The sequence below is a fragment of the Salvelinus alpinus genome, chromosome 21, assembly GCF_045679555.1.
Source record: "Salvelinus alpinus chromosome 21, SLU_Salpinus.1, whole genome shotgun sequence".
NCBI lineage: Eukaryota > Metazoa > Chordata > Actinopteri > Salmoniformes > Salmonidae > Salvelinus > Salvelinus alpinus.
The window spans coordinates 18,641,075-18,713,003 of NC_092106.1; the positions used below are offsets into that span (position 1 = coordinate 18,641,075).

General features: G+C 45.6%; 2 protein-coding genes across 4 annotated transcripts; both read left to right on the top strand.

Annotated features, from left to right (window-relative positions):
* The first annotated feature begins 9,298 nt into the window (after window positions 1-9,298).
* On the top strand, window positions 9,299-44,410 carry brip1 (BRCA1 interacting helicase 1). Of its 2 annotated transcripts, none has more exons than XM_071357194.1 (20): window positions 9,299-9,327; window positions 9,840-9,962; window positions 10,229-10,340; window positions 10,557-10,754; window positions 12,646-12,785; window positions 13,101-13,250; window positions 16,567-16,869; window positions 19,219-19,440; window positions 19,718-19,917; window positions 21,387-21,519; window positions 21,709-21,863; window positions 22,127-22,295; window positions 22,447-22,587; window positions 22,899-23,060; window positions 31,136-31,307; window positions 31,507-31,628; window positions 39,150-39,262; window positions 39,435-39,517; window positions 40,100-40,477; window positions 42,280-44,410. In XM_071357194.1, exons 2-20 carry the CDS (start codon window positions 9,870-9,872, stop codon window positions 43,224-43,226), a joined length of 3,993 nt encoding a protein of 1,330 aa, XP_071213295.1. In that variant the 5' UTR covers window positions 9,299-9,327; window positions 9,840-9,869; the 3' UTR covers window positions 43,227-44,410. The 2 variants fall into 2 exon arrangements, with proteins under 2 accessions (XP_071213295.1, XP_071213294.1); XM_071357193.1 differs by having other exon boundaries at window positions 9,302-9,380.
* A 421-nt stretch (window positions 44,411-44,831) lies between these two features.
* LOC139548622 (ubiquitin carboxyl-terminal hydrolase 31-like) lies at window positions 44,832-46,691 on the top strand. 2 transcript variants are annotated; one of them, XM_071358409.1, is made up of 4 exons: window positions 44,860-44,926; window positions 45,241-45,975; window positions 46,102-46,179; window positions 46,279-46,691. In XM_071358409.1, the coding sequence occupies exons 1-3, from the start codon at window positions 44,917-44,919 to the stop codon at window positions 46,158-46,160; spliced, it is 804 nt and encodes a 267-aa protein (XP_071214510.1). In that variant the 5' UTR covers window positions 44,860-44,916; the 3' UTR covers window positions 46,161-46,179; window positions 46,279-46,691. The 2 variants fall into 2 exon arrangements, with proteins under 2 accessions (XP_071214508.1, XP_071214510.1); XM_071358407.1 differs by having other exon boundaries at window positions 44,832-44,926; window positions 46,102-46,414.
* Window positions 46,692-71,929: the final 25,238 nt, after the last annotated feature.

A 71,929-nucleotide genomic window follows, 5' to 3' on the forward strand; every position in this document is an offset into this window, starting at 1 on the left:
TAGAGTTAGAGTGAACCTGAGATACAGACCTGGGAGGGGAGAGGGAAGGGTTGGAAGGGGTCCGTCTGTCTGTGTCTGTTTAGGTTGAGGTGGTCCTTGGGTCCAGGGCTGAGAGAAGGGTGGTTTAGGATGAAGAGGTCTATTGTTGAGAGAAGCACTGTGACTCAGCCTCTCCCTTATATTAGACAAGGCCTGGACTGCACCATATATGTCTACTGCAGCAGGCCAGGTGTTAATGAGAAGAGGTGAGACTGGCTAACTACAGAACAAATCACAGTCTTTTCTCTTTACAGTACAGCCTGGCCAACTGCACTTATAGCTGATGACAGCATTTATGAGAATGCACTGTAGCAACACCAAGACAAAATATATTACTGAAACATTCTGCAGGGCCTGTTTGAAAAATGCAAACCAAGGATGTCCCAAATGGCATCCTATTCCCATATGGCTCTGGTCAGAAGTAGTGCAGTATACAGGGATAAGGGGGTGATTTAGGACACAACTCCCCAGTAAGACAGTGTGGAGGTTGTCCAAGCCAGGAAATACATCCAGACAATTCAGCTGAACCAGTCACCAACTCCCATGCTTCTAATACACAACTGGGCACAGACGTCAATTCAACATCTATTCCACATTGGTTCAACGTCATTTCATTGAAATGACGTGGAAACAACATTGATTCAGCGGTGTGTGCCCAGTGGGAACCCTGTTTCCCTCCATTATGAGATTAAAACAGGCACAGTGAAGGAGAGTGAGATAAAGAGAGAGGAGGGGTCAGAGAGAGAGAGGGGGTCAGAGAGAGAGAGAGAGAGAGAGAGTGCGAGAAGAGGTCAGAGAGAGGGTCACAGAGAGCGAGAGAAAGAGAGAGGAGGGGTAGAGAGAGAGAGAGAGAGGAGGGGTCAGAGAGAGAGAGGGGGTCAGAGAGAGAGAGAGTGTGAGAAGAGGTCAGAGAGAGGGTCACAGAGAGCGAGAGAAAGAGAGAGGAGGGGTCAGAGAGAGAGAGAGGGGGGGTCAGAGAGAGAGAGAGAGAGAGAGAGAGAGGCAGAGAGAGAGAGGGGGTCAGAGAGAGAGAGAGAGAGTGCGAGAAGAGGTCAGAGAGAGGGTCACAGAGAGCGAGAGAAAGAGAGAGGAGGGGTAGAGAGAGAGAGAGAGGGAGGGGTCAGAGAGAGAGAGGGGGTCAGAGAGAGAGAGAGAGTGCGAGAAGAGGTCAGAGAGAGGGTCACAGAGAGCGAGAGAAAGAGAGAGGAGGGGTCAGAGAGAGAGAGAGGGGGGGTCAGAGAGAGAGAGAGGGGGGGTCAGAGAGAGCGAGAGAGGGTCCGAGAGAGAGAGAGAGAGAGAGAGAGAGTGAGAGAAGAGGTCAGAGAGAGGGTCACAGAGAGCGAGAGAAAGAGAGAGATTTACAGCAGGTCAGCCCTGAGGTGACCCCAGCCAGCAGCCCTCCTGGACCAGAGCTGGGATGCAGAGGTCAATGGTCGGTCTGGGAAAATGTATCCCACATGGCACCATATTCCCTAATAGTGCACTACTTTTAACCAGAGCTCTATGGGCACTGGTCAAAAGTAGTGCACTAAATAAATAATAGAGTGCTATTTGTTGCCGCAGACCATGTCCTGTGCTGGCTGGTGTTCTGGAACAGGGTCAGAACACAGGTGTGACAGAAAACTAAGTGGGGAGCGATGGAAATGAAATAAAGACTGTGGGGGTGTAGCACCACACTAAGAGCCTGTACGGGTTCACTATTCTCTAGACCAGAGCTGCAGTCTGTCTTCTACTGTCTCATTATGCCCTCATGGACCATACTGCTGCAGTCTGTCTTCTACTGTCTCATTATGTCCTCATGGACCATACTGCTGCAGTCTGTCTTCTACTGTCTCATTATGTCCTCATGAACCATACTGCTGTAGTCTGTCTTCTACTGTCTCATTATGTCCTCATGAACCATACTGCTGCAGTCTGTCTTCTACTGTCTCATTATGTCCTCATGGACCATACTGCTGCAGTCTGTCTTCTACTGTCTCATTATGTCCTCATGGACCATACTGCTGCAGTCTGTCTTCTACTGTCTCATTATGTCTTCATGGACCATACTGCTGCAGTCTGTCTTCTACTGTCTCATTATGTCCTCATGGACCATACTGCTGCAGTCTGTTTTCTACTGTCTCATTATGTCCTCATGGACCATACTGCTGTAGTCTGTCTTCTACTGTCTCATTATGTCCTCATGGACCATACTGCTGCAGTCTGTTTTCTACTGTCTCATTATGTCCTCATGGACCATACTGCTGCAGTCTGTCTTCTACTGTCTCATTATGTCTTCATGGACCATACTGCTGCAGTCTGTTTTCTACTGTCTCATTATGTCCTCATGGACCATACTGCTGTAGTCTGTCTTCTACTGTCTCATTATGTCCTCATGGACCATACTGCTGCAGTCTGTTTTCTACTGTCTCATTATGTCCTCATGGACCATACTGCTGTAGTCTGTCTTCTACTGTCTCATTATGTCCTCATGGACCATACTGCTGCAGTCTGTCTTCTACTGTCTCATTATGTCCTCATGGACCATACTGCTGCAGTCTGTTTTCTACTGTCTCATTATGTCCTCATGGACCATACTGCTGTAGTCTGTCTTCTACTGTCTCATTATGTCCTCATGGACCATACTGCTGCAGTCTGTCTTCTACTGTCTCATTATGTCCTCATGGACCATACTGCTGCAGTCTGTCTTCTACTGTCTCATTATGTCCTCATGGACCATACTGCTGCAGTCTGTCTTCTACTGTCTCATTATGTCCTCATGGACCATACTGTTGCAGTCTGTCTTCTACTGTCTCATTATGTCCTCATGGACCATACTGCTGCAGTCTGTCTTCTACTGTCTCATTATGCCCTCATGGACCATACTGATGTAGTCTGTCTGTCCACATTTTCTGTTTTATACAAACCATGGTCTCTCCTCTCTGACTACCTGCCTCTGGACCTGCGCTTCACACCTGAGCACAGAGCCAGACAATTACATGACATTTCCTTACTTTATTCATCCTTTCTTTACTTTTTCTTTCTTTCTCAAGGTGGAGGGAGTTGGGGTTGGTTGAGGCCTGTGTAATGGAAGGAGTTGGGGTTGGTTGAGGCCTGTGTAATGGAGGGAGTTGGGGTTGGTTGAAGCCTGTGTAATGGAAGGAGTTGGGGTTGGTTGAGGCCTGTGTAATGGAAGGAGTTGGGGTTGGTTGAGGCCTGTGTAATGGAAGGAGTTGGGGTTGGTTGAGGCCTGTGTAATGGAGGGAGTTGGGGTTGGTTGAGGCCTGTGTAATGGAAGGAGTTGGGGTTGGTTGAGGCCTGTGTAATGGAGGGAGTTGGGGTTGGTTGAAGCCTGTGTAATGGAAGGAGTTGGGGTTGGTTGAGGCCTGTGTAATGGAAGGAGTTGGGGTTGGTTGAGGCCTGTGTGATGGAAGGAGTTGGGGTTGGTTGAGGCCTGTGTAATGGAGGGAGTTGGGGTTGGTTGAGGCCTGTGTAATGGAAGGAGTTGGGGTTGGTTGAGGCCTGTGTAATGGAGGGAGTTGGGGTTGGTTGAGGCCTGTGTAATGGAGGGAGTTGGGGTTGGTTGAGGCCTGTGTGATGGAGGGAGTTGGGGTTGGTTGAGGCCTGTGTGATGGAGGGAGTTGGGGTTGGTTGAGGCCTGTGTGATGGAGGGAGTTGGGGTTGGTTGAGGCCTGTGTGATGGAAGGAGTTGGGGTTGGTTGAGGCCTGTGTGATGGAAGGAGTTGGGGTTGGTTGAGGCCTGTGTGATGGAAGGACGTTGGGGTTGGTTGAGGGCCTGTGTGATGGAAGGAGTTGGGGTTGGTTGAGGCCTGTGTGATGGAAGGAGTTGGGGTTGGTTGAGGCCTGTGTGATGGAAGGACGTTGGGGTTGGTTGAGGCCTGTGTAATGGAGGGAGTTGGGGTTGGTTGAGGCCTGTGTAATGGAAGGAGTTGGGGTTGGTTGAGGCCTGTGTGATGGAAGGAGTTGGGGTTGGTTGAGGCCTGTGTGATGGAAGGAGTTGGGGTTGGTTGAGGCCTGTGTAATGGAGGGAGTTGGGGTTGGTTGAGGCCTGTGTGATGGAAGGAGTTGTGGTTGGTTGAGGCCTGTGTAATGGAGGGAGTTGGGGTTGGTTGGGGCCTGTGTGATGGAGGGAGTTGGTTGGGGCCTGTGTGATGGAGGAAGTTGGGGTTGGTTGAGGCCTGTGTGATGGAGGGAGTTGGGGTTGGTTGAGGGCTGTGTGATGGAGGGAGTTGGGGTTGGTTGAGGGCTGTGTGATGGAGGGAGTTGGGGTTGGTTGAGGGCTGTGTGATGGAGGGAGTTGGGGTTGGTTGAGGGCTGTGTGATGGAGGGAGTTGGGGTTGGTTGAGGGCTGTGTGATGGAGGGCGTTGGGGTTGGTTGAGGCCTGTGTGATGGAGGGCGTTGGGGTTGGTTGAGGCCTGTGTAATGAAGGGAGTTGGGGTTGGTTGGGGCCTGTGTCATGGAGGACGTTGGGGTTGGTTGAGGGCCTGTGTGATGTTGGGGTTGGTTGAGGCCTGTGTGATGGAGGGCGTTGGGGTTGGTTGGGGCCTGTGTTATGGAGGACGTTGGGGTTGGTTGAGGGCTGTGTGATGGAGGGCGTTGGGGTTGGTTGAGGCCTGTGTGATGGAGGGAGTTGGGGTTGGTTGAGGCCTGTGTGATGGAGGGAGTTGGGGTTGGTTGGGGCCTGTGTCATGGAGGGCGTTGGGGTTGGTTGGGGCCTGTGTCATGGAGGGCGTTGGTTGGGGCCTGTGTCATGGAGGGCGTTGGTTGGGGCCTGTGTCATGGAGGGCGTTGGTTGGGGCCTGTGTCATGGAGGGAGTTGGTTGGGGCCTGTGTCATGGAGGGAGTTGGGGTTGGTTGGGGCCTGTGTCATGGAGGGAGTTGGTTGGGGCCTGTGTCATGGAGGGCGTTGGTTGGGGCCTGTGTCATGGAGGGCGTTGGTTGGGGCCTGTGTCATGGAGGGCGTTGGTTGGGGCCTGTGTCATGGAGGGAGTTGGTTGGGGCCTGTGTCATGGAAGGAGTTATGCTTGGTTGGGGCCTGTGTGATGGAGGGAGTTGGGGTTGGTTGAGGGCCTGTGTGATGGAGGGAGTTGGGGTTGGTTGAGGCCTGTGTGATGGAGGGAGTTGGGGTTGGTTGGGACCTGTGTCATGGAGGGAGTTGGTTGGGGCCTGTGTCATGGAGGGAGTTGGTTGGGGTCTGTGTGATGGAATAAGGAGTTGGGGTGTGTTTGTGGCTGTAGTGTGCTGTGTTTTTACAACTTGTGTTTTATAGCTGCTGTTAAACAGCATTGGGTCCACGGTTCCTGCAGTTGGAGTTATTAGATAAGAAACCTAATATAAATCAGAGCCGAGGGGTCTGGCAGGCTGGGGAAAGGAGAGCCGTGACGCTGGGCGACAGGACTAATTCTTTCAGTGTGTCGGGGTTGCCGGGAGGTTGCTGGGGGGTTGCCGGGAGGATAAGGTGATATCGGGTGTCCAGCCTCTGGTTCTGTCGCCTAAACTCAAGTTTCCTATGTTTCCCCCTCTCTCCTCTTCTTCCACATTCACTCCGTTTCCCTCTCTCCTATCCTCCTCCTCCACATTCCCCGTTCAACTTTTCTCCTCTGTTTTCCCCTCTCCTTTTCTGCTCCATGTTCAGTCTGTTTCTCCCTCTGGTCTCTTCTACTCCTCTAACTTCAGTCTTTCTCCCTTCACCTCTTTCACTCACACTTCCCCCTCTCACAGACAGGCCAGAAAGAGGCACAGCACTTGCTGGACAAACCATACAGCAACACTATGCATGTGCACTCACAATATAATGCAACCACGAAGCTGAGGTAATGATGTCCTGTCAATGGTGTTTATTATAGACAGCACTGACCTCTGCTGGACATTCAATTGGATTTGAACTGATAGGGTTTATCAGTGGAGTTTATCCACAAAACAGCTGACTTTATCAGCATATGCATTTTCTGTTTTTCAAATCAACACACTTCAGAATGCAAATAGAATACTCTGTAAAACATCCAAATCATCCGGCCAACCAGAGAAATGGTAGGTTGAATGTCCATTTCATTTTCGTCTGAAGTTCAACTTTGCCCTTATTTGGCAAATATGTTGTCTGAAGTAGTAGCAACTTGGTTGAAAGAATAAGTGAGCCAACTGGTCTTAGACTGCTGCTTTAAATATAATGTCAAACCACAGATATTTTCCAATGACCTCAGCAACGAGACATGCTGATTCCAAAGACAAGGGATGTGTCCCAAATGGCACCCTATTACCTATATATTGCACTACTTTTGGGTGCCATTGTAGTGCACTATATAGGGAATAGAGTGCCATTTGCCATGCACAAAGGGCTTCCAAAATGTCTTGTGTGGTTTTGTGGCTTTGCATCCTGTCGCTAGGAATAAGGACTTCTGGTACTAATCTGTATTTTAGGCACTAAGGGAAAAATATGGGCAACGGTTAGGAACAAATATGGTTCTGTGGTGAGACAGCTATCTATCTCAGAAATGTAATAATGTGTGCTACATGCAATACAGGCAGTATTGAGTAAAGATAGAGTAAAGATAGAGTAAAGATAGAGTTAAGGAGCATGTCTGTTGAATCAGCTAGTTCAAATCAAATCGTACTGATCGGGTACACATATTTTGCAGAAGTTATCGCAGGTGCCGCGAAAGGCTTATGTTTCAAGCTCCAACAGTGCAGTATACCTAACAATACAAAGAATACCCACCACTCCAAAAAAATAAAAAATAATAATATCAGAACTAGCAATGTCAGAGTCCAGAACGCACACATACAGTACCAGTCAAAAGTTTGGACCCACCTACTCATTCAAGGGTTTTTCTTTATTTTTACGACAGTAGTTTCTACATTGTTTAATAATAGTGAAGACATCAAAACTTTCAAATAGCAAATATGGAATCATGTAGTCACCAACAGAGTGTTAAATTTGAGAATCTAAGTAGCCACCCTTTGCCTTGATGACAGCTTTGCACACTCTTGGAATTCTCTCAACCAGCTTCACCTGGAATGCTTTCCAAAAGTCTTGAAGGAGTTCTCACATATGCTGAGCACTTGTTGGCTGATTTTCCTTCTCTCTGCGGTCCAAATCATCCCAAACCATCTCAATTGGGTTGAGGTCGGGTGATTGTGGAGGCCAGGTCATCTGATGCAGCACTCCATCGCTCTCCTTCTTGGTCAAATAGCCCTTACACAGCCTGGAGGTGTGTTGGGTCATTGTCCTGTTGAAAAACAAATGATAGTCCCACTAAGCGCAAACCAGATGGGATGGCGTATCGCTGCAGAATGTTGTGGTAGCCATGCTGGTTAAGTGTGCCTTGAATTCTAAATAAATCACAGACAGTGTCACCATTAAAGCATCACCACACAATCACAACTCCTCCTCCATGCTCACGGTGGGAACCGCACATGCAGAGATCATCCGTTCACTTACTCTGCGTCTCACAAAGCCACAGCGGTTGGAACCAAAAATCTCAAATTTGGACTCATCAGACCAAAGGACACATTCCCCGGTCTAATGTCCATTGCTCGTGTTTCTTGTCCCAAGCAAGTCTCTTCTTCTTATTGATGTGCTTTAGTAGTGGTTTATTTGCAGCAATTCCACCATAAAAAAATATTATTTTAAATTAAAACAGTTGACGTTAAGATGTATCTGTTACTTAAGCATTTATTTGGGCTGCAATTTCTGAAGCTGGTAACTCTAATGAACGTATCCTCTGCAGCAGAGGTAACTCTGGGTCTTCCTTTCCTGTGGCGGTCCTCATGAGAGCCAGTTTTATTATAGTGCTTGATGGTTTTTGCAACTGCATTTGAAGAAACTTTCAAAGTTGTTGACATTTTCCGGATTGACTGGCCTTCATGTTTTAAAGAAATTATGGTATCAATCAAACATCTGTGGGTGGTATCTAACACTGGGCAAAAACTGGTTAAATCAATGTGGAAAACTGATTGGATTTGCAAAAAGTCATCAACGTAAGGGAATTATGTCTTTTTTTTACTCTTAACCCAATTCCAATGACATGGTGACATTTTTTGAAGGATTTTATTTTGAATTCACTTTAGTTGACAACTCAACCAAATGTAAATCAAAAGTAGATGTTGAAATGACACAGTGGGATTGATTGATCAATTTCACGGTGTGTTGATTGCTTTTGCCTGGCTCTAATGGTCCGAAAGTAAAGAATCAAACTACACACACTTGAGATATTTACAACCGGTAGAAAGCTACAGTAGCCCAATTCTTCTGGCAAGTAGTATGGCTGCAATCAGGCGAGCAGTAGCCAGAGACTTGGTAGTGCTGGCTAATGCTGCTGAAAACGACACCTCTCCAGATTACCTGCTTTTCCGTGTGGAGGTGTAACGAAGTTAAGAACGTAACGTCACTCCACAGCTAGCTTGAAATGTCGCTGAAGGGGCTATCCAATTAGTAGCTTTTGCATAGCTCAATCGGTTAGCACCTGGTTTAAGTCCAGTCAGTGGCAAGTTCAGGGAGGCACCGGTGTATGCTAAGCTAGCACACTGACCCCGTTTATAGAGGCATGCATCAAAAACTTGAGTCAGCTAGCTGGTACAACAGAAACAGAAGTGAACCCGTTAGTTCTTAATTCTTAATTTTAATTTGGATGAAGTTGCCTGGTGACTTCGCCAGAGTTGAAGTGATAACAGAGAGTCCTGGTGCAGTACACTATAGACGATTGCCGTCTGGGCCATCATAATCACGCCGTTGTTCAACTGGTCGTTCAGTACAGTACCGTTTCTGTTTAATTAAATGTTAAACACCGTTCTGACTTACTGAACGAACCCCAGGCAAATGCAACAGAGCACTGCGCCGTGACATTAATTAACTTATGGTGTGTTAGATACCACCAATATGTTTTTGCTTATTATCATTTGGAGGAAGAAATACATAAATAACTGAAGAAATAATAAAAAGGAATGAAAGTGGGATTAATTATTAAAATAATTATGTATCTATGTGTGCATTCATTCATCCATTTATATGTGCATTTATTTATTTATGCATTTATAATGATGGCAGGTTTGGTCCTCCATAAAAAAACACATTTAGCATGATAATGTATAATGTTATTTAAAAAACTGTTATAATGTAGACAATTATACATTGGTTATTCATATTTTGCTAGCCCATGGGAGACCCCAGCAAATGCTCTGTGGTAATTGGCTACTGTCACCTCTCATTTTTCGTGACGAATATGTTTTATACAATCTGATTGGTTTGTGGGACTTGCTTTCACGGCGGGAACTTCTAGCTAGCTAGTCAGGTATGTTTACAGTTAGCTAACAAGCCGTGTATATCAAATTTGTAGATACAAAGGTAAATTAACACCATTCAAACATGAATTTCATTGATATTGTAAATAGCTAGTTCGTTTATGCTTGCTGAAAGTTGTGGTAGATGGAGGCTATATAAGCTAGCAAGGACAGCTAGCTAGTTACCTAGTACTTCAAATCACACAGATAAAAGTGAAAGCGGTTAATTTAGCTTAAGCTAACCTTAAGAAGCAAACAGTCTGTTTCCAGTAGCAAACGTCACATTTTAGCGCTTGATGTTAGTTTTGCTGTGTGCGTTATGACAGATTGCTTGCTAGCTCGATAAGCTACCGTAACTAGATGCAGAGAATTATATTTCGCAAAAAGCAAATAACTAGATCTAGCTAGTTAACTAGTCAGAGCCATATTGTGAGGGGGATGTGACCAATTGGTGTGAATGATATTGTCAGTTGTAGCAACATGTAACGTTACTGGCTTCAAGCTTGTTTTTATTTTTTTTCAGATAGTATACCAGTTGGACAAGGCAGTCACCATGGCTGCTCCCCCAGTGGAGTACACCATAGGAGGGGTGAAGATACAGTTCCCTTGTAAAGCCTACCCCTCGCAGCTGGCCATGATGAACTCTGTAAGTGTGTAAGCATCACACACTTTTAACCATGGGTGATTTTCAAAAGTCTTTCCTTGATTACTCGTCCTCTCTCCTTGCCTTCTCCTTAAAAGGTCAGAGGGAAGCAAGGAGACTGGAGGATAAGATCTGAGGAGTGGAAAAACTTTTGAGATTCACCCCATATCCCATAAATACTGTATGTAGTTAGCCTACTCTGTGTTATCAGTCTGTTATTGAGTGTGTGACTGACTAACCCCTGTTGTTTTGTGTGATTGTCTCCCCAGATAGTGCGAGGGCTGAATCATGGACAGCACTGTCTATTGGAGAGCCCTACAGGGAGTGGCAAGAGCCTAGCCCTGCTCTGCTCTGCCCTGGCCTGGCAGCAGGCACAATATGGTAAGGGTGCTGTTTAGACAACCTCTTATGAGTTTTGATTCTTGGCTTATTTGCATTCACAAGCAATGCTTTTATTTTACATTTCTGGTCCACATAAAGCATTACTACATGTAGTGTATATTCAAGTGTAGCATATTCTGCAGCTGTATACTAGAAATCATAGTTTCTGAGGTTAACTGATGATGATTCCAGTATGTATGTCCTGTGTGTGTCCAGGTAAGCTTGAACAGGACGGCAGCAGTCCTACAGAGGGTAAGAAGCCAGCTGTCACCACCCCCTGTCAGTGTGCCTGTCATAGCAAACCCGCCAGTGTCCCAGACAACAGGCCCAAAGCACTAGCCACTGTGGTGGTGGACCTCACAGGCTCACCGGAGGTAGTGATGGCACAGAGCTCATCTTCTCCCACAGACCCAGGTAATCTTAGTTGAGAAACAGTAATAGTGAGATTCCTAACCACTTAGCCATCCACTATGTTGGTCAGTGTTAGAGGTCGACCGATTAATCGGAATGGCCGATTAATTAGGGCCGATTTCAAGTTTTCATAACAATCAATATTTTTGGACACCGATTATGACCGATTACATTGCACTCCATGAGGAGACTGCGTGGCAGGCTGACTACCTGTTATGCAAGTGCAGCAAGGAGCCAAGGTAAGGTGCTAGCTAACATTCAACTTATCTTATGAAAAACAATCAATCTTAACATAATCACTAGTTAACTACACATGGTTGATGATATTACTAGTTAACTAGCTTGTCCTGCGTTGCATATAATCGATGCGGTGCCTGTTAATTTATCATTGAATCACAGCCTACTTCGCCAAACGGGTGATTTAACAAGCGCATTTGCGAAAAAAGCACTGTTGTTGAACCAATGTGTACTTGACCATAAATATCCACGCCTTTCTTAAAACCAATACACAAGTATATATTTTTAAACCTGCATATTTAGTTAATATTGCCTGCTAACATGAATTTCATTTTAACTAGGGAAATTGTGTCACTTCTCTTGCGTTCTGTGCAAGCAGAGTCAGGGTATATGCAGCATTTTGGGCCGCCTTGCTCGTTGCGAACTGTGTGAAGACCATTTCTTCCTAACAAGGACCGTAATTAATTTGCCAGAATTGTACATAATTATGATGTAACATTGAAGGTTGTGCAATGTAACAGCAATATTTAGACTTAGGGATTCCACCCGTTAGATAAATTACGGAACGGTTCCTTTTTCACTGAAAGAATAAACGTTTTGTTTTAGAAATTATAGTTTCCGGATTTGTCTATATTAATGACCTAAGGCTCGTATTTCTGTGTGTTATTATATTATAATTAAGTCTATGATTTGATAGAGCAGTCTGGCTGAGCGGTGGTAGGCAGCAGCAGGCTCGTAAGCATTCATTCAAACGGCACTTTCCTGCATTTGCCAGCAGCTCTTCACTGTGCTTCAAGCATTGCGCTGTTTATGACTTCAAGCCTATCAACTCCCGAGATTAGGCTGGCAATACTATAGTGCCTATAAGAACATCCAATAGTCAAAGGTATATGAAATACAAATGGTATAGAGAGAAGTAGTCCTTTAATAACTACAACCTAAAACTTCTTAACTGGGAATATTGAAGACTCATGTTAAAAGGAACCACCAGCTTTCATATGTTCTGAGCAAGGAACTTAAACTTTAGATTTTTTAATGGCACATTTTGCACTTTTACTTTCTTCTCCAATACTTTGTTTTTGCATTATTTAAACCAAATTGAACATGTTTCATTATTTATTTGAGACTAAATTGATTTTATTGATGTATTATTTTAAGTTAAAATAAGTGTTCATTCATTATTGTTGTAATTGTCATTATTTTATATATATATATATATATATATATATATATATATATTTGTAATAATGACAATTACAATACTGAATGAACACTTATTTTAACTTAAAATAATAACCGGTATCGGCTTTTTTGGGTCCTCCAATAATCTGTGTCGGCGTTGAAAAATCATAATCGGTCGACCTCTAGTCAGTGTGACTGGGGGATGCCCAGGGGGTGAATATTTCCATTCTAACCCAGCACTAATAAAACATATGATTCAACAAATGAAGGGCTTGGTGATTATTTTATTAGTTGAATACAGTGTATTCGCGCTGAGTTCGAACAGAAATGTGCACCCCGTTGGGATCACCTCAGGAATGGATTGAGAAAAACCATTTGTACTGCAGTGTAAGTCTTATTCCCAATCCCCTAGCTCAGCTCAGTTTGTACATTTTCAATTCAATACAAATGTTGATACCTTTGTCTGTCTGTTCAGTGCCCCCACCACCAGAGGAGTACAAGCCCAAGTCTCTAGCCTCTCGTCTGTCTGACAAGGTCCAGACCTCCCTCACCTCCGAGGATGATGACTTCCAGCCTGATAGGAAACGCATCCGCACCCCTGCCATGGAGCAGAAGGTAGGACACCTTATAGAACTTAATGTATTTTTATGGGTAGCCATATTAACAATAAGTTTAACCATTCTGATTTGTCCCCGTTTCAAGTTCTAGGGCATACAAAATCTGCATGTATGCTGATTGTCAGTTCTTTGCTGCCTTGAATGCCTAAAGAAGTATTTGACATCTCAGGAACTACTTAAACAAGATATAAAGATCTTATAATCTATGCAGGCCTGTGCTGATGATACACCTTTAGTGTTTTATGTTTTTTATAGGACACTGTACAAAATTCAGTCAATAATAACATAAACCCTTACTCTCTGTTTCCCTCAGGGTCGTAAGAGGAGATGCTTGGAGCAGGGAGTGGTGTTTATAGATGATGAGCCAGAAGGAGAGCGGCCAGTGCCTGGAGCACAGACCTGGACTGTGGAGCTGAGTACCCAGGCACAGACTATAGACCTGCCCCTTGATAGAAACTGCTGTGTGAGTACATCTACTGTATCTTAACTAAGGATATGTTGCCAGTTGCCTGTAAGTGCTGATCTAAATTGATGGACCTTCCCCCTGAGGCGCACTATGTGAGTACTTCTATTCTAAACTAAGGATATGTTGCTTTTTAATGCTGACCTAGGATCAGCTCAACTGATGGTAGGGCTGGGAAATATATTGTGTATACCGGTACAGATCCACATACCGATATGGATTTTTACCGTCTACAAAGATATTTTGATACAGTGCTAAATTGAATGAAAAGTTCTACAAATTGGACTACTTTCACAGGCAGTTGTGACCTAGTTCTGACATTTCTTGATTTCCTATTTTTTTGGTATTATGTATTGTTTAACATTTTACTGCGTTGTTAGGAGCTAGTAACATAAGTATTTCGCTGCACCCGCTATGACATCTGCTAAACTGTGTACGTGACCAATAAACTTGGATTTGATTTAGTTTGGTTGAGTATAAAACCATCAAAATGTAGAAAGTCCATTCAAATCACTTAGAATTCATTTGTTTCCATCATAGGCTCATGCACTACTCATAAAATACATTAAAACCCATACCGCCATACCGTTAAAAATGAGGAAAATATTGTGATATGATAATTATTTTGGCCATATCGCCCAGCCCTAACTGATGGACCTGCCCCCTGAGGCACACTATTGTGTGAGTACATCTATTTTTAACTAAGGATATGTTGCTTTTTAATGCTGATCTAGGATCAGCTCAACTGACTACCACTTTAATGCCAACCATTAGAATCCATGAAGATAAGCATTTTAGTGTTGTACAGCTACACAATTTTGTTCCGCTACCCAAGTACTACATTGTGTCCACTGGGTGGCAGCATAGCCTATTTAATTTGTGACTGTGCTCCATTTGGCATTGTTCTCACATTTCTTATGTGCCAAGTGAATGTGTCATGTAATATAGGTTGTGTTTAGAATGCATAAGGCAGGAGGAGAAGGGGGTAAAAAAGAAATGAAGAGGAGGTGGAAGGAGGAGAAAGTTCCCTCCCGCTGTTCATCTTGCGTTCCCCAGCTGATAACTGAACGGCTCCTCTCTGCTGTGAACTGCTGACTGAAGTCATGAATGGGGCTCTTTGATGGGATAGAGCTCCACTTTTAATTAAGAGGGTTTGCCTCGCCTCGCCGCTGATCTGTGAAAGCCAGGGATAAATATTGAATTGGGTTCACCTGCTGGTTACTGAGCCCTGGGACCTAAAGGGATAAACCCATGCTTTCTGAGGAGGGAGGGCTGGGTGGCCATTCGGGGGGCCCCACAACCTCACACCTGTGCCAGTTGCAGACCAGTGTGCATCCCAAATGGGGCCCTATTCCATACATAGTCCACTACTTTTGACTAGAGCCCAATGGGCCCTGTTCAAAAGTAATGCACTATATAGGGAATAGCGTGCCATTTGGGATTCACTCCAGAGCAGAGGGGTGATGGCTAGTTTGTGTCATGTCTCCTAAGGTATTTGATCAGGATGGCACTGCAGTCATCTTTTTGAGACTTAGCCAGCCCACCCCCTCCCTGTGTGTGTGTTTTTTTTATGTGCACCCCACCTCCCACTGGAATGCATTCCGAACCTTGAAGGTTGAGGACTGAGGAGCAAATTGGCGTCCAGCGAGCGGCGCCAGAGAGCCAGCCTGTCCCCGCCAACCCCCCACCACCATCACCTGGCCCCCCGGAGTGTGAGATTCCTGTCTCTCAGGTGTCAGCTGTGCAATGCTGAAACTCAAAAGCACATAGGGCTGGAATCGGCTAGGTCTACGTGGCCAAAAGTATACTGAGTGACTGAGAACCACACCAACACCTACATCCAGGGCATGGTTTTGACTGTCGCTGCCCTGACAATAAGGATGACGCTAGTACTGTTTGAAACATACCAAGTGATATCCTTGAGGGGGTTTCTTATGAACACTGTAGGGAGAAGCCACAAGCAAGGTAATATGGTGCCATTTGGGAGGCAGCTTCTGTGAGTTAAGGGGATAAAGAACCCTGAGCTGACATGATGAATAAACAGAGGGGCCTCTAGGGTCCCCTAGTAGGATCAGGTTACAGCAGGGCCAGATCATTGGAACAGACTAGTCGGCTTTGCGGCTCCGCTACTCGCCTGGGCAACAGAGCCTGATCACCTTACCTGCTGCTGCTGCCACGTTAAATAGGCCACTCCGCATGTCCCTCCTCCTACGGCGAGATCATGGCAAATAATTACTTATTCATCGACAGGTGGGGGGAGGGGGCCACTGCTGAAAAGAGACCCTTGTCAAGAGGCAGCAGCAGGAAACTGCTGACAAGGGTATCCCTTTACATGCCTGTCCCCATCCGAGGCGCAGACCGACACGGTTTGGGGCTTCGCTGGGCTCATAGGAGCGAGCAGACACCCCCCTGGAATGGAATGTAGATAACTAACTAATGGGGCCTGATGGTGTTGCCTGCCCTCTGCAACAGACACACAGCGGCTCATTCATTCAACACTGGACAGTTCCACCCACCGCTGCTGCCTGTTGCTCCATGTGTGATGCTGAGAGTGAGAGTGAATACCTGTTCAATCAAGGGAAAAGTGGCTGAGCTCAGTTAGGGTCCCCTAACACACATTGTAATATTGAATGGTTTGAGAAGGAGCGTTAAGGAGGGTTACCTGAACCGCCTGGCCCCTCTAGTCTCAACTGAAGCACCACAGGCTCAGCTAGCTTGATCTGCTGGCAGAGAGGTGTAACACACACCCTGAGCTTTCCTTTATACGGTGAGGGATATAAACCGGTTGGTGCCAGATTGTAAAAGATGGAAGAGAGTGAGGGATTTCTTATTATTTTAAAAGCAGGACTTATGCAGTTACTAAGGTTTATGTTAGTGTTATTGAAAGGGTTGGAGTGTCCCACTTAAAAGAGCTCACCACCTGACTGGTATTGGTTTCAGCAGCGCTGTCGGCTACACTTCACCTGTATGTCAAGAGAAAGGGACGCCACACATCCACTGTGGTTACTGACAGCCAATTAAAAAGCAGCTACACTTTCACATCCCCAACAATGGCCACATATCAGCTTTCAGTAGTCAGAGAATGTCATCTAACCATGGCTGACAGGCAGTATTATGTGGATACACATTATTGCTATACTTTCCTATATGTTAACTACTAGAACATATAGAGTTCACCAGTTAAGAGATTCATCAGTTGTCTGGTATTGGTCATTACCTTTTTTTTATAGTGAGCAATGTAAAATTGAAGAGATTAAAGAGAACTCTCTTGATCTTGTTCTTTCTCCCCCCATGTCTTCCTCCATGTGTCCACCAGTCCCCCGTGGTTTCCTGCTCTCTCTGCCCCTGTGCCTCGTCAAAAGGCGGCCAGAATGGAGCCGCGGGGAAGTCTTCGAAGGAGAAGGACAAAGAGGGCAAGAAGAAACAAGTCCCCAAGATCTTCTTCGGCACGCGCACCCACAAACAGATCACTCAGATCGCCCACGAGATGAAGCGTACGCTCTACTCCTCCGCCCCCATGACCATCCTGTCCAGTAGGGACCACACCTGTGTTCACCCAGAGGTGGTGCCTCATTCCAACCGCAACGAACGCTGCAAGGAACTGCTGGAAGCCAAGAATGTGAGTAGAGTATAGACACACAGCACATACAGACCTACACATACATAGACCTAATACACACATAGGGTTACAAAGGGAGGGTATATTTCTAGAAACTTTTCTAAGTTTACCAGTAAACGTCTAGAAAATGTGTATCTTTCAAGGATTTTATGTAATCTATCACAAGACATCTGGTGGTCCTTTTGGTGCTTCAGATTTGTAGAAGTGTCTGTAATTATCTCTGGCCCTCTGTGTGTCCTTATCACATATTAAACATTATAAATAATTAAATATGATTTTCAAATACAGAATAGAATGACAAATCTGTAAAACATTTTCCTAAATATAAACCATCAACGTAGTGAGTATCATTGGTGTTTAATATGAGGGTTTCATGATATCCTTTATAATTTTTTTTACACACTTATGTATTTGACTATGTCAGTATGTATTTGTTAATATTTCAGCATCAAAATGAAGGCATTTGTGAAAATAGACAATAGTTGGAAAAGTTGCAGAGTTAATTGAAAATAATGCCATTGTTGATGCTTTTTAAATTAATTAGGCAATTTTCTCTTGAACCATATGGTCTGGTCTATCTGCTAGAAACTCATGGCCAATATAGACACAGATATAAAAAATGAATACTATATATGAATACTTTTTTTAAGTGATTCAAGGTTTCCTCTTAATTACTGAAGATTCCGGTAATTTTGGTAAACTACAGTTAGCTTTGCAACCCTATACACACTTTTTTTTGATCAAACCTGGAATTTTAACTGACGACTGTCCAATTTCTGGCCCGCTTCCCTAACCTCTGGCTCACCTACCGCCATTCTTTGTAGTAACATGATGTCCTCCTTAGTATCACCAATAGGGTCTTGTTGTGTAGAGCCGAGGTCAAGGCCTCTTGGCCTGCTCCACCCTATGGCTTAGACCAGCTCAGCTCCTAGATAGGCTACATTAGTGTTGCCCTGTTACCTCTCAATGGAGGTGGTTGGGCCTGAGTTGGATTCTTTTGAATGGAGATTTACCTCAATCCAAATGTGGAAACAACTCCTCCTCAGAAATGGAAACACACACACCTCCAATCCTGAGTTTGAGTGGTGTTTCTAATCCCAGTGACAGACACTTAAAGGGAGTGAATTCGAGCCGCCTCTGAGCTCTAGAAAGAAAGGCTTCTTAACCCAACCCCACAGTTAAAAGACAGGCAGACAACCCCCGTCACCGTCGCCCCGGGTGGCAATTACATAATATCCCCAATCGGTCAGACAGACTCTCTAGCAGGACGACGAGGCTTCAGACAGGTTTTGTGTCTGATGGGAGACTCTTTATAGTCAGTGTTACGGTCCTAACTCCTGTTCTCCTCAAGGTGAGGTGGCTAGTGTAATGAGCACCTATTACTCACACATACACACACACAAATGTGAGACTGATTGTATAATAAACCCCTATTGCGCTGTCACCAGAGGTGTCTACCTGTCCTGTCCGCCTCAGTCTACAGTCGACACAGTGACAGTGTCACATCCTGATCTGTTACAGAGAATGGGTGTCCCCGCGACAACCCCAGAGGATAGAATGACCACAGCTCCATTGCACTCATCCTACTTCTACCAGCCCTGTTTATCCCTCCACCCCCTCCACTCTCCAGTCCCCTAGGCCCTGTCTAAAGCCAGTCTCTTGTTACAACACTATACACCCCACTTTCTGGCTTTGACTGAGCTCAATTGGGTAAGACTCCTCTGTTGTGCTTTCTCTTTTTGTGGAGTCATGAAGTCAAATCACACCCCTAAGCTGCCATTGCCCCAATATAACAATTACTTGAGTGGACGCTAATCCTTTCACTTTCGCCACACACACACACGCACAAACACACACACACTGAACCGTTTGAAACAAAACTGTTTTAAGTGCCGAAGTTTATCCTTCATGTCTGGCAGAAAGTGAGGGCTCACCCACCGCTTTGATAGCTGCTTTTCCATGCCTTTGGCGGTAACGGAGCATAGTCATCACGTGTGTGTGTCACTGGGGAGCTGGCTGGTTGTGGCATGGTGGTATTTGAGGCGCCTCTGATGACCAGGTAATGGGTCTTCGGACATATACACACACTCAATATAGTCTGATACCAACATCAACTCTTCTGGCATTACCAATATCTCAGGGAATTTGTTACAATATTGTTTGGGGCGGGGGTAAATTCCAACCAACAGACTCATGTACTATGTGTGTAAACCATGATGAAGGTCTATTGCCCAAAGTGTCGGTTCTGAGAGGTCCTCAAGTTCACCAGTGTGCTGAAGTAAATAACTTTTCATGTGTGTATTGTCAAGGATGAAAACAACCCCTCTCTCTTTTTCCTACCACACGCAGGGCGTGTCGTGCCGCTTCAAAAACGGCGTGCACAAGATGCAGGACCAGAACACACTGCAGTGGGTCCATGGTCTCCACCAGGCCTGGGACATAGAGGACCTGGTTCGGCTGGGGGGCCGGCTGAGGGCCTGCTCCTACTACGCTGCCAGGGACCTCATGCAGGAAGCCTGTATCGTCTTCTGTCCCTACAACTACCTACTGGACCCCCTCATCAGGGAGAGCGTGAGTCTGGGGCTGGGGTGAGGAGGATGCAGGGTGGGGCGAGGGATGGAGGGAATTGTTGTTGGAGTGAGGGATGAGGATGTAGGCCAGAAGAAAGGTGGTTTCACACATTGAAGTATAGATGTGTTCTCCTTTACTTTTAGCTGAACATATTCTTTGACCACCACCTGGTCAAACCCACTGCATGTCTACTGGGGGAGAAAAGGAGTGAGGGGAGGCTATCTGTCTCTGTATGTCATATTTTCCCCTCCTGCCCTTCCCCTCTCCCCCCCTGCAGATGCAGATCAACCTGAAGGGTCAGATCGTGGTTCTGGATGAGGCCCACAACATAGAGGACTGTGCCAGGGAGAGTGCCAGCTACACCCTGAACAAACCCCAGCTGCTGTCTGCCCGGGAGGAGCTGGACGGCATGGTGACCCATAACATCAGACGCTCCAACCACGAACCCCTACGTGCCTTCTGCTGCTCCCTGCTCAAGTAAATAGACCCTAACCCCTCTAGGTAGACCCTAACCCCTCTAGGTAGACCCTAACCCCTCTAGGTAGACCCTAACCCCTCTAGGTAGACCCTAACCCCTCTGGGTAGACCCTAACCCCTCTGGGTAGACCCTAACCCCTCTGGGTAGACCCTAACCCCTCTGGGTAGACCCTAACCCCTCTGGGTAGACCCTAACCCCTCTGGGTAGACCCTAACCCCTCTGGGTAGACCCTAACCCCTCTGGGTAGACCCTAACCCCTCTGGGTAGACCCTAACCCCTCTGGGTAGACCCTAACCCCTCTGGGTAGACCCTAACCCCTCTGGGTAGACTCTAACCCCTCTGGGTAGACCCTAACCCCTCTGGGTAGACCCTAACCCCTCTGGGTAGACCCTAACCCCTCTGGGTAGACCCTAACCCCTCTGGGTAGACCCTAACCCCTCTGGGTAGACCCTAACCCCTCTGGGTAGACTCTAACCCCTCTGGGTAGACCCTAACCCCTCTGGGTAGACTCTAACCCCTCTGGGTAGACCCTAACCCCTCTGGGTAGACCCTAACCCCTCTGGGTAGACCCTAACCCCTCTGGGTAGACTCTAACCCCTCTGGGTAGACCCTAACCCCTCTGGGTAGACCCTAACCCCTCTGGGTAGACCCTAACCCCTCTAGGTAGACCCTAACCCCTCTGGGTAGACCCTAACCCCTCTAGGTAGACCCTAACCCCTCTTGGTAGACCCTAACCCCTCTTGGTAGACCCTAACCCCTCTGGGTAGACCCTAACCCCTCTGGGTAGACCCTAACCCCTCTGGGTAGACTCTAACCCCTCTGGGTAGACTCTAACCCCTCTGGGTAGACTCTAACCCCTCTGGGTAGACTCTAACCCCTCTGGGTAGACTCTAACCCCTCTGGGTAGACCCTAACCCCTCTGGGTAGACCCTAAACCCTCTGGGTAGACCCTAACCCCTCTGGGTAGACTCTAACCCCTCTGGGTAGACCCTAACCCCTCTGGGTAGACCCTAACCCCTCTAGGTAGACCCTAACCCCTCTGGGTAGACCCTAACCCCTCTGGGTAGACCCTAACCCCTCTGGGTAGACCCTAACCCCTCTGGGTAGACCCTAACCCCTCTGGGTAGATCCTAACCCCTCTAGGTAGACCCTAACCCCTCTAGGTAGACTCTAACCCCTCTAGGTCTTCTGCTGCAGCCTGCTCAGGTAAGACCTCCCTCTCATCACCTCCTCCCCTACTGAAACTACAGCAGTGTTTCTCTAGCTGTCTATGCCTGGTGCATGTTTTTCTTTCTAGGCCAGCACAAGCACAACTGGTCTAATCAACCCGTCTTGGTTAAACATGTAATCAATACTTCTAAAGAATATCTTCACTAGACTTTCCTCAATATCAAACAGTATTTCTAAGATGGCGTCCTCTCACACTCTCTCTCTCTCTCTCTGTCTGTCTCTTCCTCCTGTGGTGTAGCTGGATGCAGGAGAGCTGCAGTGTTCTGGCTGAAAGGGAGTATGAGATGTCTTGTAAGGTGTGGAACGGCAAGGAGGTTCTGGGACTCTTCCACACCATGGGCATCACTGCTGACACTTTTGCCATGCTGCAGGTCAGATAATGTTGTTGACCACCTGGGTCTCCGCTCACCTGTCTCTCTGTCTCAGTCCTTGTCTTTTGATCTCTCTCACTTTCACCCCCTTTTTCTTTTTTGTTTCAAGGTTTGTGTGTTTAGAAAGGAGGTCTACAGCATCTCTCTTTTCTCTCCCCATCTCTCTCCCTCATCTCTCCCCCGGTATAGAAACACCTGGCAGCGGTGTTGGAGAAGGAGGAGCGAGTTGGGCTGGTGAACGGGAAAGAGGACACAGTGGAGGTCCCCACCATCAGCTCAGCCAGCTCCTCTGTCCTCAAGAGTCTCTTCATGGTGCTGGACTTCCTCTACAGGGATAAGAGCAGGTCAGAGGCAGTCTGTGAACAAGTCTTTAACAATCAGTCAATATTTGTATTGTCTTAATTGGAAAATGTGTATTGTAGTCAGGGTGGAAAAACAAGAGCAACACAAGAACATACTACAAAATACATTATACAAACACTTTTCGATCACTGACGAACACTTCTGTCGTGGTCATGTTACATTACATTACATTTAAGTCATTTAGCAGACGCTCTTATCCAGAGCGACTTACAAATTGGTGCTTACAAATTGTTCCCGTGGTCAGGTTTGCAGAGGACTACCGCGTGGCGCTGCAGCAGTCCTACACCTGGACCACTGCTCCAGATGTGCCAGATGCTCAGGGCTTCTTTGCCAGGCCCAACCGCCGACGCCACAGTGCCAAGACCAAGACCCTCGTACACACACTCAGCTTCTGGTGCCTCAACCCTTCTGTGGTGAGTAGCAGGGAGGATGTACTGTATACCGTTTATTTGGGGGGGAAAGTAGCTGTTACTCAAAAGTAGCGTATTATTATATTACTTTGAGCGCTGCATGTCCTAAGGGGTGTGGTCTTTGTATGTGTATGTGTGTGTGCGCGCGTGACAGGCATTCTCAGACCTTTCGGACAGTGTTCACAGCATCGTGCTGACCTCAGGCACATTGTCTCCTATGGGATCCTTCTCCTCAGAGCTGGGGGTCAAGTTCTCTATCCAGCTAGAGGCCAGCCACGTCATCAGCAAGTCACAGGTCAGTAGAAATCTCTGCCTTCATTTCAGCCTCTCAACTGATGTTCTGGGTGGTGATTTTATCATAGTATCCAGAAACAGTCTGATTGATGATTAACTATGCTCAGAAAGGAACTGCACTATGTAGCCAAGCAAAAAAAGCCCAAACCAATAAGATTTGACTGGGTCTTGTCCTTCATGAATTTGATCCTGACAGAAGGGCATCTTTACCCCCTCAATGTATAAACAGTCAAATCCTGCATGCTTGTCAGTTGGTATACCCCTGCTCAGTGTGTTCAGTCAGTGTCTGACGTGTCCCTGTCCTTCCGCCAGGTGTGGGTGGGTACGCTGGGCTCTGGGCCCCAGGGGAGGAAGCTGTGTGCCACCTTCCAGCATGCTGAGACCTATGCCTTCCAGGATGAGGTGGGAGCCCTGCTGCTCAGGGTCTGCCAGGCCGTTGGAAGGGGAGTGCTTTGCTTTTTGCCCTCCTACAAGGTAAGACCAGTCTCTTTGCTAAAGTTAGTTCGGGGAGGTTTGAAACATTTCCAATTGATTTTTGTTTTCCGTATGCAAAACCACTGAGCTGATGTGATTCTTCACTCACCACTCTTTCTCTTGTTTAAAAACGTCTTCAGCTCCTACCGTTTACCACCAGGAGGGGCTAGAGACCACATATTGAGTTTGAATGTTTTAATGTACTCTTATGCCATCCTTGCTGTGTATAAGCAAATTTGGCACAATTGGTATGAGAAGGAAGTTGAGTTAATAAGTAGAGTAGAGACATTTTGTTTGATTTCAACAGAAAGATGCATAAGATGTCGCCGACAGACATGGCAGCTCTGCTTCTGATATCACATTTACATAAGTATTCAGACCCTTTACTCAGTACTTTGTTGAAGCACCTTTGGCAGTGATTACAGCCTTGAGTCTTCTTGGGAATGACGCTACAAGCTTGGCATACCTGTATTTGGGGAGTTTGTCCCATTCTGCAGATCCTCTCAAGCTCTGTCAGGTTGGATGGGGAGCGTCGCTGCACAGCTATTTTCAGGTTTCTCCAGAGATGTTCGATCGGGTTCAATTCCGGGTTCTGGCTGGGCCACTCAAGGACATTCAGAGACTTGTCCTGAAGCCTCTTCTGCGTTGTCTTGGCTGTGTGCTTAGGGTTGTTGTCCTGTTGGAAGGTGAACCTTCGCCCCCAGTCTGAGGTCCTGAGAGCTTCAGCAGGTTTCCTTCTCTAGACTCCCGAGCGGTCTAAGGCACTGCATCTCAGTGCAAGAGGCGTCACTACAGTCCCTGGTTCGTAACCAGGCTGTATCACATCCGGCCATAATTGGGAGTCCCATAGGCCTGCGCACAATTGGCTCAGCGTTGTCTGGGTTTGACCAGAGTAGACCATCATTGTAAATATTTGTTCTTAACTGACTTGCCTAGTTAAATAAATGTTAAATAGGGCCTCCCGGGTGGCGCAGTGGTCTAGGGCACTGCATCGCAGTGCTAGCTGCGCCACCAGAGTCTCTGGGTTCGCGCCCAGGCTCTGTCGCAGCCGGCCGCGACGGGGAGGTCCGTGGGGCGATGCACAATTGGCATAGCGTCGTCCGGGTTAGGGAGGGTTTGGCCGGTAGGGATATCCTTGTCTCATCGCGCTCCAGCGACTCCTGTGGCGGGCCGGGCGCAGAGGTGCACGGTGTTTCCTCCGACACATTGGTGCGGCTGGCTTCCGGGTTGGAGGCGCGCTGTGTTAAGAAGCAGTGCGGCTTGGTTGGGTTGTGCTTCGGAGGACGCATGGCTTTCGACCTTCGTCTCTCCCGAGCCCGTACGGGAGTTGTAGCGATGAGACAAGATAGTAATTACTAGCGATTGGATACCACGAAAATTGGGGAGAAAATGGGATACAATAAAAAATAAAAAATAAGTTAAATAAAAAATTTAAATTTAAATAGTGTGTGCCTTTCCAAATCATGTCCAATCAATTGAATTTAACACAGGTGGACTCCAATCAAGTTCTAGAAACATCTCAAGGATGATCAATGGAAACAGGATGCGCCTGAGCTCAATTTCGAGTCTCATAGCAAAGGTTCTGAATACTTATGTAAATAAGGTATTTCTGTTTTTGAATTTTTATACTTTTGCAAAAATGTCTAAACCTGTTTTCGCTTTGTCATTATGGGATATTGTGTGAAGATTGATGAGGATTTTTTTCTATTAAATCCATTTTAGAATAAGGCTGTAACGTAACAAAATGTGGAAAACGTAAAGGGTTCTGAATACTTTCTGAAGGGACTGTACACTTGAATAATGTTTACATACTGTTTTACTCATGTTATATGTATATACTGATTTGTGTGTATTGTTGTGAATTGTTAAATACTACTGCACTGTTGGAGCTAGGAACACAAGCATTTTGCGACACCCACAGTAACATCTGCTAAATATGTGTATGTGACCAATAACATTAGATTTTGATTTGAGTGACAAAGGAAGAGGTCCTAAGAGTCCATATATGGTGAGCAGCTGTAATGTAGAGTTAATGGTTATCTCTTAAATAGCAGTAAGCTAACAAATACCTTACATAAAACCCTGTATCCCCTTTCAGTTAACCAGACACTTCTAAGGGCCCATTGATAAATACTTGGTCCTCCTTTGTTTGTTATGCTTTCCTCCATCAATAATAGATTTCCATTCAGTCTCTGTCACCAGTCCACTTAGGGACCAGCTGGCTCACTCATGTCACTGTTGTCGTGTTGGTGCTCACACGTGCACACATACGAGAGTGTTACATGTGAAGGTTTGTTAGCGTTTTTGCATAGCGCTGCATACCTTTGTGTGGCTACTTGTGTGCCTGTTTAGTGTCTTGCATTGCACTCATTCTTTATGCTTATATACAATAGGTCTATGGTTTGTATTTGACCCTTTGGTGTTGTCAAAGCTCCAGTTTTTCCTCTAGCTGACTATCCAGTTGAGACTATATCAATGATATCAGAATATGAAAGGAAAGCTGACAGTCTCCTCTTAGGATCCAGTTTTGTCTCTTTCCCCTCTCATTTCCCCCCCTGCCATGACGCCAGGCAGGCAGAGACAGCCACAGAACAACTGGGTGGATATTGTGTATTATTGATGGCTATTGTAGGAGCTCTATGTCCTCTGTGCATTAATATTTAATGTGCAGACATTCGGAGCTTAAAGATGAAGAGATGAGGGGCTACTTGGGGTATTAATTGGAGAGTCTGAGGCCCTCTGGAGCCGGTGAGTCGTGTGTGTGTGTGTGAGACAAAGGATGGGTCATCTCCAGGCTCACCTCTTGTCAGTGTGTCTGGGTGATGCCTATCGGAGAGGCTGCAGTACTGAGAGACGGAGGCCACAGTCACACAGTACTAAGATCACACAAAGGCCGTAGAGGCGTCCTCCTTCCCTCTCGGCTCTGTCTGTCACCCTCTGACAGATACACACACTCCTGGCAGACACACTCTGAATGTGCATACGCACACAGAACATACATTACAACTCAAGAACACACAGCTAAAGGTTCTCTCTCTCACGCTTGCACGCACACGTGTGTGTGGGCATACACACACTCTCATGCAGACATTACACACTCAGACATCTCCCAGAACCCTCCTGGAGCTGTGGTTTGTAGCACTTGAGCCTCAACAGCCCCCCAGTTAATGCCCATTAAAACCACGGTACCCCTCTGCCCGCGCCTCGCCGTCTGGACGCACCGCTAGAGGAAAGGGACAAAACACACCATTGGGGGTTGAGAAGAGAGGGGTGGAGAGGTGGGTTTATTAAAAACTGGGATTTGCAGAGGTTAAAAGATTGCAGGGAAACGCAAGATGCTTTTAAAGCAGATTGAGATAAGGGCCATTAGGAGTGATGTCGCCTAGCTGTCTGTGTGAAGACGCAGCCGCGCTGGCGCCTGAAGGGGGCTGAGGATGAGGCTGGGGGCATGCTCTCTAACACACACACACACACACACACGTCCGCCCTGCTGTCTCCCAGCCACACTTCGAGATTATTACTCAGCGTAAGGTGTGCGGTCATCTCTACAGTGTGTGTTTGTGGGCTCAGACAGGCACATATCCGTCTTTAATGTTCCAGCTGAGATGATGTTTTATATGGCCTTTTACAGTGGAAACAACTGCTGTTGTAGGCTAAATGTTTCACTAAGCTACAGCGTTGAGGAGGCAAAGCATTAAAGGGGAGTTCCACTCAAACTATATTTTGATATTTGTTTCATTAGTCCATTGTTGATACAGTCCCAAAATGTTTTGCATGTCAGTGGTCACGTTTTCAAGATATTGGACTTTCAAGAAGCAAAGTGTCACCGTCCACAACATCATGATAATGCGTTTTGCAGTTGAGTTTCCCTTTAGACCCCTGTCTGTGCTTACTAACAGCTAACCATTCTGGAGAGATTGACAACAAGAAGATCTTCAATGCTTAACTTGACAGCCCAAACTTCACTCTCGAAGTGTGGACACCAGGGGAGGGGTTGGGGTGGCAGGTGGCGCGGAAGCAGTGGTACCACTCTTGGTGTGATGGTTGCTGTCATATTTAAACGGCTGAATAATTCAAGGCTGCAACACGTCTCCCGTTAATGTTTAATTAATACTACCGTCGCCCAAGACCACCTCCATTATTTATCAGGCGCTAGGAGAACAGTGACGTGTCGCAACACAGCCCACCGACACTGGGGGGAGCGGAAAGAGGTGAAATATGGAGATTTTGGGGGCATGGAGGGAGCAAAGACGTGCGAAAGAGAGAGGAAGTCTACACTTCAATACCTAAGAGTGGCACTCGACCCTCCAGACCAGACAAAGTAGAGATCCGGCCCACTCTACCATGTTGTTTATGACCAGAAGCTGAGCGACTCGCACATACACCATACCCAGAAATCACCATGAATTATTCACTGTTAGTTGTGCCTGTTTGTTACTCTGAGACTGGCTAAATACTGTAGTCCTCCTCTTTCCATGTTGCGTGGACCAACAGCATCTCAGGGCTGCTGTGGAACCTTATGGCATGTTTTGAATGAGGGGCCTGCTAGCACTGCCCTGCTGGAGAGCCAGTGGTTGTGGACTACACATTGCCACTAGGGGCCGGGGGTTTGATTCCCATGTTTGCAACCTTCTTCAGTTTCTATTTCCTTCATATTTGTCTAAATTAAGTACAATACCGTTAAATTCAAAAGGAGCCATTTTACTTTGAAATGTGTGTGGTTTGTCCTCTGTGGGGGTGCGCTGGGTCGTTCCTGTCGTGTTTGTGCACCTGGGCACCAGCCGAGTGTGCAGATTGACATTTGCCATAGCGCTTCAGCAGACCGCCCCAGACCGATGTGAGCCCAGTAGATACACCACCTCCCTGTCAGATAATGCCCTTAAATGAGTCATGGCCAAGTTACACACACACCATGGCACACCATGGCGTCCTTCCATTCATACTCTCTGTACTACGTGTGGACTCAGAAACATAAACTCTACACAGGTCCTCTCTTTGGTGTTCATAGGTTGCTTGTACATAGTTCTTGCAACATTTCATTAGCTGTCATTAGCTGTTGGATCAGTTGGAGGTCAAGGTGAGCTGTCTGGCAGAGGAGACGAGCCTAGATGAATAGCTAGGTGATTGTCATTTGTCTGCCTGCCTTTCCATAAAGTAGTGTAGCACAGTCTCCTCTCCTAGACTTAGCCAGCCCTCCTTGTCTCCTCGTCTCCCTGCCAGGTCCCCAGTGTCCGGTCTGAAGTCACGAGCTCTGATGGTCGGCTACTGAGTAGCAACCTAGCGGTGCCAAAAGCCCTGGTCTGCCCTAGAAAGCCTATGTAAATTATGATCGCCAGAATGGCCAAACAAAATGGGGGGGGGGGGGGGTATAAGGTATAAGGTTCAGCGATATGGCGCGCTTCAAATTCAAATACTTCCGGCTTCATGCACCATCGGTTGCATAGGAATACGTGGATGACGTCAGCGCTATCACTAGCTACTGGTTTTAATGTCTATGCTCCCTGCCTATTCTCTGCCCTGCCTCGCCTCGTCGCCTTTGAACCCAGCTCTACTCAGTCAAGATTAAGGAAAATGTGCTCGTAATTAAATGGCAGCATCAGTCGGGGCAACAAGACACCGAGAGTTTGTCCCAAATGGCACCCTGTTCCCTATCAAGTACACAACTTTTATGGTCCGGGTCAAAAATAGTGCACTATAAATGGAGTAGGGTTCTATTTGGTTCACAGCCAGAGTGATGTTTACTGTTAGTGTCTGAGAGATAAAAGCATTAGGGACCATTACCCTGGGCCCTGCTGCAAGCCAAGGGGCTCCTGCTGGAGTGGCACTGACTGGATTGTATTTCACCCCCCGCTTTTATAAGGACTTTACAAATTACAGCTCAGGGAATGTAAACAACAAGCTCTGTACAAGGACCGTTTGTGCTGTTCAAGTGCATGTGTTCCTTCTGTGTCTCAAATGGGACCCTCCTCCCTATATAATGCACTACTACCATGTCCCATAGGCCTCTGGTCAAATGTAGTGCACTATATAGGGAATAGTGTGCCATTTGTGACGCATACCCTGTGTTTTAAGAGCCCTGGCTGGCCTTTTATTATTGGGTTACGCTTCCCTTGTTATCAGGTTACTCGCTGTTCCCTGGCAGAAGTTTACGTCGGCTACATAAAGAACAATCCAAGATGCTGACTACAGTGACCCAGACCATCAATTAGATCAGCAAGAGAATGAACTTCGCATGTCTCCTCTCCCCTCCTTGCTGGGAGCTTTTTCCCCCTCTTTTTTCCCCCTCTTCCTCCTTGAACCGGCCTCTCCTCTGGTCTTCCTCAAGTGCAGCATGGAAGATAATGACTGTTTTGTTTCACATCCTAAAGTACATAACATTTAATAATTCGCCCATTTTCAGTCAGGATTGGATCGGAAAGCAATTGTTGGGACAACCAGTTTTGTGGAGGAGTCGTGGTGGTGGTTGACGAACGAAAAGCTGCTAAAAGACCAGCGGGGGGCCTTGTCGATGTAAAGCTGAGGCTTTTGTGAAAGTGTCATGTTTTATTGATGGAAACTTTTCTGTTTCCCGGCCCTCCCGTTTGTTTTGTGGTGCTAAGTGAGGCGACCTAATGAAATCCGCCTCTGCTTCATTTCACAATCACAGGCAGGCTATAGCTAGTCAGTCACCTTAGTGTGCCAGGAACTAGAGGAACCATCCATCCATCCACCCTCTTGTAATGTTTCATTTCCCTTTTCTCACTTTGTTAGAGTAACCTACTAACTGCTTATATATTGTTTTCGTACATAATTATTTGTCCTAAACCATGTACTGCCTGGATTCTTTTTGGGTATCGTCTCTGATGAGTACGCCGCTGCTCACTGACAGTAAACAGCACGTTTACACTTAACAAGGGACAAAGGGATAACGTGGCCCAAACAAACACCCCCTCCTCCCTTTCAGCTCTCTCCCCATCTCGCTCTTTGAATTTCTCTCCCTCTCTTTTGGTCAATCTCTCTGTCCTAGTCTCTCTCTGTATCTCACTTAACAGGGACAGCAAGGCCTGTATGAAAATCCCCTCTGTTTCGGCCTTCCCCCTGTAGCCAGGAGCAAACCCAGCCCTGTTGCCCTGTTGTGAGACGTTTTCCTGCTGACTGCAAGATGAAAATAACTTCTACTTAACCCTTCGAACACATTTCCAAACCAATGAAGATGCTCTTTGATTGTGAAGCCATGTGAATAATCCGCTGCGGTGGAGACATGACTAGATCTCTGCTAGGAGCTGACGAGGAGAGGGCTTTTAGATCAATGTTCCTCCCAGGAGAGATCGTGACTTTTTGCACTAACCACGGCTACAGTGATTTTATTACGGATGGAGGAGAGGAGTTTAAACGCTTCAACTTTGTGGAGGAAAGGGAGGGGGGAACTGAGCCATGGGAGGGCAAAAAGGGGAGAGCGGCTGGCTGGGGGGATGGGGGGCGGAGGAGCTTCACGTGCCATCATGCTGTGAACTTTGTTTCAGACTTTAAGACACACACACACACATACACATACCTGCAGTGTCTGGATGCCAAGCTGTCAGGACAGTGTACTGTACTGTGTATCCCTGAACAGATTCAAGGTGCACCCACTAACTCTAAAAACAGTTTAGAGTTGTAGAAAGGAAACCTGGAAACCTATTTCTCTGTATGTCCTGTGAGAGGAGTATATTATGCTGCTATGTGAAAGGTTTTCTCAGCGTGCTCTAATGTGGACCACATTTCTTGGTCTAATATGGCCCTAGTTTTTCCTCCTGTTTACTGTAGTTTCAACTCCTGCTCTGTTGCTTCATTAGGTCATTAAGACCCATGTGAAGAATAGCTTCTATCCCATAGTGGTGCCAAGCCTGATTCATGTTGGCACCAATTGATAGTTATTTATTTATTTATTTATTGGAAGGTTATGTAGTGTAGACTTCAGGAATTTGCTGATGACTGAGTTTGGAAAATTAGTAACAAAAATATGAATTGAAAAAGATATGAACAAATCACATTGTTTAATATTGTTGATGCATGCATGAAGCCCTGATCAGTTTGCTGGTGTTCTGTTTTCCTAGATGCTGGACAAGCTGCGTGATCGCTGGACCAACACAGGGCTGTGGGAGAAGCTGGAGGAGAGGAAGACTGTGATCACAGAGCCCAGAGGAGGAGGGAAGGGAGACTTTGATGAGCTGCTGCAGATGTACTATGATGCCATCAGAATCAGTGGAGAGTTTGCAGGGGGCAGAGGTGAGACTGGGCTGTGTCTCTTTATTTCATTCTATCTCTCTCTCTCTTCTCTCTCTCTGTCTCTATCTTTGTCTGTCTATCTCTTCTCTGCCAGGGATTACAGAGCACCAATTGGTTAATTCAGCATTGATTAGCTGTGTACAAACAGTTATAAAATGTTTGGTGTTGGGTACCTTTGGTGTTGTTTCTGCCCCCGCAGATGGAGCTCTGCTGATGGCAGTGTGTAGAGGGAAGGTGAGTGAAGGATTGGACTTCACAGACGACAACGCCAGAGCAGTGGTCACCATCGGCATCCCTTTCCCCAACATCAAGGACCTGCAGGTAAGAACCAGAGACCGAGGTCAGAGGTGGCTCAACGTCTTGGTGGCGAGCCCCATCAGGTCTGTTTAACAGCAGAGGACCCAGAGGGACAGAGAGACCCATGTTTACAGTTGTCCAGCCAGTCACATACAGGTGGAGAGACCACCTCTCTAGCAGCCTCCTGCAGGTTAGACTTTGCGCTTCACAGAATCTGCTGGGTGCCAATGTATTTTCCTACAGACCTCCAGTGCCAACCCTGAAAACGTTCTGTTCTGTACACACGTGCACACACACAAACAAAAAGCATATCCTCCTCTTTTTTGGTGATCTGTAACATAATCTCAAAGTGATTGTTCTGTTAGATAGAGCTGACCTTTGTTTCTACCCTCCTCCACTCTCCCTCCTCTCTTCCTCCCTCCGTGTCCTCTTCTCTCCATCCTTCCTTACCTTTTTGTCATGGCCCAGTGTTGCCTAATAAATCAGTCTGATACCAGCTTTCTGGGTACAAAGTCTGAATTAAAGCACTGCAAACACTTGTAAAGTTCTCTTACAAGCCAGATAATATATAGCATTTTAACTTACTCTACCGGTTGTCTGTGCGATTGGTCCTTTGGGTCGAAAAAAATGTCCACAGAAAGTACTATTATTATTTAACTTTTCAAAACGCTGGTAATGCTGTGGAGATTTCAATCACCTTGTACATGCACAAAACCATGTAAAGCGCTTTGACTTTGGTTGGTATGCATTGCGTGTACTTTCATCATTGTGTGCTTGCCTTAGAGGATGATGAGCAAATTATGTAGCTACACACAGAGACATGCGGGTTAATAACACTTTTCTGAGGATATTTTGTCTCATATTTCCACCCAAAATAAGGACGAAATCAGCAGACAACAGGTAAGAGTAAGTTCAAATGAAGTTTGTGATGAGCAGGTCAGGGTCGCGAGGCCCAACATCAGTATTTAGCCTTATGTAGCCCGCTCGCAGCTCCCTTTTGAGTAGCCCTTGCGGGATGGGAGATGGCTAGATGTGGCCGAAGACTGGAGAGAGCTATGGGCTCCCCTTGTCCTTCTCATGCTGAGAAACAGGTTCACCCAATAGCACAGCAGATATGTTCTGTTAAATTCCTTTCCTCTTCTCTACTGAGTAAATAGGGTAAATCTCTATTCTTTCCTTTCTTCTCGTGGTGTGTCAGCTGCCTGCCCTGGCCCCAGAGGAGCCCTTAGGGGTGGTACGGTCTGCTAGCTGACCCCCATTACCAGAAGTAGGGACTGGACATGACACTAATGACTGTCAGGGCCAGGTCACTGTATGTTCCCACGGCCCCTCTGACAGCTACGCTAAAACAACCCAGCGGGCGCCGGGCAGGCAGGAAGCCACAGGTATACAGCAACACAACGCTTCCCCGGCTGTGACGGGGATCTTATAGAGGGGTCAGATACACACTCGCATGCTCATATAACACATGTAGTGCACACTTTCTGTCTCGCACAACTACACTCATACTACACTCAAATCGTCTCACTCGCATGCTCATATGACACATGTAGTGCACACTTTCTGTCTCGCACAACTACACTCATACTACACTCAAATCGTCTCACTCACATGCCCAGAGCCACAAAAATACATGCTGTATATTCTCACTCTCCCACCTGTTTAACATTTCTACCTTTACCCAAGCACATATAGACATTCCCTTCTCAGAACACATTAACTTGAACTTACTCACCCTGTCCCACATTTCAAACATGCACCCCCTGTAGCTTATGTAGACCCCTCATGTAGTGTGGACGCCTACCTTCGTGCCTAGACTGCTTTTCCCAGACTCGACTCTCAGCAAAACTTTTTAAGGTTTTAACCGACTCACAGAGCAGCACTGTGTTTACTAGCCTTTTATCGTGCCTGAGATCAAAGGTGAACTGGAAACAGTCCCCCACACCGAAAGCTTTGCTAAGCTGCTATTACATCAAGGACGCATTCCAAATGGAACCCTAGTCCCTATTTAGTGCTCTACTTTTGACCTTAGCCGTGCACTACTGTATATAGGGAACAGGGTGCCTTTTACACATGTAGAGTAGTTTTTTCCCCCAACAGGCATGTCTTAGAATACGCAGCCGTGTGTGTGTGTGTGGGAGAGAAACAATTCTCTGGTTTAACAGGCAATTAAAGGACACTTACAGCTGATATGGCATCTCTGTTTGCTTAATGAGGAGCACAGCAGACATTTAAAGACACTGAACACTGTTTTATAGAGACCTGGTGTCTCTGCTTTGATACTTTATGGAGGAGGAGGACCAGACAGTTTAGATCCTATGTTGTTGAGTGGGAGACACTTTGGAATTTTGGTGTGGGGGGTGTGTATGTGCGTGCGTCCTGGTTAGGTGCTTGTGCATGTGTGTTCACGTCACACAGGAACACACTGAGGACGAGGCACCCAGCTGTCAGCTCTGCCACATTAGGCAGATGGAGCGCTCCATAATCTCACTGACAGGCACAAGATGGTTAGGACTGCCAGGGGCACACACACACGAACGGGTCCGCTCACCTGCAAACCATGCTTGCTGGTCAAATGTATGTTTTTAAGCATGAACAGGTAGCGGAGGGAGGACCGGGCCAAAGCGAGCGAGCGACTAGCGATCTCCTGACATTTTAACTAATCCCTTCTAGCTGGATGTTTCTTTCACTTTCAGGAGGAGATTCGCTAGAAGCTAGAATTGGCTTTTTCACATATGCATCCTGTCATGTCAGATCTGGTGTTGACATAGTGCAGGGACGTGAAGGGTGGGATGCTGAAATGGACTCCCATTGGATTTCGATGACATTGGCGGCTCGGGGCTACTGGCCATTTCCGTTAGTTTGGTGTTCTCAGAAGTAGATGCGTCAACCCCTCTGGTTGACAGGAGGAGACATCTCATCTCACCATACAGCCGCTAGCCTGCGCCTCGTGAGCCCCAATAACATGAGGTAGTATACATCTGGCCAGCAAGAAAATAGCATGGCTTACTGCAGGTCCATTTTGACATGGTCTAGTGAAGTGTTTCTTAATAAATAAAAAAGTGATCTAGTTCCTGCTCCTTTTTATTTGGTTCAGATCAAATATGTGTACTGAGTATGGACGGACTCATTCAGATTCAGAACTCTAATGTCCTCAGAGGCAATTCATCTTGCAGCAGTCATAAAACATATAACATCTAAAAATGGGTATTTACAAATAGGCAGGGTAAGTGCAATTTCATAGTGCAAGTGCTAAGTGCAATTAGTCCAACATTTGTTAAATTACAGAATTGCGTTCGGAATAAAAGGCCTTGGCCCTATTTTTTTAACCTTAGATATTCTGTACCTGCGTTCAGAGGGATGGAGCTGGTATTCAGGGTGGAGTGGATGGGAAGAGTCAACCGCTATTTGATTGGCCTTCTGGAGGGTTCTGCCCAGGTAGAGAGATGACAGTTGTTGCTGTTGCTGCCCCATTATTTTAATTATTTTATAATTATAAGTCCAGACTATCTTTCTCAACCCATTTTTCTGTGCAAACTTGATATTCCCAAACCAGCAGGTCAAGCAGTAGGACAGAATGCTCTCAATGAATGATTTATAAAACAGAATCATGATGGTTAGATCAACATTAAATAAGTGCCTTTTCCGTTTTCCATGTTGACGTCCAGTTATGACACATCATCTCTCCTAGGACAGAAAGCAGAGAGAGGGGAGCAGTGTGTACATGCCTGTGTCGTTAGGGGTCATGGTGCTCTGGGCTGTGAACACACGGCACCTGCCTGTCAGTCCCTGTTAGAGCCCTGTTCACCGGCATGTCCCATATGTCCCGCCCGTCAGACGCCATATGAACTTTTCACTTGTCAATCCCGAAAGGTTAGTGCTGAAAGTCCAGGACTGATGGATGGATGCAAATTGATGGAGATAGATGCCTTCGTGGCCTTTTTGTGGCATAGCTTGTTGCTTGTCTTGTGTAGACTGGACCACCTTTTCTGCCCCAACTACCTCCTGTCTCTTCACCTCTTTGCCTGTTTGCTCGATCCCCCCATCTTTCACAACAGATCTGTCTACCACACCACCTTCTTCATCACTTGTATTGACTAGACCCCCTCCTACCTCTCGTCTCTTCTTCACCTCTGCTGTATCCTCCCTTTATTCCCCCTTTCACAACAGATCTGTCTACCACACCACCTTCTTCATCACTTGTATTGACTAGACCCCCTCCTACCTCTCGTCTCTTCTTCACCTCTGCTGTATCCTCCCTTTATTCCCCCTTTCACAACAGATCTGTCTGAGGGGGCATTCTAGGCAGGCAATAATAAACCTCTTCAGGCCCTATGTATTTTTAACAGGGTTGGCGTCTCCCCCTGAGCTCCCTGTCTGCCCCTCACCTTCCCACTCCACAGCCCACATTAATCACATTAGTTCTCAATGGATGAGCACTGCCTGATGCCTGAAAGGTGCTGGATGGCAGGTCAGAGCACAGGTGATGGCCCTCAGCTATAGTTAGCCTATTAGCTGCCTTCCAGCCACTGGGGCACATTTGGTGGTTTTGGGGTGTCTGACGGGTAGCGATTGATTTGTCCTTCTCACTTCATGTCAAAGATAATGTTCCGTGCTACACAAGATAAATTCAAATGTCATGATTTTGGAAAATCAGTTCAACATTAATTTATTGATCCCCAACAAGGACATTTGATTTATTTATTTTCTCTTTATTTATATATATATATATATATATATATGTGTGTGTGTGTGTGTGTGTGTGTGTGTGTGTGTGTGTGTGTGTGTGTGTGTGTGTGTGTGTGTGTGTGTGTGTGCACTGTATATACAGTGCATTCGGAAAGTATTCAGACCCCTTGACTTTTTCCGCATTTTGTTACCTTTTAGCCTTATTCTAAACTTGATTAAATTATTTGTTCTCCTCATCAAGCTACATAACCCATAATGACAAAGCAAAAACAGGTTTTTAGAAAGGTTAGCAAATGTATAAAAACTGAAATATCACATTTACATAAGTATTCAGACCCTTTACTCAGTACTTTGTTGAAGCACCTTTGGCAGCGATTACAGCCTCTAGTCTTCTTGGGCATGACGCTACAAGCTTGGCCCACCTGCATTTAGGGAGTTTCTCCCATTCTTCTCTCCTCAAGCTCTGTCAGGTTGGATGGGGAGCGTCGCTGCACAGCTATTTTCAGGTCTCTCCAGAGATGTTCGATCAGGTTCAATTCCGGGCTCTGGCTGGGCCTCTCAAGTACATTCAGAGACTTGTTCCGAAGCCTCTCCTGCGTTGTCTTGGCTGTGTGCTTAGGGTCATTGTCCTGTTGGAAGGTGAACATTCGCCCCCATTGCTTAATTTTTGCTCTGATATGCACTGTTCGTTTTTTTATACATTTTGCAAAAATGTCTAAAAACCTGTTTTCACTTTGTCATTATTGTGTGTAGATTGAAGAGGATTTTTTGTTTTATTTTATTCATTTTTAGAATAAGGCTGTAATGTAACTAAATGTGGAAAAAGTAAAGGGGTCTGGACATTTTTTGAATGCACTATATAAACTCAGCAAAAAGAGAAACGTCCTCTCACTATCAACTGCGTTTATTTTCAGCAAACTTAACATGTGTAAATATTTGTATGAACATAAACAAGATTCAACAACTGAGACATAAACTGAACAAGTTCCACAGACATGTGACTAACAGAAATTGAATAATGTGTCCCTGAACAAAGGGGGGGTCAAAATCAAAAGTAAGTCGGTATCTGGTGTGGCCACCAGCTGCATTAATTACTGCAGTGCATCTCCTCCTCATAAATGCACCAGATTTGCCAGTTCTTGCTGTGAGATGTTACCCCACTCTTCCACCAAGGCACCTGCAAGTTCCCGGACATTTCTGGGGGGAATGGCCCTAGCCCTCACCCTCCGACCCAACAGGTCCCAGACGTGCTCAATGGGATTGAGATCCGGGCTCTTCGCTGGCCATGGCAAAACACTGACATTCCTCTCTTGCAGGAAATCACGCACAGAACGAGCAGTATGGCTGGTGGCATTGTCATGCTGGAGGGTCATGTCAGGATGAGCCTGCAGGAAGGGTACCACATAAGGGAGGAGGATGTCTTCCCTGTAACGCACAGCGTTGAGATTGCCTGCAAAGACAACAAGCTCAGTCCGATGATGCTGTGACACACCGCCCCAGACCATGACGGACCCTCCATCTCCAAACCGATCCAGCTCCAGAGTACAGGCCTCGGTGTAACGCTCATTCCTTCGGCGATAAACGTGAATCCAACCATCACCCCCTGGTGAGACAAAACCCCGACTCGTGAGAGAAGAGCACTTTTTGCCAGTCCTGTCTGGTCCAGCGACGGTGGGTTTGTGCCCATAGGCGACGTTGTTGCCGGTGATGTCTGGTGAGGACCTGGCTTACAGCAGGCCTACAAGCCCTCAGTCCAGCCTCTCTCAGCCTATTACGGACAGTCTGAGCACTGATGGAGGGATTGTGCATTCCTGGTGTAACTCGTGTGTACCGGTGTGCTGTTCGGATGTACCGATCCTGTGCAGGTGTTGTTACACGTGGTCTGCCACTGCGAGGATGATCAGCTGTCCGTCCTGTCTCCCTGTAGCGCTGTCTTAGGCATCTCACAGTACGGACGGTGCAATTTATTGCCCTGGCCAGATCTGCAGTCCTCATGCCTCCTTGCAGCATGTAAGGCACGTTCACGCAGATGAGCAGGGACCTTGGGCATCTTTCTTTTGGTGTTTTTCAGAGTCAGTTGAACGGCCTCTTTTGTGTCCTAAGTTTTCATAACTGTGACCTTAATTGCCTACCGTCTGTAAACTGTTAGTGTCTTAACGACCGTTCCACAGGTGCATGTTCATTAATTGTTTATGGTTCATTGAACAAGCATGGGGAATGGTGTTTAAACCCTTTGCAATGAAGATCTGTGAAGTTATTTGGATTTTTACGAATTATCTTTGAAAGACAGGGTCCTGAAAAAGGGACGTTTCTTGTTTTGCTGAGTTTATATAATACATTTTATTCATACATTTTCAGTTTTACAGACAGATAACAGCAAACAATAACATAACACACCCCCTGAAAGAAACCCCCAAAACAAAAACTCTTATACAAAAAATGGACAGAGTAGAAAATAATCGTTACCATGCTTCATTTAAATTTGACAAACAGAATATGCTCCATTAAAGATTAAGTAGGCTACTATGGATCAGGGTGGATTGCAGACTGTGTGTCATGTTGCCCATCACATGATAGATAAGACAGAAAGGGCTGCCATATCTTATCAAATGTGCTGGATCGTGACCAGTCCTTTCCATATGTAACAGACTAGTGACTTCATCTAACCAGGTTTTAAAAATGGGACAAATATTTTCTATTAATCTTTCAGTGTTTTTGTAAGCACACCAGTCTGTCTCCTGTTGTCTTTTCTGCTCTGTTTTCAGCTTTGATTGGTCTGTGGTGGCAGCATAGCAGTGTCCTGATGACCCGTCCTGTGAGGTGTGTCTCTATCTAACATTCCAGCTGTGTTTTCAGGTGGAGCTGAAGATGAAGTATAATGACCAGCACTGTAAAGCCAGGGGTCTGCTGTCAGGCTCCCGCTGGTATGAGATCCAGGCCTACAGAGCCCTCAACCAGGCCCTAGGCAGGTACGGGTCTCTTTGTTTATGTTCCTGTTTGTTTCTCCATCATTGACTCAGCCTATCACAGGAGGCTTCCTCCTAGCTCACAAGTCAGGCTCATGTAGGCTGAAAAAGTGTTGATACATTTTAAAAACCAGGTGGTTACTACCTGAACTTGACAATGTTTTTGCTACCACAGGTGTATCAGACACAAGAATGACTGGGGAGCCCTCATTCTGGTAGACGACAGGTTTGGAAACAACCCCAACAAATACATCTCAGGTACTGAAATGAATGATCACATGTTGCAGCCACTCGAGCTTCATGTACTCACAAACAAGCCCTCTAATGTCCCCGTTGTCTTACACAATGTGTAGTTTCTTATCTTGGGCACATGGTGGTGATGGTAGTCCACAAGATAGAGGGCTTGTGTTGAGCAGGGTGGCAGGTAGCCTAGCGTTTAGAGCATTGGGCCAGTAACGGAAAGGTTGCTGGTTCGAATACCCGAGCCGACAAAGTGAAAATATGCCGGTGTGCCCTGGAGCAAGGCACTTAACCCTAATTTTATCCAGCGGTGCCGTACTACTATGGCTGACCCTGTAAAATCAACACATTTCACTGCACCTATCCAGTGTATGGAAATAAAACATACATTTAAAAACAATAAAAATGTATACATTGTTTTAACCTAGAGGATTGGTCTTTTCACATGCAGAATTTAGCCAAATAAAATTCTCTTAGAATAAGTGTTATTAGAAATTACTGTAAATAATTTGTTTTTATATTATAATAATGTATGTTTTTAAATGGGTGTAGGCGGTGGAATGCCCTTCCACTAACAAGATTAGTCTCTGTTTACCCCAGGTCTGTCCAAGTGGGTGCGTAACCTGGTCAGGCACCACGACACTTTCAGCGGTGCCATGCAGTCGCTGGTGGCCTTCTCCCAGTGCCAACAGGGGGCAGGAGAGACCCATGGAGCAGGGAGCCAGACCTTCAACAGCACCACCTTCCTGTCTCCAGCCAGTCAATCTCCAGTGACTGTGGAAGATCTGTCCCACTGTCGGCCCAGTCCTAGCCCCAGCTCAGACTGCCTTCTCTGGGCCACGGTTCACAACACTACCACCTCTCAGGTCCCAGAGCCCCACACCCAGCTACAGGGGTTCAGGTCCTGGGTTCCCCCTACGGTCCCACCTGCTCTGTGGCCTCTCCCCACCACCAGCACTGGAAAGAGTAGAAACAGAGGTGAGATGTATTACATTAGATACATTATATACAGTGCATTCGGAAAGTATTCAGACCCCTTTACTTTTTCCACATTTTGTTAGTCTAAAATGGATTCAATCGTTTTTTTCCCTCATCCATCTACGCACAATATCCCATAATGACAAAGCAAATACAGGTTTCTAGAATTTTTTGCAAATGTATTAAAAATAAATGATTTACATAAGTATTCAGACCCTTTACTCAGTGCTATGTTGAAGCACCTTTGTCAGCGATTACAGCCTCGAGTCTTCTTGGGTATGACACTACAAGCTCTGTCAGATTGGATGGGGAGCGTCGCTGCACAGCCATTTTCAGGTCTCTGCAGAGATGTTCGATCGGATTCAAGTCCGGGCTCTGGCTGAGCCACTCAAAGACATTCAGAGACTTGTCCCGAAGCCATTCCAACATTGTCTTGGCTGTGTGCTTAGGGTTGTTGTCCTGTTGGAAGGTGAACCTTCATCCCAGTCTGAGGTCCTGAGCGCTCTGGAGCAGGTTTTCATCAAGGATATTTCTGTACTTTGCTCCGTTCATCTTCCCCTTGATCCTGACTAGTCTCCCAGTCCCTGCCGCTGAAAAACATCCCCACAACATGATGCTGCCACGACCATGCTTCACCGTGGAGATGGTGCCTTTCCTTCAGACGTGTCGCTTGGCATTCAAGCCAAAGAGTTCAGTCTTGGTTTCATCAGACCAAATAATCTTGTTTCTCATGGTAAGAGTCCTTTTAGGTGACTTTTGGCAAACTCTAAGCGGGCTGTCGTGCCTTTTACTGAGGAGTGGCTTCCGACTGGCCACTCTACCATAAAGGCCTGATTGGTGGAGTGCTGCAGAGATGGTTGCCCTTCTGGAAGGTTCTCCCATCTCCACAGAGGAACTCTTGTCAGAGTGGCCATCGAGTTCTTGGTCACCTCCCTGACCAAGGCCCTAATCCGTTATTGATACCTTGCTCTGGTTCATTTAACAGTGCTAGCTTTTTCTTCTGCTCCTACCCTGCACTGTTTGTTACCACTGAACCTCTTATATGTGTCAAGCTAAACGAGCGTAAATGCAGCGAGATATCAGGTTTCATACAGTGCCTTGGCCCTCACTGAGGATGGATCAATAGAAAAACATACGTCTGAGCCTAACAGAATGATATTACTGAGGTCACTGGGTCTATTAAATGAGGTGGGTATTCTCCGTTCTAGAGCTCTAGTCTATTGTCTGTCTGGTGACTCGGGTCACTGTAAGGCTGAGCTGTTTGCTCAATTGTGTTTTGAGGGGTGGGTGGGGGTGGCATGAGCTGCATCAGGCTGTGATGGGGGGTGGGGTTTGTGTGTGTGTACACCAGTCTCATTACTACGAGGCCCTCTACATGGCTGAGTGGTGCTGGGTTGGGCTGAGGCAAGCAGCTTGATGAGCAGATGTTGGACTGTTGCTTTTAATTAAATCCCATTGACCATTGTTTGTGTTATATTGAGCGTGAGCTGGTGGTGCCGTTTTCTTCTCCTCTGCACTGTTCTGGATAAGAGAGAGAGACATCCTTTGCTCACACCCCTAAATCACTAAAGATGTGTACATTAACCTAGCTGTTACGGGCCCAACTTATAGGTTCCTTGAGGCCAATGTTGGCATCTTGAACGTACTTTCCCAGTTATTTTCTCATCTTTACTGTCAACACCTGATGACTGCTCCAATCAGCTCCTCAGCTGAATTTCTAAATGCATTGTAACAGTCTTCATACAACCGTGTTGTCTTTCCTTTCCATGATTTCCCATAACGTGTGTATTCTCTGTGGGCAGGTGACCAGAAGCAGACATGGCAACACCCCTCCACTCATCCGAACAGTGATCCCAAGGCCCCGCCCCCGAACATCTCCACTCCCCTCACCACCCCACGGTCCCTGCACCACCTCTTCACCTCCACCCCTGTGAGCTCCACCTACTTCAAGACCCCAATCTTCCAGGCCCAGAACCCAAGCAGGCGTCAAGATCATCTGGATGACCCGCCACGGCCTGACTCTGTGGAGGAGGAGAAGAAGAACCAGGAGAATGTAAGTCAGGATCCCTGGATCCCCTTCCCAGGAGGGATGGCCCGTGAGGGGCTGGATGGATCGGCATCTACCCCTCCCAGCCAGGACCAGGGTCCGGTTCTAGACCTCTCCCCAGTGGAGGTCCCTGCCAGTTGTGAGCCCAGACAGACCACTGTAGTTGTTGACGATCCCACCCTGCTAGAGGAAGAGGAAGACCAGAGCATCTTCTTCACACCTGAGATGTTTGATGACGAAGAGGAGGTGGTGGACACCAAGCCTCTCCCCAGGACAGTGCAGGGGATGATGACAGGGGAGGAAACTGTGCTTGCGTCCAGCCTTGCTCTCTCTACCGGAACAGCCCAGGCTCTGTCTGAGGACCTGTTTGGCCCAGAGCAGGGTCCCAGGGAGGACACAGAGACAGTCACTACCACTGATAACAAGAGGGGCGGCGCTCTCGCTCCCTCGGCCAGTAGAGACTGTGTCAGTTTGGGATGGGAACAGGACAGGCAGGAGGGGAGTAGGATAGGGAGTGGTGACGAGGCCCAACAGACCCAGAGACAGGAGGTGAACCAGGGGGCGACCCAAGGCCAGAGCAGGCAGACAGGCAGCAGGACACACAGACTGTCCAGGTCCAGACAGAAAGCTCCAGAGCCATCCTCAGGTAAACTAACCAGCTACTTCTTTGTTGTCCCTCAGGTTATAACCATAGACAACTAGACACCAGGTTATAACTGTAGATGATTAGGCACCAGGGCCCGTAATCACAAAGGGTCTCAGTAGGAGTGCTGATCTAGAATCAGTTATTTATTTCAGATAATAATTATTCAAATTAAATGGACAGGGGAGATATGATCCTAGATCAGCACTCCAACTGAACTCTTTATGGACACGGGCCCAGGTTTTACCCATAAACTATGGTTATAAATATAGATAACTAGACACACCAAAACGCTCAGTAAAGCCAGTTAGTTCTCAGATCATGTCTCATTATCTGGCGTGACAGCATAACTGGGTTGACTCGTCTGACCGACATTATCTGTTTAAACAGTCTGGAGCTAACGAACTTCTCACAAATTGCCATGTTAACGTGCAGTCTTATATTTTTGTACACATCATTAAAATGCATGAAAATGTCTTTATTTTCATGTAAACGCGATGGAAGCATTGTCCTGTTGTGTGTTTTAATGAGGTGTGTTATTTGGAGTGAGGAGAGGAGTGGGGGAATGCAGCATGCCTGACTTCACACAGATAGACATCTTGCATTTTTACAAAGTTACTGTACAATCTTTTCATAAATTAATTATCTGATGTAAACTAGAAGGGAGGTGGGGTGAGGTGGGATGTGTGTTCAATGACTTGGGGGAAACACACAAGGCCTTTCCAGCAACACAAGAAACCTCAGAAATACCATCATTCATCTTGAGAACATCTCCAGGGTGACTACATATATATATATATATCAATAAATAATGATTGTGGCCATCTGTTATGGAAAATGGATGAATAAAATCATGTTGGCAGGTTTTTGTTTGTGTGGTGTCAAATTGATGTAGAAGAGTGCAGATGGGTAGTTTGAACCATCAATATAGCACCTTGTATTGGCTTTACTTTGCCAGTTACCATGTTATTTGCCCAATAGTACCAAAAATACGTTTTATCTTCCTATCAGAAGGTAAAGCCGATGAAGAATTATAAATGCTGTATTTTTTTATTTTTAGTCTCAGTTGTTAAACTGTAGTTGTTTTTATGTTAATATTTGATTAGTAGTTGGACCTGTTTGTCTTTGCTATAGTGGTGGTCATTTTCTCTATTTCTTCATTCCGGCTTGCAGGTTACTATTGTATTTGATGTGATATTATGGCTTTCATTAAACCTTGGTAAATAAATATTTATTGACCTGTTTATGTCCATTGCTTCCCGTATATGCCTAATGTTCTGTATGTACGAACAGTTAAGCAAATGGCATATGTTCTCACGGACACCCTAACCATTCCCCTTAATGGAGAAAATGGTTTAATGATGTCGTGAAGAGTAAAAGGACATTTACAGTGTTAGAAGGATTAGTTGTGATCGCGGTTTGGGATTACCCAGACAATGATCAATCATACCATTGGTTAAAGAAGCTGAATTGTAGATGGAGGGAGGCGGGAACAGTGAAGTCTGGCAAATTAAGCCCCATTAGCTTGACAGGACGTTGTCTCGTTAGAACACAAACCTCCCTAACGATCCCTAACCTGTGATTGGTTGACGGAGGAGTCCAACGTGGACGCCCGAACCATTCAATTAAAGCTCATCCCTCTGCTCATCAGCCTCACTATATGACAGTGCCTTAGCTTCGTTAGTTAATGTAATTGCATGGCTGAATGTGGCAGGGTACCTCGTTAATATCAGTATCAACAAGGGTACCATGGGAGAGGGTAAGCGGATGTTGGTCTGTAAGGCTGTTATGCAGCACTGTGAGGTTATTGGAGTACTTACTGAGGCTTCCATAAGTTCCTTTAGTATCTCATCAGTATCTGATGAGCCTAGGCCTTTATATATCCTTACGAGTTGGAACAAATACAATTATCCACGCAGTAGGCTAATTGTAGTATTATTTTTTTTATGTCCCATGTTGCTGATAATTGGAAAGTAAGTTTGTTTCAGCTTGTTTGAGATTTTGCCAGTTAAAAGACAACACCACGCAGTAGGAGGCAGCTGGCATATTGACATAATTTGCTTTAATTGGCAGGTCACTGCGCTGAGGTCCTTGTTGCAAGACCGACCCAGCCATGGAAAGGGAGAGTTGTTCTTTCCAAGACTCAGGCTAAGAACCAGGCCCAGACCCATGTCAGGTGCAGTCAGAGGGGCAGAGGCAGGACCAAGGCAGGGGTGCCCTTTGCACCCACCTCCAGTCTCCCAGTCCAGCCCCAGACCAAAGACCAGAGCCTAGAGGTCCAGGGCAGGACAGCCAGAGTCAGATCTACTAGTGTCGCTGGTCCTGAGGAGACTGAGGGAGAGCAGGCAGTCACAGGATGGAAGGACCAGGCCTCTACCAAGCCTGGGACTAGTATTATGGCCAAGACCAGGGGGCCAGAGGACTCTTTCAAGTCAGGAACCAGCAGGACGGCCAGGGGGCAGGAGGATGTTCCCAAGCCAGAGACCAACAGCAGTAAGGCCAAGGGGCAGGAGGTTACTAGTGTTTTCTGCCAACAGTACAGCAGCAGGGGGAGATTGAAGGCAACATGCAGAACAGAGGTGAAGAGATTCAGGGGGAAAGAGGCACGGTTGCCACCCTCTTGGGGGGGCCTGGAAGAAGTCACGAGCAGCACCCCCGCCACCACAACAGTGCACTTGGACATTGTCAACCCTAAATGCGAGGGTAGAGTGTGTGTCCCAGGAAGTCCTGGAGGTGAACCTGAGACTGAGAGTAGCTCCACTGGTCTAACAAAGGAAGGGCCTGGCAGTCAGAACTCTTTACAGAAAGGTTAGACCGCCTGTACGCATCAGAGTGATTTGGTCAGTGTATCCTTTTTTTTGTCAGTGAATTTATCAGTAGTCATTTGGAAATTAAATCAAAACCATCCATCCTGTTGCTTGTTCCCCCCTCTAGGCATCAAGGTGCAGGATAGAGGGGGCAACAGGGCCTCTCGGAGGAGGAAGGTGCGTTAGGGGCCACTGCATAGACCAGGTTTGGAGCCTAGGTATCTGAACAGTAGTGATGCACATTGTTTGTGTGTAACAAGGCTAATATGATGCACATCATGCCTACTCAAGTCTTGTCTTTCAGAGGACTAACAACTAGAGACCCTGTTCCAGAGGACTAGACTGTGCTGTGTGTGGGCAGCAGCAACTGCCTGTGGCAGAGGGTACATTTAATTCCCACAAATAAACACATATCCTTATGTCAGTAATCCTCAATCAAATCAAAAGTGGATGTTGTAACTTGTGACCGTGTACCTTAAGTGAGCTGCAGAGCACTGTGTTATCTGGAGCAGATAGCCAGGCTTAAAGGCACCAGAGGGTGGGGGGCCACAGCTGCAGGTCCAGCCCAGTGTCCATGCCTCCCACCCAGACCCCAATGTCCCCCCTACCACACTGGTGGTATGGGGGCATAGCGGCCCTACAGGCCCTCAGAAGCTGTCTTCAGCCTTACAGGGACAACAACACTACAGATAGACATTAAATAAATCATACATCTGACTTTATCTTTAATCTTTACGTTGTTGCCTAACCTACAGGAATTAGTTAATTTGTGATTTCACTGTGGAATAATACAGCCACATACGAAGAACCTGCTATTACAGACTTTCCTTGTTCAGGCTTGTTTTAGTACCTCTGGGGATGACCATAAAGAGAGGGAAGCACTGTTATAGGAGCTAAACATTGCAGTCAGCAAGATGTTTCCATAGTTACAAAACCCCTGCTTCATTGATACCATAAGTCTATGCTGGGGAGCTCCCCTCTCTTTGAAGTGAGAGTGAGAGAAACCAACCTGTCTGAACGATGTCCCAACTGAAAGGATATAACCTGGATCCACCCAAATCACTGACTCAATAGATTATTCAGGACAAAAGAAGCCATGGTGCCTGCTAAAATCCCCTAGTCACTTTTCCCTTTGACAGTGTTGCTATCCAAGCCAAAGAATAAGAATGAATCATTCAATTTCTCTGATCCAAGCACCTTTCATCCATACATACAGTACACACTTCACCAAAAGCATTCTATAGTTCCATTGGTATATGTATTTACAGTCCCTTCAAAGTAATGATCCATTTAAACTATCTGTCGTTATAAAACAGCAATCAGTGTCACTAGCCAAAGAGCGTTTATACATATTCACGTTCCCCCAGGATTAAGGTGTATGACTTTCTGTGCTGACGAGTGGGTTAATGTGTGGCTGGCGGCTGAGGCCTTTGATGCTGTTTCCCTACAGGCTTTTCTGTGGGTTACTTTGCATTTAGTTGTTTTGTCCTTTATTTTCATTTTCTCTTTCTCTCTCTGAAGCACACACACACATACACACACACACACACACACACACACACACACACACACACACACACACACACACACACACACACACACACATACACACACACACGTACAGCCTACAATTCTATCTGGGACCCAGTGGAGTGCTCTGTGACAAGGCTACTACAGTCTAGAGGTTGTGCCTTCCACAACCCCTACTCTTCCTTGTCTGCTGCTGTGGTAGCAGCTGAGATCCAGCACCCACGGGACCCCACCCTGGACCAGGTGAGCCTCAAAGCCTCAACCTTACAGGGAGGGACACAGTACCTTGTACTAGGTGTGCTTGGTCTGGTTGTCCTCTAGCTGGTGCTCCACAGACACACAAACAATTATTTATTCCTCGAAAGCAGCCTATGCATAAGGAGAGACTAATATCCATGCTTTGGGTTTGTTTAGAGCAATTCCATGGTAACAGAAGGATTCTGAGACTCAGATTTGTCACTTTAAAATGTATGTCAAACAAAAACCAATGAATGTAAAGTTAATCAAGTTTATTTTATATAGCCCTTCGTACATCAGCTAATATCTCGAAGTGCTGTACAGAAACCCAGCCTAAAACCCCAAACAGCAAGCAATGCAGGTGTAGAAGCACGGTGGCTAGGAAAAACTCCCTAGAAAGGCCAATACCTAGGAAGAAACCTAGAGAGGAACCAGGCTATGAGGGGTGGCCAGTCCTCTTCTGGCTGTGCCGGGTGGAGAACAGAACATGGCCAAGATGTTCAAAATGTTCATAAGTGACAAGCATGGTCAAATAATAATCAGGAATAAATGTCAGTTGGCTTTTCATAGCCGATCATTAAAAGTTGAAAACAGCAGGTCTGGGACAGGTAGGGGTTCCATAACCGCAGGCAGAACAGTTGAAACTGGAATAGCAGCAAGGCCAGGTGGACTGGGGACAGCAAGGAGTCATCATGCCCTGTAGTCCTGACGTATGGTCCTAGGGCTCAGGTCCTCCGAGAGAGAGAAAGAAAGAGAGGAGGAGAGAATTAGAGAGAGCCAAGATTTTCAAAATGTTTATAAATGACAAGCATGGTCAAATAATAATCAGGAATAAATGTCAGTTGGCTTTTCATAGCCGATCATTAAGAGTTGAAAGCAGCAGGTCAAACCATACAGTTCTAAGCACAATTTCCACAGAAAATTCTACAAAAATAAATTTGCTTGAAGAACAGTGCAGATGCAAAGTTTTGTAACAGAATGATGGTTTGTGACATCATTCTGTTACCAAACTTTGCACCAACCAAAAATATTAGCATTTTCTAACCAAAAACCAATGGAAGTCAATATACCCCAAATGTTTGCCTCATAATCAAGTTATGAATCAAGACAGTAATGTTAAACTGACCATAACAGGTTGAATCAGTTGTAGAACTGAGAGGGATAATTTATGTAATGACATACATCTTTTGTTCTGTGCTTAGTACAATATGTTCTTTTCTATCTTCATATGTTGCTGTGGGTTTGAAGTGTGGGTTCAGTAACCAATGTGACAGATGAAAGTTGCATTGTAACCAATATCTGTCCCTCTTCTGTGTTGAAATATGCTGTAATTATTGAACTGTATGATGATGCAAAATTAAGACTGAAACGTCATGCCAATATCAATCTGTTGTCGACAGTGTGTGCGCACGCATGCATGTGTGATGGCATTGTACTGTACAACCTCTTAGATGTAAAGTCCCCTGTTTTGGGGACCTGCTTGGTTCTAGTACCGGTTCCGACTGACATTTTCACTTATAAATCAGTATGTGGACACCATAGATCGAAATGGCTTGCATTGACTGGTAGTCCTGATTCTCATGGACACAGGAGTATGTCTCTTCTGCCTGTGTGAAGCAGGATGTGAAATCTGACAACACTTGAAGCTGGCATGTCCCTCCGACCATTTCATTCGCTCTTCCGACTGTCCATCAACTCCTGACTGAACCCTACGTCACGAATAGCCACTAACAATGCATATGCCTGGAATCCTTACATCGCAATGCAGCAGGAGAGAGTGGTTTCGTCGCTGTAGCACATTCAGAGACCGATTTATAGCCAGTAATCTAAAATAATTCATAGATTTTTAAAAACACTGTCATAGATGGACAGGATTAATAGGTAAGTTCCTCACGAGTTCTGGAAGCCAAGCTCTGTGAGAAGTTCACAGTGATGGGGCAGATGTTTGATCAAGAGAGAACTTTAGAAAATATGTACATTTTCTCTAACACTAAATATACATCTGTATTTCACAGTTACAAGCAGTGGTGGGAAAAGTCCCCAATTTTCATTCTTGAGTAAAAGTAAAGATACGAAAATTACTCAAGTAAAATGGGAAGTCACCCAGTAAAATACTACTTGAGTAAAAAAGTATTTGGTTTTAAATATACTTAAGTATCAAAAGTAAATATGAAAATAATTTCAAATTCCTTATAAAGCAAACCAGATGGCATAATTTTCATTTTTTTTAAATATATTTATGGATAGCCAGGGGCATGCTCCAACACTCAGACATAATTTACAAATGAAGCATGTGTTTATTAAGTCTGCCAGATCAGAGGCAGTAGGGATAACCAGGGATGTTCTCTTGATAAGTGTGTGAATTAGACAATTACTTTTGGGTGTCAGGGGAAATGTATGGAGTAAAAAGTACATATTTTTCTTTAGGAATGTAGTGAAGTTGCTGCTACCGTTTCTTATGACTGAAAATAAATTCTGGACATCAGAACAGTGATTACTCACCTCGAACTGGAAGAAGATTTTTACTTTAACGAGTCCAACGCGAACGATATACTGCTTTCTCGGGAACGGGCACAAATCCCGTCATTTGCGTGAAGAAAAGACAGATGGGGCGGAGGTCGGGCTGCCTGTTGAGAATTTTTAGGCGAGTGAGTAAACCCCCACTGCCGTACGTTCTGTTGGCTATTGTGCAATCATTGGCAAATTCAAATGGATGAACAACAATCAAGATTATACTACCAACGGGACATTAAAAACTAATATCTTATGTTTCACCAAGTTGTGGCTGAACAACAACACGGATAATATAAAGCTGGCGGGATTTTCCATGCACCGGCAGGACAGAGAAGCTACGTCTGGTAAGACGAGGGGCAGGGCTGTGTGTCTATTTGTCAATAACAGCTGGTGCGCGATATCTAATATTAAAGAAGTCTCGAGGTATTGCTTGCCTGAGGTAGAGTACCTTATGATAAGCTGTAAACCACACTATCTACCAAGAGAGTTCTCATCTATATTATTCGTAGCCGTGTATTTACCACCACAAACGGATGCTGGCACTAAGACCCGCACTCAACCAACTCTGGAAGGCCATAAGCAAACAAGAAAATGCTCATCCAGAAGCGGCGCTCCTAGTGGCCGGGGACTTTAATGCAGGCAAACTTAAATCCGTTTTACCTCATTTCTACCAGCATGTCACATGTGGAAGAGGGAAAATAACTCTAGACCACCTTTACTCCACACACAGAGATGCATACAAAGCTCTCCCCCACCCTCCATTTGGCAAATCTGACCATAATTCTATCCTTCTGATTCCTGCTTACAAGCAAAAACTAAAGCAGGAAGAACCAGTGACTCGCTCAATACGGAAGTGGACAGATGACGCGGATGCTACGCTACAGGACTGTTTTGCTAGCACAGACTGGAATATGTTCCTGGATTTATCCATTGGCATTGAGGAGTATACCACCTCAGTCATTGGCTTCATCAATAAGTGCATCGACAACATCGTCCCCACAGTGACTGTATGTACATATCCCAACCAGAAGCCATGGATTACAGATAACATCCGCATTGAGCTAAAGGCTAGAGCTGCTGCTTTCAAGGAGCGGGACACTAATCCAGACGCTTATAAGAAATCCCGCTATGCCCTCAGACAAACCAACAAACAAGCAAAGCGTCAATACATGATTAAGATTGAATACTACTACACCGGCTCTGATGCTTGTCGAATGTGTGACCGAGTCTGTAATAACTACATGTTTCAAGCAGACCACCATAGTCCCTGTGCACAAGGAAGCGAAAAATGATTACGAAAAATGATTACCGCCCCGTTGATGAAAAATGATTACCGCCCCGTAGCACTCACGTCGGTAGCCATGAAGTGCTTTGAAAGGCTGGTCATGGCTCACATCAAAAGCATCCTCCTGGATACCATAGACCCACTCCAATTCGCATACCGCCCCATCAGATCCACAGATGGCGCAATCTCAATCGCACTCCACACTGCCCTTTCCTGGACAAAAGGAACACCTATGTGAGAAGGCTGTTCATTGACTACCGCTCAGCGTTCAACACCATCGTGCCCTCAAAGCTCATCACTAAGCTAAGGACCCTGGGACTAAACACCTCCCTCTGCCACTGGATCCTGGACTTCCTGACGGGCCGCCCCCAGGTGGAAAGGGTAGGCAACAACACTTCTGCCACGCTGATCCCTCAGGGGTGTGTGCTTAGTCCCCTCGTGTGTACTCCCTGTTCACCCATGACTGCATGGCCAAACATAAGTTTGCTGACGACATTACTGACAACACAACAGTGGTAGGCCTGTTGTGTTGAGACAGCCTTTAGGGAGGAGGTCAAAGACCTGGCAGTGTGGTGCCAGGACAACAACCTCTCCCTCAATGTGAGCAAGACAATGGAGCTGATCATGGACTACAGGAAAAGGTGGGCCGAACAGGCCCCCATTAACGTTGACGGGGCTGTAGTGGAGCGGGTCGAGAGTTTAAAGTTCCTTAGTGTCCACATCACCAACAAACTATCATTGTCCAAACACACCAAGACAGTTGTGAAGTGGGCACGACAACAATGTTTCCCCCTCAGGAGACTGAAAAGATTTGGCATGGGTCCCCAGATCCTCAAAAAGTTCTACAGCTGCACCATCGAGAGCATCCTGACCGGTTGCATCACCGCCTGGTATGGTAACTGCTCGGCATATGACCGTAAGGCGCTACAGAGGGTAGTGCGTACTGCCCAGTTCATCACTGGGGCCAAGCTTCCTGCCATCCAGGACCTACGTACTAGGCGGTGTCAGAGGGAAGTCCAAAATATTGTCCAAGACCCCAGTCATCCAAGTCATAGACTGTTTTCTCTGCTACCGCACAGCAAGCGGTACCGGAGCGCCAAGTCTAGGACCAAAAGGCTGCTTAACAGCTTCTACCCTCAAGCCATAAAACTGCTGAAAATTTATCAAATGACCACCGAACTATTTACATTGACACCCGCCCCCCCCCTATTAGTTTTTTTACACTGCTGCTACTCGCTGTTCATTATCATAGTTCATTATCATAGTCACGTCATAGTCACGTCACTACATGTACAAATTACCTTGACTAACCTGTACCCCCGCGCATTGACTCAGTACCGGTACCACCTGCATATAGCCTCATTATTGTGTTACTTTTTATAATTTTTTACTTTATTTGGTATATATTTCATGTGTACTTGTGTCCATACCTCAGCAACTATTTTTACCAGAAAGGTGAGATTTTAACCTTTCATGGAATATTTATTTATTTTTTAATTTAACTAGGCAAGTCAGTTAAGAACAAATTCTTAATTACAATGATGGCCTACCGGGGAACAGTGGGTGAACTGCCTTGTTCAGGAGCAGAACAACATATTTTTTTAACCTCGTCAGCTCGGGATTCGATCCCCATATGGCCCAACACTATAACCACTAGGCTACCTGCCGCCCCACTGATATGTATGCAGCATTACTAGTTATTGTTTATGGCCCTCATGATAAATATTTATTTTGGGGGATTATGTAGATTACATTTTCGATTACATGCAGTTACATTTAAGAGGTTTAATAACAGGCCATATGTTTGATGTCCTCACACTGCAGTACATGTGCTAGACAAAGGGCTACTGTACAGTTTTTTTGCACATCATGTTCTTAGGGCAGACCGTTTCAGTTGGTGTTTGTCACTTGTGCCTCTGTGTTTACATCCCGAATGGCACCCTATTCTCTACATAGTGCACTACTTTTGACCAGGACCTATTTGGTATATAGGGTGCAATTGGGGGACTTAGACTCTGTCTCCTGCCAAGCGTCCATATGCTATGCTACACTACGCCTGGGGTGGAGTGGCGAGACATTTGGGTGAATAAATCAATACCAACAACACAACAGTGACAGGATAATTATTTAATTAGATCTCCCATAATCTGTCTGATATTGGTGACGGACTGAAGACCGATTCCAAGTTGTCACGCTTCTCCTTGTGAATGAGTTAACAAGCCTTTATTGACCCGTTGGTAGATGCGGCTGCTGCCAAGTCTTAATCGATTACGACGTCTTAATCACTCCTAAGCTGCTTTTTTAATAGTTCAATTGAGTGATGAGAGATTACAGAGATGCCCCTCTGCAAAAGCTTGGGGGTAATGGCTAGCACACTGGGGAAGCTTGGGTGTGACAGCTAGCACATTTGTGTCATAAACAGTACTGTTTTTAGAACATGATTTTAATGACTTGTTTTGACATAAACTGAGAGATTGTATCTTATATTATTTCTAGTTTATTATCTTTTATACTAATTATATCGGCTAGAGCACTTGTCAAACTCAAGGCCCGCTAGCCGATTCCTCTTTTCTGATTGAAAGGCTTGGCCTTGATTGACTGGTAAGCTCAGGTCAGAACAAATTCACTGCAGTGTCTAGGAAAGTTCTGTCCTGAGTTGACCAGACAATGACAGATTAAAGCAGGGATGGTAGGCTAGTTGTAGAAAATTAGAAGGGAAAGTTTGATGTGAACTCCATATGAAAACCATGTATAAACATTTCCCACAAGTCTTCTCAACCATGATTACTAGTTGAGTTAATGAAAATGTAGTTGTTCAATACATAACAGGAAGGTTTGTAAGAGAGTGCATAGATACACAAAATACTAATCACTAGTGTGAATACCAGCAAAACGCTATTACCAGCAACATTGTTTTCTGTGTATGTTGGATCAATATTTTGTCGATCAAAACACCCCAGACTTTTGGCCATCTGTGTTGCAGCTCAGTTTGTTTACCACTTACGTTGTGCACTGTGTCTACACACAAGACACGTTTCTTACAAACCTTATCCGGCAGTGGTTAGAGCGTTGGGCCAGTGACCGAACGGTTGCTAGATCAAACCCCTGAGCTGACAAGATAAAATTCTGTTCTGCCCCTGAACAAGGCAGTTAAGCCACTGTTCCTAGGCTGTCATTGTAAATAAGAATTTGTTCTTAACTGACTTGCCTAGTTAAATAAAAAAATATATTTCAAACGGCATCATTTTCAAAAATCTGCGTTTGAACAGATTTCACCTGCGTTCTAATTAAACAAATGGACAATAAATACAAGTAATCAAACTGGTTTGAACTTCAGCAAACAAACTATTGTGAAAACTGCCACATAAAATATTGTCAACATTTAATGTGCTCATTATCTTACTTCCTCATCTCCCTCCCCTCCCTCCGTTGCATTCTATTCTCTCATTTTCTCCCTTGTAGAAAATGGTGCATGCCCTAGCAAAGTCAAAATTTCGGTACTCCGGTTCCCCCATTGAAATTCTCATTTGGTCAGGGATCATCAGATTTAATCGCAGGACGATTTTATTTATTATTATTTTTATTTTATTTCTTTTTTCTTCTTGAGCGGATGGTCAAGGGGCCAGAACATAATTCAAAATAATTTGTAGACTGCAAATTTCCCAAAAGAAACATTAACAGATATGATATTTGACTAAAACATAATTTCAAACCTTGCTTACATTTTGGATATGATCACATATCTCTCTATTATGCGTGGGAACACTTTGGAACAGATGTCCAAAATTAAAATCACTTGGAGCTGATTTAATGATGATTTTAACGTATTTTATGTCCAACAATTTTAAAAAGTCGTATAATTTTTTTTGCTCAAAACTTGGGGGGCCAAATAAAGTCACCCGTGGGGCCACCAGTTGGGGAACCCTGCTCTAGCCTATAGCATCTCCTGATCAGAATTTGATTATGTCAACTGAATCCCCTTTCAGCTGGAACACTGGACAAAGGGAGGACCACAGCAATGGCCGCGAGCTGAGAGTGCGCTGGGAACACATTGCAAATGCCACTGACAGAGACTCGTACCACATACACCCTCCCCGCAGACGGGCAGAGAGAGAGCGAGTGGTTTGCAGGATGGATGAGAAGTTTCAGATAATCGCAGCAAGACTATTTAAATATAAAAAGTTGAAACTGTTGGAAATGTAATGTCTCATTGTCAATACACCTGTTTTTTTAGAATGCACTTTTTTGAAATCATTTTTTTTTCTGCCTTCCATACCTGACCTCTGCTCTGTTCTGTGAGACAGTGTTTAAAGGGTTAAAAAGGCTTGCATGGTGGCTGGAACCCTGCTGGTTAGCTGCCTGGCCATGAATACAACACAGTGCACTTGAAACTAAGGAGGAACATGCTGACTACACCTGCCACGCGCATGTGTCTGTGTATGTTGATTTTGTCCATCCACATCAGACCATGACACGCAGGTTAACATATTAAAACCAACTGTCAACCAACTATACATTTAGCTAGCTTGCTGTTGCTAGCTAATTTGTCCTGGGAGATGAACATTGGGTTGTTATTTTACCTGAAATGCATATAGGTCCTTTTTTGGGCTGCATATTTGTAGAATTTTGACATGGGGTCATACAAAGTGTAGTGTTTCTCTACTCCGACTATGAAGAATTGCTGGGGATCTAGATACTTTTTTGCAATAGCTTATATGAATGTATCATCTGGTTGTGTTTATGAAGGTTTTAGGTAGGCCTACCATTAGAATTTGAGGGGGGGAAACTAATTAAAATGTTTTATGTTGCTGTAGGCTATATGTAATGAAAAACCACAAAACACCACAATTCAAGTGTTATAGCCTACACCATCACAAATAAATCTATTATTTCATTTAGGCAGGTCTTTAGAAACCAAAAAACTAAGGAATTGTATTTCAAAAGAACATAATATCTTATTTCAAGTTGTGTTATGTTACTCGTGTTTACTAGTCTATGGCTATGCTGCTACAAGTCTTCACATGTAGAACTCATGGAATAGTGGCTGTAATATTCTATGAAATAGAGCTCATGCCTTAATTAAAGGGATACTTATGTATTTTGGAAAATCTACTTCCCCAGAGTCAGATGAACTCGTCGATGTCTCTGCGTCCAGTATGAAGGAAGTTAGAGCTTGTTTCGTGAGCAAATACTAACTAGCGTTAACGCAATGACTGGAAGACTTCCATTCATAACGCTAAACTGCACATAGAGACAGGTCTGTACAGCGTTGGTCCGACCAATCAGACTTCTTGCTCCAACTGGACTGGAATAAGTTCCAGGTCGTGTCAGAAGGTGGGTATAGCTGGTGTATGAAGTCAGGCACAGGAGAGCAGAATGAGTGAGAAACGTATTTTACTCAAAATAAAGGCAGAAGGTAAACATACACTTCATCAACAATAAACGGTAATCAATTACGCACGGGTGTAAACAGCACCCGTCGAAAACCAGCCATAACGTACCGAATGAACATAGAAACAATCACACGCAAAAACATGGGGGAAACAGAGGGTTAAATACATGAACATGTAATTGGGGAATGAAACCAGGTGTGTAGAGAACAAAGACAAAACAAATGTAAAATGAAAGGTGGATCGGCGATGGCTAGAAGACCGGTGACGTCGACCGCCCGAACAAGGAGAGGGACCGACTTCGGCGGAAGTCGTGACAGTACCGCGTCGGTCCCGGGGATGGCCCGGAGGGCGAAGCGCAGGGCAACCCGGATGGAGACGGTGGAACTCCCGCAGCATCGACAGGTCTAACACGTCCTCCACCGGCACCCAGCATCTCTCCTCCGGACCGTACACCTCCCACTCCACGAGATACTGAAGGCCCCTCGCCCGACGCCTCGAATCCAGTATGGATCGAACTGCATATGCCGGGGCCCCCTCGATGTCCAGAGGGGGCGGAGGAACCTCCCGCAACTCAGACTCCTGGAGTGGACCAGCCACCACCGGCCTGAGGAGAGACACATGGAACGAGGGGTTAATACGGTAATCGGGGGAAAGCTGTAACCTGTAGCAAACCTCGTTCAGTCTCCTCAGGACTTTGAATGGCCCCACAAACCGCGGGTCCAGCTTCCGGCAAGGCAGGCGGAGGGGCAGGTTTCGGGTCGAGAGCCAGACCCGGTCCCCCGGTGCGAACACCGGGGCCTCACTGCGGTGGCGATCTGCGCTGGTTTTCTGGCGCCTCACGGCCCGCTGAAAGTGCACATGAATGACGTCCCGTGTCTCCTCAGCGTGCCTAAACCAGTCGTCCACCGCAGGAGCCTCGATCTGGCTCTGATGCCAAGGCGCCAGAACCGGCTGGTACCCCAGTACGCATTGGAAGGGGGAGAGGTTAGTGGAGGAGTGGCGGAGCGAGTTCTGGGCCATCTCTGCCCAGGGCACGAATGCCGCCCACTCCCCCGGCCGGTCCTGGCAATAAGACCGCAGAAACCTACCCTCATCCTGGTTCACTCTCTCCACCTGCCCGTTACTCTCGGGTGAAAACCCAAGGTAAGGCTGACCGAGACCCCCAGACGCTCCATGAACGAGATCCAGACCCTTGACGTGAACTGGGGACCTCAATCAGATACTATGTCCTCAGGCACCCCGTAGTGCTGGAAGACGTGTGTAAATAGGGCCTCTGCAGTCTGTAGGGCCGTAGGGAGACCGGGCAAAGGGAGGAGACGGCAGGACTTAGAAAACCGATCCACAACGACCAGGAGTGTGGTGTTACCCTGTGAGGGAGGAAGATCCGTTAGGAAATTCACCGACAGGTGTGACCACGGCCGTTGTGGAACGGGTAAGGTTTGTAACCCGCTCGATGTCCGCGTCCGGCTCCCACACTACCGGTGCTACCAGGCAAGAGGCCGCGAGTATGGGGGTGTGATCCCATGAGCCGCTCCTCTGTCATACATCCGGGACAGTGCGTCTGCGTCGCGTTCTGGGAACCTGGTCTGTAGGATAGGGTGAAAACAAAACGGGTAAAAAACATGGCCCACCTTGCCTGGCGAGGGTTCAGTCTCCTCGCCGCCCGGATGTACTCCAGATTGCGGTGGTCAGTCCAGATGAGAAAAGGGTGTTTAGCCCCCTCAAGCCAATGTCTCCACGCCTTCAAGGCCTTGCCAACAGCTCCCGGTCCCCCACGTCATAGTTTCGCTCCGCCGGACTGAGCTTCTTCGAAAAGAAGGCACAGGGGCGGAGCTTTGGTGGCGTACCCGAGCGCTGAGAGAGCACGGCTCCTATCCTAGCCTCGGACGCGTCCACCTCACCTATGAACGCCAAAGAGGGATCCGGATGAGCCAGCACGGGAGCCGAGGTAAACAGAGCCCTCAGCTGAACAAAAGCCCTGTCCGCCTCAGCCGACCACTGCAAACGCACCGGTCCCCCCTTCAGCAGTGAGGTAATGGGAGCCTCTACCTGACCAAAACCCCGGATAAACCTCCGGTAGTAGTTGGCAAACCCTAGAAACCGCTGCACTTCCTTTAACGTGGTGGGAGTCGGCCAATTACGCACGGCTGAAATGCGGTCACTCTCCATCTCCACCCCTGATGTGGAAATGTGGTACCCTAGGAAGGAGACGGACTGTTGGAAGAACAGACATTTCTCAGCCTTGACGTACAGGTCATGATCCAACAGTCGACCAAGCACCCTGCGCACCAGGGACAAATGCGCGGCGAGTGTAGCGGAGTACAGTAATCCCTCGTTTATCGCGGGGGTTACGTTCCGAAAATGACCCGCGATAAGTGAAATCCGCGAAATAGAAAACTTTTTTTTTTTTTTACAATTAGCAACTATTACATGTATACAAATACAGTGACTCACGTGTAGGCCGTTTCGTCGACATTATGGGTTTAGGAGATGTTCGAAATTACAAGATAATTTGGCCAACTTAATGTAAATTTGCCAAGCTGTTTTATGTACGTACACATAACTGCACGAGACGACAAAATGATAGCACAATTCGTAGCATGTTTTGATACAAGAAGCGGGAGTGAGTTTTTAGCGAATCAGAATGCAGAGCACAATGCACCCAAAAAAAATTATGAATTATGAAAATCCGCGAAATAGCGAATCCGCGATAAGTGAACCGCGAAGTGGCGAGGGATCACTGTATATCAAGATGTCATCAATATACACCACTACACCCTGCCCGTGCAGGTCCCTGAAAATCTTATCTACAAAGGCCTGGAAGACTGATGGAGCATTCATCAACTCGTACGGCATGACGAGGTACTCGTCATGCCGTACGACGAGGTACTGCCATGAGGTGGTACTGAAAGCCATCTTCCACTCGTCTCCCTCCCGGATACGCACCAGGTTCTAAGCGCTCCTGAGATCCAATTTGGTGAAGAAGCGCGCCGCGTGCATTGACTCAATTGCACTGGCTATGAGAGGTAGCGGCATCCTTCTTCTTCACAAAAAAGAAACTCGAGGAGGCAGGTGAAGTGGAGGGCCGAATGTACCCCTGCCCCAGGGATTCGGAGACATGTGTTTCCATTGCCGCCGTCTCCTCCTGTGACAGGGGATACACGTGACTCCTGGGAAGTGCTGCGTCTACCAGGAGATTTATCGCACAATCCCCCTTCTTACAGAAGGCGAGAGCCAAATCGGCATATTCAGAGGGGATGCGCACGGTGGAGACCTGGTCTGGACTTTCCACCGTAGTCGCACCAACGGAAACCCCTAAACACCTCCCCGAGCACTTTCGTGACCACCCCGTGAGAGCCCTCTGTTGCTACGAAATAGTGGGGTCATGACAGGCCAACCAGGGTAGGCCCAGCACCACGGGAAACGCAGGAGAATCGATAAGGAAGAGACTGATTCTCTCCTTGTGACCCTCCTGCGTCACCATGCCCAGTGGAGCGGTGGCCTCCCTAATTAGCCTTGACCCTAATGGTCGACTATCTAGGGCGTGAACAGGGAAGGGCTTATCCACTGGAACAATAGGGATCCCTAAACTATGGGCAAATGATCTGTCAATAAAGTTCCCAGCTGCGCCCGAATCGACGAGCGCCTTATGCTGGGAATGCGGGAGAAAACTCAGGAAAATGAATATACAAAAACATGTGTGCAACAGAGGGCTCTAGGTGAGCCTGGTGCCGACTCACCTGGGGTGACACGAGAGTGCCCTGCCTGCTGTCTCGACTCCCAGAGGAATCTACCCAGCAACGACCGGCAGTGTGCCCTCTGCGGCCACAGATGGTGCATGGACCGGCCCCTCTTCCGGTCGCCCTAAGTGCAGCACCTCCCAGCTCCATGGGCGTAGGAGCGGTGGTGCTGGGGGATGGAATCTACAGACCCCGATCTGGACGTCCGCGGGTAGCCAGCAGGTTATCCAACCGGATGGACAGGTCCACCAGCTGGTCAAAGGTGAGAGTGGTGTCCCTGCAGGCCAACTCCCGACGGACGTCCTTGCGCAAACTACAACGGTAGTGATCGATCAGGGCCCTGTTGTTCCATCCCGCGCCGGCGGCCAGGGTCCGAAAGTCCAATGCAAACTCCTGTGCGCTCCTCGTCCCCTGCCTAAGGTGGACGAGACGTTCACCCGCCGCTCTACCCTCAGGCGGTGGTCGAAAACTGCCCGGAAGCTGCGGGTGAAATCCTCAAATTGGTCCAACACCGCTTCTCCTTCCCCCCATACGGCGTTGGCCCACTCCAGGGCTTTCCCTGAGAGACAGGAGACAAGGGCGGACACGCTCTCACGGCCCGAAGGAGCCGGGTGAACGGTTGCCAGGTAGAGCTCCAGCTGGAGTAGTAACCCCTGACATCCCACAGCCGTCCCATCATACTCCCTCAGAAGAGCGAGCCGAATCCCACTGGGACCGGGTGAAGGAGGGGTGAGTAATGGTGCTGGTGGAGGCGCTGGAGGAACTCCTCTTCTCTCCCAGCGATCCATGGCGGTTCCGAGATGTAGTAGCATGGCCACAGGCTGCTGGACGCGCTCCTCGACCCCTAATACGGAGGTGTGTGCTGAGGTAAACAACCTCTCCCTTAACGTTAGCAAAACAAAGGAGCTGATTTTTGACTTCAGGAGGAACCAGGCTGGACATGCCCCATCCTCATCAACGGAGCCGCCGTGGACACTGTCAATAACTTCGAAATACTAGCATACAGACCACAGAGAAGCTGAAATGGTCTAACCACACAGACACCGTGGTGAAGAAGGCACGACAGCAACTCTTCAACCTCAGGATGCTGAAGAAATTCGTCCTGTCCCCTTGGGCCCTCAGTGTTATACAGGAGCAGCATCGAGAGCATACTGTCGGGCTGCATCACAGCCTGGTATTGCAACTCCTACACCGCGGACCGCAAGGCACTTCAGAGGGTGATATGTGCACCCGAACGCACCATTGGCTGCACACTGCCTGCCCTGGAAAACCAGGTGTTGCAGGAAATCCAAGAAGATCATCAGGGACCCCAGCCACCCGAGCCATGACCTGTTCTCCCTGCTTCAATCACTCAGACGCGGGCAGTATAGGAGCATCATGGCAAAAACTGGAAGACTGGGCAACAGTTTCTACCCTCAGACCATCAGGCTGCTGAATAGCCACAACTAGTCAGATACCTGCTCCCCCCTCCCCTGCTACTCCCTCTTTGGACATTTTCCCCCACCTCATCTGGATTTTACTCTGCCCCCACCCCAACAACATTCATCACTGTTGCAGTTGTTTAATATTATTGTATATTATAGTTTTTTAATTGTAATTTTTATTGTTTTTATTTAACGTGGTCCCCAGACACCCTCAATGGTCATGCTGCTCCCGCTATGGTCATTCACCCCCACCTCCTCAACAGTGTTTACTCTGCCTCCACCACAATGGACATGTATTAATCACTGCTACAGTTGTTAGTATATAGTGCTATTTTTATATTTATATTGTTGTTTTTATTACAATTTTCATTATTTTATTTCACTTAGTCCTGCATGTTGGAGCTCGGAGCCTATGATCTTCACTGTACCCAGCAACCACACCTGCTACCCTGTACATGTGACTATTAAACACATAAAGGCATCCACCAGTTCATCTGACTAGGGGGGAGTAGTTAAAGGGCCTCATTGCCAAAATCGCAAAGTATCCCTTTAATTTGAAGTTGTTTGGGAAATGTATAGTATGTGTTTTAGAAACCTTAGAACCTGTTCTTTCTGATAGGTTATGAAATAAAAACGTCTTACCTGCATGAAGATGATTGGAAACAGTTGCTTTTTGGTAAGCTCCGTTCCCTTCTTCCTCAATTACCCACGCTGCACTGTAGTCACTTCATTCACAAGGCAATTGATAATATTGTCACCCATCAGACTATTGTCAATTTAATCTTTCGGCGATCTATTATTATAGGCCTACGTGTGAGATTAGTTTTGATATAGTTTAGGTGTAGTTTCAATGGGCCATTGTCATATGGCAGCCAACGGGTGAAGGAAGGGCATGAAGGGGGGGATTACTTGTCCTAAACTTCTTATAACACAAACTTTTTAAGAACGACAGTGTGTTGAATAAACATATTTAGGGAAAGTCAAGGAAGGGGGACATGACTTTGAAAATGGCAGAGTAATTAAAATGTTAAATGCATATGACCTCAAAATGATGCTCTCTGAGTTTTTAGTTAGTTATCTAAGATAAATATTTCCTCGTTCATCTTTGAAATACCCACGTGGGGTTGTATGCTCCTGAAAACCAATGAGTAGATGGGAGAGGTGGGACTTGCAGCTCGTCAAGTTCTATTTTAGCGCTTGGCTATGCAGATGCTCGTTCACGCGTGGGAGCGGTGTGGGTGAAATGATTGACTAACATGTATTGTGCATTCTGAAATTATTCAGACTCCTTGACTTTTTCTAAATTTTTTAAAATTATTTTAAAACTACTTTTTCTAAATTATTCTAAAATCCCTCATCAATCTACACACACAATACCCCATAATACAAAGCAAAAATAGTTTTTTAGAAATTGCAAATGTATTAAAAATAAAAAACATATCACTTCCAGTGTGATGCAGTGCCTTAGACTGCTGACCAATCAGGAGGCCTGGCTGGCATCTTTTTGTCCAGTCTTGCTTTGTTTTCGTCCTCACACCAATGACACTTCCCTGTGGCTGCTCCACCCCAAATCATAACTGGCCATCACCACACACACACATTAAATCATTTTGTCCACATAATGAACAGGGCTCGAAAAAAACACCTGTGTTTTCCTAATGTGCTTTGTTACAGCAGAGATGAGAGACTGGCAGCTTGCTGCTGGCGATGTTTAAGTTACAACTACCACGCAGGATCATGTCTCTGTCATAATAAAAAAACATGGCTCTGTCCCAAATGGCACTCTATATAGGGAACCCCAATAGGCTTTATCATTTATCATGTTTGCTCTTGGACATAAAAGACTATAAAATAACCAGGAAATTAGCTCAAAGTAATTTTAATTTAGGAAATCTGTTCCCAAGTATTCCCACTCATAAATAGAGTGACATATGTGATCGTATCCCAATGTAATAAAGGTTTGAAATTATATATTTTTTTTGTCAAATACTATATCTGTTTGGGATTCTTGCGGTCAATTTGCAGTGTACAAATTATTCATAAATATGTTCTGGACCCCCGACTATCCGCTCAAGGAAAAAATAAACCCACAGTTACATTTTATTTGGGTCCCCTGCCCTATATAGTACACTATAGGGGCCCTGGTCAAAAGTAGTGCACTATATAGGGGATAGGGTGCCATTTGGGACACACACTACCTTCATGCTCCACTAGGTATTACATCTAATAATTTTCGTCTGAACGCTCACGTTGGATTAAACAATAGAAAACGTCCAGTAGGCTAGCTGCCCCCCATGCTCTCACCACCATGCCATGGGGTGACCAAGCCTGTGTCTAGGTATTGTTTGGTTTTGAGAATGGCAAAGTGTCAAAAGTAGTGCTGGGTTTATATTTAGGCCTATATATTTAGCGGCTGTGGGGAGAGACTCTTGGCTGGAACTGTGGAGGCAGGTGGTACACACACAATATGCTTTTGTTTCTTTTTTTCTGTATTTAACTGTTTATGGTATTTATGTATGTATATTATTTTACTGCTTTAGGGATGTAATTTACTATTATGTATTGATTTCTACCCTTTTTTTTATGAGGTGCACAATGCAGAGAACACCAGAAGAAGATTTATCATTTAATTACCATAGTGAATTAGCTGCTTGTCACGATCGTGTGGAGGAGAGACGGACCAAGGCGCAGCGCGTGAAAAGAACATCTTCTTTTATTAGAAGAGGAAAAACACGAAAACGAACACTACACAAAACAAAACAACCGTGAAGCTATAAACGTTAGTGCACACAAAAAGCAACAAACGTTCAACATAGACAATTACCCACAAACACCTAAAGCCTATGGCTACCTTAAATATGGCTCCCAATCAGAGACAACAATAACCAGCTGTCTCTGATTGAGAACCAAATCAGGCAACCATAGACTTTCCTAAACACCTACACTCAACCATAGACATACCTAGACACATACACTCAACACAAACCCATACACTACAACCAACACCCCCTATACCATATAATCACCCAAAACACACACATACCCCATGTCACACCCTGACCTAACTAAAATAATAAAGAAAACAAATAATACTAAGGCCAGGGCGTGACACTGCTGCTTTTGCTAAAAATGCATTTCAATTAACAGGTGTGCCCTGTTAAAAGTGAATCTGTTGAATTTCTATCCTTAATGCGTTTCAGCCAATCAGTTGTGTTGTGACAAGGTAGGGTTGGTATACAGAAGATAGACCTATTTGGTAAAACACCAAGTCCATATTATGGCAAGAACAGCTCAAATAAGCAAAGAGAAATGACAGCCCATCATTACTTTAAGACATGAAGGTCAGTCAATTCGAAATATTTGAAAGTTTCTTGAAGTGCAGTAGCAAAAACCATCAAGCGCTATGATGAAACTGGCTCTCATGAGGACCGCCACAGGAAAGGAAGACCCAGAAATACCTCTGCTGCAGAGGATAGGTTCATTAGAGTTACCAGCCTCAGAAATTGCAGACCAAATAAATGCTTCACAGAGTTCAAGTAACAGACACATCTCAACATCAATTGTTCAGAGGAGACTGCGTGAATCAGGCCTTCGTGGTCGAATTGCTGCAAAGAGACCACTACTAATGGACACCAATAAGAAGAAGAGAATTGTTTGGGCCAAGAAACAATAGCAATGGACATTAGACCGGTGGAAAGACTCGAAATTGAGCTCAGGTGCATACTGTTACCATTGATCATCCTTGAGATATCTCTACAACTTCATTGGAGTCCACCTGCGGTAAACTCAATTGATTGGACATGATTTGGAAAATCATACATATGTCTATATAAGGTCCCACAGTTGACAGTGCACATGGCAATTTTGGCGCACGCGGAGATTATAGGATTTGCATACACAAAACATTGGGATTAATCAAACTATCCCACATAGGGTTGGCCAATATTTGAGACCTCTTCTACGATATTCTACTCCAAATAGCACGATATCCAATATGATCGTTTTGTGACCATATTGACTAGATAAATCCAGACTGTGCAATTTTTGTGCAAAATAATAAAAATAAGAATATGGCTTAGTTAATTCATTTAGACTTCATTTTCAACATGCTTATACAGCCTAACTGATACAACTGGGCCATTTTGATTTGTAAAGTTCAAAATGTAGTCTTGCAAATCAAGATATATCGTCTTTGTCAAATATCACAATATTCGATTTAATCATAAACTCAGCAAAAAAAGAAACGTCCCTTTTTCAGGACCCTGTCTTTCAAAGATAATTCGTAAAAATCCAAATAACTTCACAGATCTTCATTGTAAAGGGTTTTAACACTGTTTCCCATGCTTGTTCAATGAACCATAAACAATTAATGAACATGCACATGTGGAACAGTCGTTAAGACACTAACAGCTTACAGACGGTAGGCAATTAAGGTCATAGTAATGAAACCTTTCTACTGACAGAAAAACACAAAAAAAAAGATGCCCAAGGTATCACGCCCTGACCATAGAGAGCCCTCGGGTCAGGGCGTGACTAGGGGGTGTTCTAGTCTTTAATTTCTATGTTGGTGTGAGTATGGTTCCCAATTGGAGGCAGCTGATCGTTGCCTCTAATTGGGGATCATACTTAGTGTGGTCCTTTTCCCACCTGCGTTGTGGGATATTGTTTTTGTTTAGTGCTATGTGCACTACGAACTGCACGTTCGTTTATTTATTTGTTGTCTGAAGTTTCACCTCAATAAATATGTGGAACTCTACTCACGCTGCGCTTTGGTCCACTCATTATAACGAACGTGACACAAGGTCCCTGCTCATCTGCCTGAACGTGTCTTAGGCATGCTGCAAGGATGCATGAGGACTGCAGATGTGGCCAGGGCAATAAATTGCAATGTCCGTACTGTGAGATGCCTAAGACAGCACTACAGGGAGATAGGACGGACAGCTGATCGTCCTCGCAGTGGCACGTGTAACACCTGCACAGGATTGGTACATCCGAACATCACACCTGCGGGACAGGTACAGCATGGCAACAACAACTGCCCAAGTTACACCAGGAATGCACAATCCCGCCATCAGTGCTCAGACTGTCCGCAATAGGCTGAGAGGCTGGACTGAGGGCTTGTAGGCCTGTTGTAAGGCAGGTCCTCATCAGACATCACCGGCAACAACATTGCCTATGGGCACAAACCCATAGGTTTGTGCCCACTCTTCACTGGCGAGTTGCGGTTTTGTCTCACCAGGGGTGATGGTTGGATTCAAGGTTTATCGTCGAAAGAATGAGCATTACACCGAGGCCTGGAGCGGGGGATCGATTTGGAGGTGGAGGGTCCGTCATGGTTTGCGGCGGTGTGTCACAGCATCATCGGACTGAGCTTGTTGTCATTGCAGGCAATCTCAACGCTGTGCGTTACAGGGAAGACATCCTCCTCCCTCATGTGGTACCCTTCCTGCAGGCTCATCCTGACATGACCCTCCAGCATGACAATGCCACCAGCCATACTGCTCGTTCTGTGCGTGATTTCCTGCAAGACAGGAATGTCAGTGTTCTGCCATGGCCAGCGAAGAGCCCAGATCTCACTCCCATTGAGCACGTCTTGGACCTGTTGGATCGGAGGGTGAGGGCTAGTGACATTCCCCCCAGAAATGTCCGGGAACTTGCAGGTGCCTTGGTGGAAGAGTGGGGTAACATCTCACAGCATGAACTGGCAAATCTGGTGCGGTCCATGAGGAAGAGATGCACTTCAGTACTTAATGCAGCTGGTGGCCACACCAGATACTGACTGTTACTTTTGATTTTGACCCCCCCCTTTGTTCAGGGACACATTATTCAATTTCTGTTAGTCACGTCTGTGGAACTTGTTCAGTTTATGTCTCAGTTGTTGAATCTTGTTATGTTCATGCAAATATTTACACATGTTAAGTTTGCTGAAAATAAATGCAGTTGACAGTGAGAGGACGTTTCTTTTTTTGCTGAGTTTATATACATACGTTTTCATTGATTCATCTGAGTGTTACTATATTTCTGCTCACGTGAAAGGGCATTGAAACCCTGCCTGTAAAACTTGTATTCACCTTTTATGGTAACAAAAATTCCTTCATTTGCTAGATGATTTGGAAATGTTGGAACTTGGCCATGATGACAGTTTCTAAAAGATAGCGCAATGGCAAATTTAATCTCATTTCTGTTTAGAGGCGTGGGGAGAATGTTTCGATCTTTTACAGTGACTTTTCAAACTAAACATGCATGTGCCAAACACTGGCCATGCATTCTGCAATTAAATGCTACAGCCCACACTTCTATGCAAGACACGATCTGTTGTTCAATATTTTGTTTATCGATAGAAATCATCTATCTCCTGCCATGGTGTACAGGCTCTGAGATTAAATAGGCTATGATGTCGCACTCCTATCGCACAGCAGTACTGTAGCCTACCTATTGTCAAATATGCTTGAATGAGGGATGGATAAATGGTCATGTTTGTTGTCTAGTAGCAGGAATAAAACAATTATGTTTGAAAAGAAGAGACATATTCTGCAATATGATTATGATTTATATAATGAAATAAATGTATTAGCCTCGGCCCAGAAGCCCAGTTATGGGATCCCCTTGCCAACGGCAAATGCATCTTGTTCATCATTGTTTTTTTATTACCATCTCTGCGTGTCAACACACACCTCCATTTCCCCCAAAAACAATGTTTGCTTGCAATACAATTCTTCAACTACTAGAAGTTGTGCGTATGCGTGGTTTGAGGTGTGCGTGGAGATATGCGCACTTTCCCATCAATTTCAAATTTGATAAATATCAACCTTGAGGAAAACTGGTGCACGCAAGGTTCTCTTTTCTGTGCGTACGCACCTTTGATAAATGAGGCCCCGGGTGTGGAATAATCTGTGATTAAAGGTGGCTAATCCATGTAATCAGTCTGTTATAGCTACTTGACATGGCGTGGCCTACATCCAGGTTTTTACAGCCAGAAAACAGAATAAAAAAGCTTATCAGCTGAAGAAGATAAGATTGGAGATTTAGACTGGTAATCTTCTATCAATCCTCTGGTGACCAAAGACAAAAGATAAGATAGGATAAAGAAAATGGTTGGTTGTATTCAATCCTCCATTTTTTTATTTGTTTGCTTGATAAAAAACAAACCGCCGGCATTGTAGAACTGACCACAGACAGTTTTTCCTGTGTCACAGAAAATTCAGAGATTTCCTGTTTTATTTCAATTAAATAGACCATATTGTAGAGTAAATAGAGGATCTAATAAAACAACAAGTAGATTATGGGATAATTGTGGACCTTGTCTGTGTGAATGCCCCTGGGTAACCTTACTATACAGGAGTGAGGTGGCAGTGGATGGAGTGATGCCAGTTCATATTGCTCTCTTGCTGTCTCAGGAAACGTAGGCTACGCATTAAATGCATCAAGTTTTAGATTAAGGGTCCTCCTTAGCTGACAAATGGTAGTCGCAATCACACCACACTCGTATTAGTGGGTTTACGGAGTAAACACCCCAAGTAGAGCCCAAACAGAGGATGTCTATACCAAGATCAGGCTACTTATGAAATGGCGTAGGCAGATTAGGTGTCTAATTCCAAACCTCAAATATACATCTGGGGATTATTAGGGTTTATTGGCCCAGGGGCTTCAAAACTATGACCCTAGCCAAGATCTGGCGGCTCTGGCAGACAGATCTTGACAATTTAGAGATGATGATGATGATGATGATACAGCTCCAGCTATCCAGATCAGCCACTTACTGTAAATTAGACCATTTTCATTGGTGGACCAGGACAATGTGAAACACCAGACATGTTTTGAGAATTTTCACAATTGGTTAGGGAAAGCAAATGTATGAGTTTTCCACAAGGACCAGTATTTACAATTCAAGGTTATTAGATTTGTTTGATATAAAGTTAGGCTAAATTAAAAGTTTACTCAACATTTTCTCTAACAGCAGAAAACAGAATTTTAGTGATGAACTATAGCATAGTTGCAGATTTGACGATTGATTGAAGATTATCAGTCTAATTCCCTAAAGGATCTTCTTCAGACAATAAGAGTTTTTATTCTGTTCCATGGGGGGTAAAAACCTGGATCCATGACATGTCTATATGTCAGTATAACAGAAAAATTACAGACAGACTGTTTAACAGACAGATTACAGACATTGTATCAGCCACCGATAATTAGACACATTTGACATGTGAAACAACTGATATGTTTTACAATAAATTCCAGATCTTCTTTTTTTTATGTTGAAGCCAAAAAAAACTCCTGTAACACCTTTGTCGAAATGCAATAATTTAAGTCTGACCCAGTAATTAGAGATATCAGCAGCCTGTCTATCTCTACCATTCAATTCTCCCTAGATACAGAGGTCACTGAGACAGAAGTCTGCTGAATAACTCTACTCTAATAGCATGTCCATTTGGGTAGTAATTGATTGGTCTTTATTATGAGCTAAACAGTGAGCTATCATCCCCTACCAGTCAATACTATTAATCGGTTCTGGAGAGAATGGAGACCTGCTTTAAATGAAATGACTCCACCCTTAAACAATACTAATAAATCAATACCATTGACCTGTTGAAGTGGCTTAGTTGGTTGGTTCTGTGTACTTTCTCACTCTTCTGTAGATGCTGTACCTGAAAAACAGCAACATACTGTATATTTTTGGAACGACAGCATCAAAAAAGCTATAATTCATTACCATTCATTCATATAATTGTGGATAATATTTCAGCCTAATATGATGTGCCTTCAGAAATTATTCACACCCATGAACTTTTTCCACATTTTGTTGTGTTACAGACAGAATGTAAATGTATTAAATTTAGATTTTTTTGTCACTGGCCTACACATAATACCCCATAATGTCAAAGAGGAATGTTTCTACACGTTTACAAATGATTTATAAATGTAACGCTGAAATGTATTGAGTCAATAAGTATTCAACCCCATTGTTATGGCAAGCCTAAATAAGTTCAGGAGTAAAAATATGCTTAACAAGTCACATAATAAGTTGCATGGACTCACTCTGTGTGCAATAATGATTTTTGAATCACTACCTCATCTCTGCTCCCCACATATACAATTGTCTGTAAGGTCCCTCCATCGAGCAGTGAATTTCAAACACAGATTCAACCACAAAGACCAGGGAGGGTTTCCAATGCCACGCAAAGGGCATCTATTGGTAGATGGGTAAAAAAAACTCAGGTAAGTCACTACAAAAATACAGGCGTCCTTCCTAACATTGTAGTTACTCAACAATACTAACCTAATTGAAAGAGGGAAAAGAAGGAAGCCTGTACAGAATAACAAATATTCTAAAACATGCATCCTCCAATAAGGCACTAAAGTAATACACCAATAAAATATGGCAAGCAATTACATTTTCATCCTGAATACAAAGTGTTGTGTTTGGGGCAAAGTACTGAGTACCACTCTCCATATTTTCAATCATAGTGGAGGGTGCATCATGTTATGGGTATGCTTGTAATCGTTAATGGATAGGGAGTTTTTCAGGATAAAAAATAAACAGAATGGAGCTAAGCACAGGCAAAATCCTAGAGGAGAACCTGGTTCAGTCTGCTTTCCACCAGACACTGGAAGACTTTCAGGATAAAAAATTTGCGGAATGAGCTAAGCACAGGCAAAATCCTGGGGAGGGGTACACTTTGGCCTGGTCCAGTCAGTATGCCCCTTTGCAAAATACTGCTGACAGGTATTTTTTTTATAAAGAATTATGCTAAAACATGGGTTTAGTAGTTACTTTAACATTTTACTTTTTTTTTAATCGGACAAATCAGAGAGGGCATGTGCCTTTTGG

Excerpts from the sequence above, each read along its gene's own strand:
- brip1 (XM_071357194.1), top strand. The coding sequence starts at position 9,870 with ATGGCTGCTCCCCCAGTGGAGTACACCATAGGAGGGGTGAAGATACAG. Across the intron at positions 10,755-12,645 it reads ATCTTCTCCCACAGACCCAG|TGCCCCCACCACCAGAGGAG; the intron begins GTAATCTTAGTT and ends CTGTCTGTTCAG. Across the intron at positions 12,786-13,100 it reads CCCCTGCCATGGAGCAGAAG|GGTCGTAAGAGGAGATGCTT; the intron begins GTAGGACACCTT and ends TGTTTCCCTCAG.
- LOC139548622 (XM_071358407.1), top strand. Across the intron at positions 45,976-46,101 it reads TCAGAACTCTTTACAGAAAG|GCATCAAGGTGCAGGATAGA; the intron begins GTTAGACCGCCT and ends TCCCCCCTCTAG.